We start from the raw sequence: 53,384 nt of genomic DNA, 5'->3' as shown, positions 1-53,384 counted from the left end.
GTTCAATATTTTTTTCACTACAACTGTACAGTCATGGCCTTTAAGGCGCAAGTGTTTATGTTTACAACTTTTCTACAGACTTTTTGTTTGCACTAAATGCACTATTACGAAAATGTTTTGCATTATACTGTTATGCTTTTTTATATTGTTTTAAGTTAAGCAGGACCGAGGTCTTTTCAATAGTGGTTTATTTATTTTAGAAGGATATTTGTTTTTGTCTAGTAATTTTATTTTGCAAAAAGAATAAATTATTTTATAAATTGCTGAATAATTGTTTTTCCATGGATATTTGTATCAGTCAAAACATGCATCGAATTAAATTTGGGTTTGAGTCCAATGTTTCCAAAGTCATTTCGCACAAAGAAAAAGGGTGAAAAAAATCACCAGGTTGGTAGAGGTGCAGACAGTGGGGTTGGACGGCCCTACCAGGAGGTGTCCCTTATTTATTTATCAAGGAGTTGGCAACCCTAGAGCCAGCCCACACCGAAGCACCCGGCCGCAGACACCGAGAACCACAAGTACACCAGCGGGCAGAGACTCCAACCACCGGCAGGCGGTGTGGCAGGGAGGAAGCTGATCCAGGAGAGGGAGCAGTCCAAGACCCAACCTGTCGCAAAACAAACAAAAAAAAAAAACAGGCACACACAGTCACAATCACCCACCCTCATCCATACACAAAATCACTCACACCCAACGTAAGGATAAACAACAATCAAAAAGCTGTATCTTTGACATTTTGGACAATAGTAATAAATTTTGTCTGTAAAATGAGTCTGCTGTTCATTTGAGTCAGCAAAATTAAAACATGGTTCACTGAAACTCAGTGAAGAATCCTCTGCAAACATCCTGCTTCCTCCTTCAACACTGTTATGATCTCTGTCGAACCAGTTTGTCCAGAAGCTCCTAACAACAAGCAAGCAAGACTCAGAGTCCAGGGGGATTCTCAAAGCCTCTTTTTTTCTTAATATGTAATGAATGGAAAAGAGAAATTAATGATAAAATAGGTTTATTCAGATTTAGTCAATTTATTAAAAAGTAAGATATATTTTCTCTGTAATCTGTTTAAATAAAATAAAAATACAATCACATTTAAATGTTTTAATTAAAAAAAAGCTGAATATTTACAGAAACCTTTGTTGACAAGAAAAAACAAATTGTGTGATAAGTAAGGCATTTTATGACAGCACATTTACGTGTGGTAATGAGAGATTAAAAAAGCACTAAAAATAATAATTTATTAAGCATGGATCTGTAAAATAAAATAAAGCTAAAAGCCTGAGGTAAAATATTACATTCATATTCATTCAGTGCATTTAAACACTAAAGGACAGCTGATGCAGCATAGTATGCAACATTAATATGACAAGTTAAAACCAACAATTCAAGTTAAACAAGTTCATTCACCTCAAATTATACATCCTTCTCTTGTTTTACTTGCCACAGTCAGTTCAAGCACATGTGCAATGTTAAAACTTCATTTTGGGTCCTTTATCTTGATAAAAGTCCTTTACATTAAATGCAATAAGAATAGTTCTAAATCAAACTTTATGATCTACTCCTGTTCTATGAAATAACATGAAATATTAAACTACTTCATCTAAGTGATAGCAAACTAAATCCAGAATAGAGTACAAAATGTTCCCTTCTTTTAGTGGTCAGATCACAGGAATGTTTTTGTTGGGTTTCCTTCTGCATCTGTATTCTCACTGGCAATTGAGAAAGTTTCATCCAGCTCAGCTCGTTTCAGCTGAGACTTTGTTGACAGTGCCTCACTTTGTTCTGACTTTCTGGACTCAGGTCTTTTCATCTGAGACTTTGTCGATGGAGCCCAGGATTTCTCTGAATTCTCTGCCGGCCTTGTGTAGAGCTGAGGCTTCTCAATTTGGGGTGCAGGAGACATGGTTCTGATGGGGTGAGCCATTGCTGTTGGTGCCCTGGCGTAATAGGAGCCTGCCCGGGTAGACCCATTAGAGGATCGGACTGCTACGTAACGAACGGAAGGGCTCTTATCCGTGTTGCTGACTTTGAGTGGGCAAGCTGAGTTGATGAAGAGACCACCTCCCAGAATGAGCAGAATGGCCCCACCCCAGCCAATGTAGAGGCAGGCTCCGAGCTCCCTCTTCTGAGCATCTGACGATGAGCTGTAGAATGTCTTCATCACCGACCCGGCTGCCCATGCTGTGGGGATTAAACTGAGCAGCCCCGTGAGCATCAGCACCACTCCTGCTGCTAGAGCCACTTTTCCCTTTGCACCACCTCCTTCCTTATCCATGAACCGGGTGCATTTTCCACCCACGAAGGCCAGAATGAGGCCAACACTGCCTGTAGCGACGGCGAGGACCATTAGCAACCTGGCGGCCTGTATGTCTGCAGTGAGAATTAGTTGGGACTCGTAGGGTTTACACTGAATATGTCCTGTGCTTTGAACCACACAGCTCATCCAGATACCCTCCCACATAATCTGGGCTGTCACAATGGAGGTGCCCACAAAGGCGGACACCCTCCACATGGGCAGCACACAGCTGATTAAGACTCCTGCCCAGCCCAGAAGGGACAAGGCGCTGGCCAGCAGCTGCATCCCCATTGAGGCCATAATGAGAAGATCTTTTAAGCTGCTGGAAAAATCCTCACAGACCTTTCAGAAGCGCCTTTCTTGATCCCTGCGTTGCTTGTTTTGCCTTCAGTCTTTTTCTCTGTCTGTTCAGTCTTCTCTGCTCTCTTATCGGCCCTTAACATGTACTGCCTCTTTCACCTACATCCATTTCTGAGCACAGACTTGTTTACAGTGTTAAACTTCTTTGCGGAGAGAAGTTAGTCTGCTGACAGTTTCGGTTCCTCTGCTATCCTCTGGTATCTTTTTTTTGGTTCCAGGTGTGTCTCTGTTCGGTTGTGCTTTGTTTGTTGACAGGATATTTCCATCTGCCACTGCCCCTCCCCTTTCTGTGTCCCTCACTGGAAACCTCCACCTCCCCCTCTCGACCTGTCCCTTCTGTCTAGTTTCCTCTACCTGAGAGAGCTCTGTGTCACCTGAGCGGCTGTTGCTGTGTTACTGGTCAGGTGTACATGTGCCACACCTATTCTACTGGGGAAAGAAAAGGGGAGGAAGATGACCGAAAGTGCTTACATCATCCATTCCCACTCATTATCTTCCAGTGTTTAGGTTAGTATAGCAATTATTCATTAAATTATAAATAAAGGAAACAAGTTGTACAATTAAATTAAGAGCAATCGATCTTGAGAGCCAATTAAGAACATTGGCCTTGATATGGTAAAAAATAAAGCTAAAACCATTACAACATAATGTTTTACATATAAACATCATGTTTGTGTTGAATTAACTCAAAAGAAGAAGCCGTAATTACCTATCAAGAATGTAGAGTAGCTGTTCTGATGTTTCTGAAAAGAAAAGAGGAGGAATGTTAGCTAGAATTTCCTGGGACAAAACCAGTTTCACCCAAGCAGCATTCACTGGGGAGAAAAACCGGTTTGAAACACGGAAACATCTTTCCACCCTCACACACTGTATCTACACACACAGACACAACAGAGAATGTTTTAATTTGACGTAAAATAATTGTTACTCCTTTTGTGTTTGGGCTGTTAGCAGTGATAGTTTGTATATTCATTTATTTTAATTCTTAAAATGTAATTTATTGCTAGTTTGTAGTTTTACTTAGTTTTTTCCTTCTCCACTCTCCTATTTTGGTGTTGCCATAGTGAAAAGCTTTGAGTGTGTTTTCTCACATATTGTCCAGACTGTTTGAAGTTCAATGACCTATTTTAGACTGTAGTGCTCAAACGTATGGTTTTTGTGGTGGAAAAATGTGTGGTGAAAATGTCACACAGGTTGTATACTTTACACAAGATCTTCATGAGTTTTTTTCATCTTGCATGATGTTTTAAGAAGGATGATGTCAGTTTCTGAGTTTGGATCGGACCAAAGTGCAGACAAGAGCTTGGCAGCCGCATAATTAAAGGAATCTCCATCTTTAATTAGCAATCTCGAGGAAGTCGCAAAACACAAAGAACTGATCAGGGAAATGAAACATGGCAGAACAGTGAGTAAATAAACAGAGGAACCAGCAGGGAACAAAGAACACAGACCAACTAATATGTAATCACAGGAACTAAGAACAGGTGTGACAAGCTGGCAGGGAGGCAGAGGGGAAAGATGGAACTGATTAACAACACAGGGAAACAGAACTAAACAAAAGTTAACACAAAACACAAACCAAGTCCAAGGATGTCATATCATGACAGATGACATCCCCTCTTTTTACGCATGGTCCAACCCATGTATCAGTTTTGCAAAATGATTAAAAAAAAGACACTTATCGTTTAAACAACAACATTGTTTAGCCAAGTGTATCATTGCTAGTAGCAGCCAGAGCACATTTTTGTTGAGGCATTTCTGTTATTAGGTATAGTATTCTTTTTTTTAATTGTTTATTTTTATTTATTTATTTTTTTTTTTTTGGGGGGGGGGTTGTATTTTAGGTAAAGGATTCTTACTTTTTTAATTGTGTATCCTTGTTCAAATAAATGACATTCCTTTATTGATTTATTTTAAGTTTCATGGAGAATTGATGCCTCACGACCCTGAGGCATTGATATAAACATGATGCCAGCTTTCTGCAGAGAGATTGAAAAATGCACTAAATATCTTAAATATATTCGAATTTGACTGACTGACTGACTGACTGACTGATATTTGAATTTATCAGTGAATTATTTCTAGCTTGGACAATAATCAGATTTAAGGGTGGCAATCACTAGTTTACAACTCTTCATTAGCCCATATCATATTTGCTTTTAGCCCAAAGTTCATAAGGGGCTGCAGACAACAAGGTTTTGCCAAAGAAAATGTTTGGAACAGGACCCATCCCTTTGAAAAGTTTGAGCTGTTGGGGAAACTGTAAGCAAGGCTGTGTTTACATTCCAATACAACACAGAAGTGGTTAGTTTTTTCTGTCTTCCCTGAGGAAAAATTAATATTTTCCATAAAATCTAGTGTCTCTTCATCATCCATCCAATAATGGGTGCTTGCTGTTCTTCTCCTGAACTGCTTCTGCCAGCAGCAACAATGGCAGAGCTGGGTGAAATTGGATGGATTTTACCAATTTTCTTCCTTTTCTTATGTTGTAAATTTGCCCTTACTGTTCAGTCTCTGTTTTTTGTTATTATATTTTACCCTGCATGCTTCTATATGCCTGTCAGTTTGATGTTGGTACACCTGAATTTACCCACTGAGGTACTATAAAGGATATTTCTATTATATTCTATTAACATATGATAGTTAGCTAGCTAGTTAGCTAGAAGGGTTGAAGACAGGCCTTGGTAAAATATTTTAAGACCTTGAGAATGTGTTATCTGGTGAAACCAAACTTCCCGTTCTTGGCCACAATTCCAAAAGATACACAGCAAATCTAAAATCACAAATTTAACACCCTCAGAGTTAAAATGAACACTTTCCCAGGGTTTATATGGGAACCACTGGCAAAGTGTTAAATTAACACTTTTTATTTAGTTAGAATTATTAACACTAGGCAGTGTTTCTTAACAAACTCTTACAGTGTTAAATATTAACACTACAGGATGACTTAAAATTATTAACACTGTGACAGTGTTGTCTAATAAACTCTTAAAGTGTTAAATATTAACCCTAACCCCCTAACCCTAAACGCTCACCCTAACCCTAAACTCACCCTAACCCCTAACCCTAACCCTAACACCCGCTACACGACCGAGGACGTTTCGAAAAAACATTTAAAATTAATTGGCTACTTAACCTAAATTGTTCAAAACTATATTTTAGAGAGGAATTGAGTTTAACGTTATCCCACGATGTCTTAACATGACACAAAATAAACGCTAACATTCGGGCAGGTCTGCTTAAAGTTAGCAAAAAACGGCGATGAAAACTTGTTATAAATGCCAATAAATTTTAATCTGTCCCCAAATTTAGAAACGAATCAGCGTAAACACATTTTAATAAAAGTAGCAATGGCACGATGACTAATTTGTGAAATTTTACTCACCAGTCTCTCCTTCTCATGCGCCATGTGAGTGTGAGAAAATGGCTGCTGACAAATTCCTTCACGAGGGGTACCTGTCCAAGTACCCGGATGTTCAAAGTGTCAGTCATTAGTGTTAAATACCATCAACTCCGTGATTTGACACCAACACTCTTATGTTTCATTAGTGGAGAGTTGATACTACCAAAATCAACACCAATACATCAACACTTCACTCTGAAAAAGCCTAACACCAGCATTTTAACACTGATGAATTTGCTGTGTAAGTCTGGAACAAAAGAAAACCCTGTATACCTTTCAAAACATCATACCCACTGTGAAATGTTGTGGTAGTTGGATCATGATCTGGGGTTGCGTTTCTAAAGATGGAGCTGGGTTTATTTCTTCAAATACCAGACAGGTTTTTTTTATTTCAAAACTATCAGGTTTCTGCTGGGGGATTTTAAGAATCACTTCGCCTGAAGAAAATTTAAGGTAATCAATAGGAATAAGACGATTTTTCACATAATAATCCTTCGTTTTATGCAAGTCCTGTACTCTTTGTTGCCAAAAGTACACAGTTCCAGTTAAAATCCCAGTAGACATGGGCCAGTTTAGGTGAGTAGCTATTTACTAGTAGCTGTTTCTTGACATACAAGAATCAACACACATTTGCCTAACTTAAATGGCATGTTTTCTTGTCTTTCCCATTTTGTGGAGTGAATAGAGGAAATTGACTTCTTGGTGTGGCAATATTTATAACCCTGGCCAAACAGTCAAGGACTACTAATTTATCTTTTTACTATGTTTGTAATCACTCTAACTTTTAAAACATTAAAGTATCACTTAAAAATAATTTTTCATTTACATTCATTTTAACCAAATTGTTAGGTGTGCCAATAATTCTGACACTATTGCTTGAAGTAGGAAGTTTTGGCCACTTAACAAATGTAATAGTGTGAGATTATGCTGCTGCATTTCCCCTTTTTTTACAAGTCTTTACCAGGGTTGACAAAAAGTGCTGAAGATACCAGATTTGCTAAGTCACAGTGGTTTAATCATTGTTGCATAGCTGCTTTGCTGTTGGTGGTTTCTTTGGTTCCTTCAGTTCTTGTGTTAGTTCCAGTTTGTTAGGGTATCTATCATTCATGCTTGTGTAGCTCCTTTTGTCTTCCCTAAATAACACACTTTGCTTGACCTTCGCTGGCCGGTGTCCAGCATTTGGGCCCACCCACCATCCTCTTCCCACAGAACACATCATTTCTGTGTGTCCTGACTCATAATAATACATAGCACCTTTACTAATGTTTTTTATCACCATGTGTGATAAACACCAATGAATAGAGTTTATTGAAGTAAAATCCATTTATCTATTTAGCTAAGATAGTCAAAACTCATCCATGGTTGATGCCAGGAAGTAAAATTGGTCTTAAACATCTAACGTGCTTTAGGATTGTAGAAGAGAACAGTGCATTCACATAGCTGTATACATGTCTCCTGCTTCTTTTGCGTACTTTTTTCTTTGCAAATAGCCTTTTCATACAGTTAAGCCCAAAATTATTCATATCTCTTCCAGATTTGAAATTATTTTATTTCATACCAAGAGATTTTATTATTTTTAAGATAAAAAATATAAAAGGAGTATCAATTTGGGAAAACAAAGATGAGTTAGTTTTATTTACATTTTACTAAGAATGCCACAAATGGTTTATTCCATTACTAATAATCAATGGAAAAATCTTTCTCGGCATTACTGCAGGCGAAGCGTTCTTATAATTGGTGTCCACCTTTTTTCATGTTTCCTCTGATATTTTAACCATTTTAATTGTTGATGATGAACTCCAACTCTACTAGGTTGAAAGGCCTTCTTGTCATTACTCCAATCTTCAGCTTCACCAATAGATTCTCTATCAGATTCAAGTCTGGAGTCAGGATGGGCCAATCCAAATGGTCAATATTACTTCTTCCCAGAAGAAAAATCAGTTTGAATCAACAGAAGAGAGGTTTGGTATTCTGGCTTGGCCCATTCTTAGAATTTCTGCATTTGTTATCACCTAATTGCATGGGTGAGCCCTTGAGGAGGAGCATGTTCATTCAATCCCCAGATCTACTTTCCTTACTGGCACACCATTTGTTTTTCTTTTTCATCTTCTTTTAAAATTTAGATTTGGTATCTTCCTTTTTTAGTTTAGTTTATTTTTTTCCTTGCTCACTACCATGTTATCTTGATTTGAAAAGCCAATTAAAATTAAGTAAATAATCCAAATAAACACATCAAATAAAAACATACCAATTCATAAATTTTTATGGTCATATTTTTATTTCAAATATGTTTTGTTTTCCTTTTTAATTTGACAGTTTTCCACAGACCATCTTGATAAACTACAAGAAAAGAGTTATCCATGGGAACAGCGTAGTCTTTCACTCTTGTTTATACTTGGCCGTGTTTCTTTAGCAGGCAGCAAACATTGTCTCAGAACTTGTTTGAGAAGATTCCATCAACAAACCAGATCTACTGAACTTTTTTTCCTCGGCCCCTCTTGTTGGTGTAATAGAAAGAAAAACGACAGCCGTAACAGTTGACTTTAACTTCATCATTAGTTAATCATACAGAGTAACTAAAAAAGAAACAAAACAAAAAAAAAAGAATCCTCAATGTGCAATACATTTAGAAAGATATAATAGCTAAAAATCCAGATCAGCGATTACATAAGTAGAGATTACCCTGTAGACATGTTCTGAGTTATAATCAATGAGGATACAATACCAAAAAAAGGAAGCTATAATGTTTTTTTATATGAAAAATATCTATATTTATGTATTTGTATGTGTTTACAAATAGAGAATCAAATTGCTGCTCATTTCAAAATATAAATGATTATCACAGTATGAATCTTTAAAGACTACAACAGATATTTAATTCATTGTCCCTGCCAAAGTCTCTCTCTGTTTCTCCACATCTTCAACAAATATAAGATTTTTCATGAAATCTTATTTTGTCTCCTCTCTACCCGACACAGTTCTTTAAATCTAAACGTAGGCCTTGCTGCTGTCCACAGAGCGAGCCTTGGAGTACCCAACGTCGTAGTCGTTACGGGGGGGACGGGAGCAGCAGAGGAGCCCACCGCCGATGAAGAGCAGTGCAGCAGTGCCCCAGCCAATGTAGAGGGAGGCCCCAAGCTCCCTCTTCTGAGCCTCGATCAGGGTTGGGTTGTAGAAATCCTGAATGATTGTGTTGGCAGTCCAGCAGACGGGAATGAGGACCAAGAGACCCGCAATGATAAAGATGATTCCTGCGGTGATGGCCACTCTGCTCTTTTGAACTTCCCCCTCTATGAAGTTGGTGCACTTGCCTCCCACCACGCCCAGTATGATACCAATGACTGCAACAATGATGGCCATGATAACAAGTGCTCTGGCGGCCTGCAGGTCTTGAGGCAAGGCCAGAAGGGAATCATAAATCTTGCACTGCATCTGGCCTGTGCTCTGAGTCACGCAGTTCATCCACAAACCCTCCCAAATGACTTGAGAGGTGACGATGTTGGCACCGATGAAGGCCGTGACTTTCCAAGTGGGGAGGCCACAGATGATGATGACTCCAAGAAAGCCGATTATGGCCAGAGCCATACCCAGGATCTGTCTTCCACCAGCCACCATGTTGAAGCTCTGTTGCTGTCTTTAGAGATGGAGTAGCGTCTTCCTGAGAGCTGGAGAAATTTGTTTGTTGCAACCTGGGTGGGTAGTGGTTTTGGGTGCCAGTTTTATTGAGAGACAAGAGGTCAGAGGAGGAGTTAGTGTCGTCTCTGAGCCGAAACTGGTTTGTGAGGATTCTCACCTAACCGGATCTTTATAAAATCAATGAACAGCAGAGTTTCATAGGTGCACTTAAAGAAAAACATAGAAGTACAAAATAGCTACAAACTGTTTGGCGTCAGTGTGTCCTGTTAGTCCTGCTGATTTAATTTACCTCTGAAATCTTCAACAAATTCTGGACAAATACAGTAACCACACTGTTAAAACAGGTGACCAATGCAGAAAAAAATGCAACTTCTCTACTACAATCTTAGTATCTGTATGTTCAGTATCTGCTCCTTAATTATTCTGCTAAACTGTTTCTGACTGTGTTTTCACTAAATAAATCAAATATTTAAATATCACTAGTGAAATGAGAGGCTGTTATATACAGGTACATAATACAAAACATGTGTTACCTAATGGAACATTTCAAAATTAATTGCATGTCTAAGTGATACTCAGCGTATTACATGCAGGTGTTTGGGAGTGCACGTCACAGCTTCCGGCAGAAACAGTCTTACAAACCAGAAAAAACATTCTGTTGGGAATTTTGTTTTTACCATAAAGCAACTGGCTACAATTCTAAACCAAAATATTTCCTTTTATCAGCCAAAGTAATAATTAATTTCTGTAATAAACACTCCACATACAGTGCTATGAACAAGTAGTCGCCGCTTACAGTTATATTCTGTTTTTGCCATTTTGTCTCGCTTAAACGTTTCAGGTCATCAAACAAGGAATTTTGTAGTGGAAGTGAGGCCAGCAGTGCTTTAGATGTTGTTCTGGGATCTTTTATGACCTCCTGAATGAGTTGTCTGTGGTTTCTTGTAGTAATTTTGATAGGCGAGACATTCCCAGGAAGATTCGCCACTGTTCTAGGAGAATTTGTTGTTGATAATAGCTCAGTATGGCCAACCTTTCCAGACTAATACACCTCAGTAACGTTTCTATGATGTATTCTCTAATCTCTTTAGATTTGGACAGAATGTTGTGATTTAAGATTTTTAAGCCTACTTCATATTGCCAGGCTGGTTCAGGTTAAGTGATTTCTTTATTTTACATGTCTGGCTGGTATCAGGCCTGGTTGTGGCAAGTAAAATGAAAAAATGTGGCTTAAAAAATTAATAAAGGGGCAATAAATTTTCATATAGGGACAGGTTGGTTTGGATAGGTTTTTTTACTTAATAGATTAAATCACTATTAAAACAGCTTTTTACAATATGTTTTAAATATTTAACTGACACAAGAAGACAAAACAGAAGAAGGCTTTAACAGGTTTCTTTGTCCTACTTCCCTATGTCTAAAGGGATTGCTCAATCCAGCTCTCCATCTAACGGGTCCGGACTTCCCTAAACCTGAAAGATCTTACTAAGCAGGTTGACTGAAAGTTCTGTTTAAGCTGGTGTCGGGAAATGACTTGCCTAGCCTCTGACAGCCTTCATCCAAAAGTTTCGCCCTTGATCAACTGGAGGTCCGGGCGACCGAGTAGCCTATCGCAGTCATCCACACCTTCGACAGTCACTTTTGTTCACGGCTGCTCATTCCCTAATTTACAACTGGCTCTTGGTACATGGGCTAGGTTAATTTTAGTGGCTCAGCATGAGCCCCAAGGGCGCTGTTTTAACAAACTTGGCTAAGGCAACCTATAAAAACCTCCTAAAATATCTTAGAACCAGGCAACAAGACTTTTTACCACCAATGAAAAACCAAAAATAAGGTGACTCAATTAATTGAACGTCCACGATTTAACTAGAATTTTATATGCTTTCTTTAATTAGCAATGCTTATGCAGGGGTCAGTAACAGCTTCAATTCAGCAACACGTAATAATTTCAATAATATAAATAAATCAATCAATTCAGCCTGTCTTACCCTGATACTGAAACTATTAAGTTTGGAGAGGTTTTGAAGACGGAGGCTCATCCATGCACCTGATGGAGAAGAATTATTCTGGTAACAACGAGTGGTTTCTTGAAGGGAATACGACTTAATCTTCAGTTTTCTTCCTTTAAGAGGCAGGTACTGATGCTCCAGGCTTCAATGGTTAAACAGGATCTTTGTTGTCATATGTCTCAGAAGACAGTAGTTTCCAGAGGCTGAAGAGTTGAACAAAACCAGGAAACATAAATAAGGTTGGTTCAGGACTTCCAGAAGCCTGAAACTTAGAGCAATCAGCTGTTCACCTATCAAGTTCACTACTGTTGTCTGGATAAAAAGGCTTTAGATGACATCAGATTCTTAATCTCGAGACACAGTCCTTCTAAGGCAAACGGGTTGATCCTCTTATTAATTCAGTCGATCAGCTGGGCTGTGTCTCTGGTCCTCTGATTCATCTGTAGCATCTCTCCGATCTTGTTCGCTGGTCTTCTGCGAGGAAAACAACCAACTAGTTCCTCTATTCTTGCCCATTTTATAGAGAATTTCCACCAAACCCTTTGTGCTCATTGGCCAGTGGTTGCTGCCATGGCTGTCCCATTGGTCACCCATGACATAAGGTGATTTTTTGGAATTTCCCGAGTCGTGTCCATATCAGACTTGCCATCATCACCTCAGTCCTGAGCTGTCTGCTGGCCTCTTATTTGCCCTGTGCCCCCAGATCAGTCCAGTCTTGTGCTATAAGCTACAGCTCTCACTTCCCCAATTCCCTAACATCTGCTCTATCCCTGTCTCACTCAACATTACACTTCCTCTTAAACAGAGGCTTTAATTCTTATATTGGTGCTGCTCAAACTTTTAGTTACAGCGTTTACTTCATTTACAGTTTAAAACCATTACTTAAACTTCATCCTTTTTATTCATGCACCACACAACATTATCTCTTTCATATATAGCTGATTGAGAATGTCAAATGTCAAAGTTTTTTTTTGTTTTACGCTAATTCTCAGTTCCTAACCACATTTCAATCATACATCTTTTAACTTGTTAATCAAAGATTACTAATTTTACTCAATACATGTGAAAGAATATAAAATCATCATACATCATTTCTTTGGATATACTTGTTTATATTTTTGCAAAAGATAAGACAGATAACATGTGGCAGATATGTGCCTCCACACAGGCCTCTCCAGTCTCTCAGCTCCAGAATATGAGAACAAGCTTGTTTCACTCTCCACTGCTTCAACTGTGTGTTTTAATAATTATTACATGGATTACACATAAGGATATAAGGATATTTATTGTAATTTTTATGAATTTAACTGTGAGCAGTTAATGAATGTTGCATGGATTACATGGAAAGATCTCACCTTATTTCTACACAGGGTAAATACAAACCTGATAAGAACACAAGCTACTGACGAGTAATTATTTTATAGTTATTTACCTGATAGATACAAACATAAAATAGAACTCTGATAGAATAAAATCAGCATATGTGTAGTATGAATATTTTCTGATACAAACATGAAGAAAGTTATAAATTATATTTCAGTTAAAACATTAAAATATTTACAAATTTCACCCAAAAATCTCGCATTCTCCTGTATTTTTGAAAATCAAGAAATATCCATGTATTTTGTTATCACAATGGAAATAAATACAATTCACAACATAACCCGATACTACAATACCAAGATTCGTAAGGTACATATTCCATTGAAACTATAGTTTCAAAACATGTGAAGTTGTTGCTTCATTATGTCATTCCTAAGGATCAAATGAATCCTCCCGTTTAGTGACATTTCACTTCCTGCTCACCAGCTTCACCCTTTTCTCAGAAAATGGTCTACAGGAAAAAAATCTGCAAAACTGAAAGCCGGCAGCTAAATGTCACACCCAAGTCTTCAAAACAACAGATCAAAAACTGCTGGATGTTGTCATGAGGGCACGTCCACTTCTGATGTATAGTAAATATAGTTAGAATCTGCCTTAGTAAAGGACGCTGTTTGTTGAAGTTCCTTAGACAAAGTCAATGCTGAAAAGACGATTTTTGTGAAATAGCGATATAAGACATCTTTATTACTTCCCTCTCCCCAGACACCTCCTCCAGCTCCCCTGGGGAAAGCCAGAGGCATTCCCAGGCCAGCCGACGGACATATGCTCCTTTTCCAGTGTCTCTATTTGACCTTGTCCTGCTCTACTCGGCCCGCGTTGCGACCATCCCTGCTCCTGTGCAGGTACGATCAGGGCTGAGTATGGACGACATGTGACATGAACAGACTGCTGTTCACTGATTTGCCATGGGACCAGGAGAAATTAGAATGTATTTAAAAGTCTGCAGTTTTGTGCTTTAAAGTCCTTGTCCTGAAACAAAAACCTTTTCATAAAACCCAAAACTGTAACTTCTTCAGTCAAACTTTGAAGGATTACCAGTTTAGACAGCAGTGTCTCTCCTCCTCTTCTCCTGATGCCCCTTTACATCAAAACCCCTGAGCCTTATTTTAGAGGTTTTGGCTGTGCTCCAGATAATTATCCCAGTGAATCATTTAATACATGAAAAAAAATTAAAATAAAAATAAAAAAATATATATATATATGACATTCTTGCGAATGCGATAATATAAAAATTATTTTGTTTATTTATTTATTATCCTTTCCCACAGTTTACTTTAATGTGACTATGTCACAGCAGGACCTAAACTATTTACAAAATTGCTGAATATTTTGGAAAGGACATCACAAAGACAAAACTATAACATTTGTGTATAGAGCAGAAATGGTGTGTGTGAACCAAATCTTACAGTTTCAAGACAATTCAGCCAAATGCAAAGGAAATGTATGTAAACATATACATTTTGTTAAAGCAAAACATATAAAATGAACACCTGACTTCTTAATTAACCTGAGTGTGTATCTATGAGCACAACTCGTTTGCATTTCAACAATTTACATTCAGTTCTTATATTTTATATAGGTTTTGCTGCCCACTCCTGACTTTAAACACTCTGAACAGGATGTTGAGGCTAAATAATTTCTGTGTTTTGTTCTGGGCCTTAAAGTACAATGACTGGTCACGCGAAAACAACCATAAAAAACATGTCCACCGACACCCAATGTTTGTGTCTTTTAAATAAAATGTCTATTGATGGAAAGAGGAATTGTTAGATTTTTGCTTGATCTATAATCCTTGATTCTTTTCCCAATCAGCACCATAAGTACTTATAGGTCAAGGATGGTCTCTGGGTCAGTACTATTTGAAGTATTTGTGAGGTGTTTAAAATGAAGTCAGAGGAAACAGATGTAAGAAGAAGCTATATAAATAAAACAGTTATTTTCAACACAATTGAAGCTTATTTAGGCTAAAAGTGGGCAAGCCTCGAAGTGGGAAACAGGAAGGTTGAAAGTTGCTCTGATCCTTTTGAGCTTTTAACCTCCGTCTGCTGTCTAACTTGCTCGTCTTGGAAATGTTGGCAGCCTTTTGGAAATCTCAGAGTTAAGGTACACACCTACATTTTCTTGGGAAAACACAAAGAAACTGCTTTGTTTGTAATATCAAAGACAGTTTAAAATGTCAACTCCACAATCTTTTTTGTCTTGGTTTTAAAATAATGACCACTCTCTCACACACAATGAAATCAGAATAGGGTGAAATCATTGTTTGCAAGTTAAAACTTTACAAAAATCTGAGATCTGCCAGGATCATTGCAACTCTACTTATGTCTAATATGAAACAGTAACTTTCATTTTCTTTAAATTAGTTTAAAAAAAAATATTAAAAACTGGATTTTTAAAAACAAGAAAAATATACAGCACTTGTGTTTTAAATAGAAACATACCAACATTTATTTATAATATACAAAAATAATGGTCCGTTTGTTTAAACTACAGATTTGTAAAACATGTAATTCCAAAAAAGTAAAACTAAAAAGGACAATTGTCACCTTAAGAGTTCACAAGCAATTGAAGAAGTAACATTAGGACTCAATACTAAATATATAAGAACAAATGCAAAAAATATTTTCAGAATTTTGTAATTCTGAAACTCTTCTAAATAAACTTCAGATACATATATTTTCCTTCATACATGAATTGTCATACAACAATAAAACAAAGAAATAATTTATGGTGTACAATGATACTTTGTATGCAATCAATTGTCATTTTAGTGCAATTGTAAGTTGAAAAAAATGACAACAATGGAGCTCTAATTAAAGACTTTACCAGGTAAAGTGAATCTTCGTAAACAGAGTCTATTTTATATGTACATCTTCAGCCTGTTGGGATGGATGGTACAGCACAGTACATTCTTCTTCTTCTCCCCTCCTCTTCAGCACCTGTAGCTACCTGTCAGTAGCCCTCCTCCGATAACAAGGAGAGCCCCAGACACCCAGCCGATGTAGATAGAAGCTCCCAATTCCCCCCTCCTCGCATCTGTGGCCAGGGGGCTGTAAAATCCCGTGATGATGGTGTAAGCCGACCAGCTGACAGGAATGAGGCACAGGACCCCTGCGATGATAAACACCACGCCCCCAGATACACCGATGTTGGTTTTAGTCAGCCTGTCATAGTGAAAGAAGTTGGTGCACCGAACACCAACCACGCTGAGCCCGATGGCCACCACACTGGCACCAAGGGAGACACAAACGAGAGCCCGAGAGCCCTGCAGGTCCTGAGGCAAGGCGAGGATGGAGTCGTAGGTTTTACACTGAAGGTGACCTGTACTCTGCAGCACGCAGTTCATCCACAAACCTTCCCAGAACACCTGAGCGGTGACAATGTTTGCAGCAACGAAAGCAGTCACTTTCCACATGGGAAGAGCACAGATGAGAATGGTTCCCATGAAGCCGATAACTGCCAAGCAAAAACCAACAAGCTGAGTCCCCATGGTGCCAACACAAGTGTTTTCCAGAAAGTAAAAAAAAAATTGCAAGAAAGTCAACCTTGTGTTGACCTAAAAATCATTTTTCCAGCAGGTTTTGACGCGACTATGAACGCTGTCGAATCTGTGTTTCTGTCTGTTTATTCAGCACAGGTATGAGAACAAGTGGGAGTGGACTTACTATCAGGTTTCCTGTTTGTCCTGATTCCTGCTCGGCCTCAATAGTTCAGGGAAGAAAGTTCTTAACAAAAATGATTACATGTGACAAAAGTGCTTAGAGATGGGGTGGGCGCCTTTTGAATAGTGCTTGGGAGCTTGTTCCACAAGACAGAGGCCTGAAAACTAAAAGCCTGGCTTGCAGTCTATGCTTTAATTCATCCAAAAGATCTTCTGACCAGGTTGAGGCCAGTCAACCCCTTCCTCACCAAACTTGCTCATCCATGTCTTTATGGACCTTGCTTTCTGCACAGTTATATTGGAAAAGGAATGGGTTAATTGTGGGGTATCACAGGGTTCAGTACTTGGGCCAATTCTCTTTACTTTATATATGCTTCCAATAGGTAAAATTATCAGGCAACATAGAATACATTTTCACTGTTACGCTGATGATACTCAGCTTTACTTATCCATGAATCCTGATGACCCCAACCAGTTAGATAGACTACAAGCACGTCTTGAAGACATTAAAACTTGGATGACTTTAAATTCTCTGCTTCTAAATTCAGACAAGACAGAAGTTGTGTGGACCGGAGTCTTTGAAAAAGAAACTGCTTAGTCAATCACTTAACCTGGATGGCATTAAATTGACCTCCGATAATAAAGTAAAAGACCTTGGTGTTATTTTTGACCAGGACATGTCATTTAAATCCCATATTAAACAGGTTTCTAGGATTTCCTTCTTTCATCTCCGTAACATTGCCAAAATTAGAAATAACTTATCCAGGAGTGACGCTGAAAAACTAGTCCATGCATTTGTTACTTCAAGGCTGGACTATTGTAATTATCTACTGTCAGGATGTCTACAAAATGCAGTTAAAAGCCTTCAGCTGATTCAAAATGCTGCAGCAAGAGTTCTGATGAAAATTAAAAAGAGAGATCATATTTCTCCTATTTTAGCGTCCCTTCATTGGCTCCCTGTTAAATTTATAATAGTATTTAAAATTCTCCTCCTCACATATAAAGCCCTTAATGATTTAGCTCCATCATACATCAGAGATCTGATTGTTCCATATGTTCCTAACAGAGCACTTCGTTCTCAGACTGCAGGTTTACTGGTGGTTCCTAGTCTCTAGAAGTAGAATGGGAGGCAGATCCTTTAGTTATCAGGCTCCTCTCCTGTGGAACCAGCTCCCAGTTTTAGTCCGTGAGGCAGACACTCTGTCTACTTTTAAGGCTAGGCTTAAAACTTTCCTTTTTGATTAAGCTTATAGTTAGAGTGGCTTAGGTTATCCTGAGCTATCTTCCTTATTTTTCACCTCCGTCTTCTTCCCTCCCTGTTGGTTGGAGTAAGGGGGAGTCAGGTTTAACCTAAACCGGCTCAGTTATGGTTGAGGTGCAAACACACCCTCCATTTCTGCTACCTGTATAACCCCCTCTCTTTTCCAATGGTTATAATCAATCTGACAGAGAGAGGTATCCTAATCCTTGTGGTTTTTAGTATAACAATGACCATCAGTGGGCTCTAGATAGACACACTGTCTACTTTTAAGGCTAGGTGTCAGGTTTAAACAACCTAAAATACTTATAACATCACATCAAATAGTCAAGTTAAAGAAAAGGAAAATATATAAGATAAATCTATATTCAATTATTCCAACACTAGGCTTAACACTTTCCTTTTTAATAAAGCTTATAGTTAGAGTGTCTTAGGTTATCCTGAGCTATCGCTGTAGTTATGCCGCTATAGGCTTTGGCTGCTGGAGGACATAATGACCACTTTCACCCTCTTCGATACATTCTCACACTACTCTCCAATTTTGCATTATTTGCTGTTATTTCAGCTTTTAACTTTGTTCTCTCTCTATTCTCTTCCTAGAAGCTACACCTGGCCTGACTCTGTGTCTACCTGTGACACCTTTCTGGAGAGGGGAATCGTCCGAGCTTCTGCTGGCAACAACTTAATGCTCACCCTCTACCAATGATCCACATAGCCCTGTCTTTCAGTGTTTAACACTTTCTCTCTCCTAGACATGGAAATTGACTGAGCTTTTACTGTAAATAATTAAATGTGCTCTCTTTCAGACTCTAACCTTGAAAACTGGCTCAGAGTTTATCTGTTCTTTCTTTCTAGGTGAAACGACTAAAGGAGCTACATCCATTTACTTTTCCTTCCCATAGAAAGTACTCCTGGATCAGTGCTTCTTTTGTTCTCTTTGTGTCTCTGCTCTGTTCTCTCAAACCCCCAGTCGGTCATGGCAGATGGCCGCTCACACTGAGCCTGGTTCAGCTGGAGCTTTCTTCCTGTTAAAAGGGAGTTTTTCCTCTCCACTGTCGCTACATGCATGCTCAGTATGAGGGATTGCTGCAAAGTCAACGCCAGTGACTGTCCACTGTCTCTACATGCTCATCCGGGAGGAGTGAATGCTGCAGGTCTCTGACTCGATGCAATCTGCTGGGTTTCCTTAGACAGAAAAACTTTTTATCCAATTTGAATAAATAACTGAATCTGACTGCACTGTTCAATGATTAGGATTAATTGGAATGTATGTACCTGACTTCTGTGAAGTGCCTCGAGACAACATGTGTTGTGAATTGGCGCTATATAAATAAACTGAACTGAATTGAATGGGCCATCCCCAAACTGTTCCCACATTGTTTAGAGCAGGAAACTGGAACTTAGGGGACAAGCTCAACTCCTGAAAAGCGGCTCCACACCATAATTCCCTCTGCACCAAACTTTACACTCTACATACAGGTCCTTCTCAAAGTATTAGCATATTGTGATAAAGTTCATTATTTTCCATAATGTCATGATAAAAATTTAACATTCAAATATTTTAGATTCATTGCACACTAACTGAAATATTTCAGGTCTTTTATTGTCTTAATATGGATGATTTTGGCATACAGCTCATGAAAACCCAAAATTCCTATCTCACAAAATTAGCATATCATTAAAAGGGTCTCTAAACGAGCTATGAACCTAATCATCTGAATCAACGAGTTAACTCTAAACACCTGCAAAAGATTCCTGAGGCCTTTAAGACTCCCAGCCTGGTTCATCACTCAAAACCCCAATCATGGGTAAGACTGCCGACCTGACTGCTGTCCAGGAGGCCACTATTGACACCCTCAAGCAAGAGGGTAAGACACAGAAAGAAATTTCTGAACGAATAGGCTGTTCCCAGAGTGCTGTATCAAGGCACCTCAGTGGGAAGTCTGTGGGAAGGAAAAAGTGTGGCAGAAAACGCTGCACAACGAGAAGAGGTGACCGGACCCTGAGGAAGATTGTGGAGAAGGGCCGATTCCAGACCTTGGGGGACCTGCGGAAGCAGTGGACTGAGTCTGGAGTAGAAACATCCAAAGCCACCATGCACAGGCGTGTGCAGGAAATGGGCTACAGGTGCCGCATTCCCCAGGTCAAGCCACTTTTGAACCAGAAACAGCAGCAGAAGCGCCTGACCTGGGCTACAGAGAAGCAGCACTGGACTGTTGCTCAGTGGTACTTTTTTCAGATGAAAGCAAATTCTGCATGTCATTCGAAAATCAAGGTGCCAGAGTCTGGAGGAAGACTGGGGAGAAGGAAATGCCAAAATGCCAGAAGTCCAGTGTCAAGTACCCACAGTCAGTGATGGTCTGGGGTGCCGTGTCAGCTGCTGGTGTTGGTCCACTGTGTTTTATCAAGGGCAGGGTCAATGCAGCTAGCTATCAGGAGATTTTGGAGCACTTCATGCTTCCATCTGCTGAAAAGCTTTATGGAGATGAAGATTTCATTTTTCAGCACGACCTGGCACCTGCTCACAGTGCCAAAACCACTGGTAAATGGTTTACTGACCATGGTATCACTGTGCTCAATTGGCCTGCCAACTCTCCTGACCTGAACCCCATAGAGAATCTGTGGGATATTGTGAAGAGAACATTGAGAGACTCAAGACCCAACACTCTGGATGAGCTAAAGGCCGCTATCGAAGCATCCTGGGCCTCCATAAGACCTCAGCAGTGCCACAGGCTGATTGCCTCCATGCCACGCCGCATTGAAGCAGTCATTTCTGCAAATGGATTCCCGACCAAGTATTGAGTGCATAACTGTACATGATTATTTGAAGGTTGACGTTTTTTGTATTAAAAACACTTTTCTTTTATTGGTCGGATGAAATATGCTAATTTTGTGAGATAGGAATTTTGGGTTTTCATGAGCTGTATGCCAAAATCATCCGTATTAAGACAATAAAAGACCTGAAATATTTCAGTTAGTGTGCAATGAATCTAAAATATATGAATGTTAAATTTTCATCATGACATTATGGAAAATAATGAACTTTATCACAATATGCTAATATTTTGAGAAGGACCTGTACTGTAATCAGGCGTCCAGTTCTCCTGGTAACTGCAAACCCAGACCACTGAATTGACAGACAGAGGTGCATGATTCTTCACTCCAGAGAACAAGTCTTTGCTGCGGTGGTGTGCTGTAAACCAGTAGAAACAATGTTTTGCATTCCACTTGCTGATTCCATGAAGATTTCTCCAGACCCTTTCTCAAGCTAATCTGAAGGCCCATTGAAGTCTGTGCCAGTAACAAGCAGCTTTGAGATAGTTTTTAGTGAGGAAATTTCATAACTGGATCACACAGCTGGCATCCTAGTTACATGATCTTATAAATCCATTCTAATGAAAGTGATTGGAACACTTGAATTCAATGACTTGGATGGCTGAGCAAATACCTTTGGTAATAAAGTGTAGAATTAGGTGAATAATATTTAAGGAGGTTTTTGTGTCCATATTACAGTCCTTTGCAATAGTCCAGTCTGGAACTTATCAATTCATGCAGTTTTTTTTAGCATCACTTTGTGAGAAGGATTCTGAACGGATTTCATAGATGAAAGATTGCTACTCTTTCAAAACCAAGCCAGGGTAAAAAATAAAACTAAAGTTTCTTACTGTTAAGCTGGGAGTTTTTCCTCTTTGATCGTGTTTGCCAGTTATGTTGTGTTTTCTCCTGAGTGAACTGAATAGAAGTCAGTCATCCAAAATATAGGGTTGTTTGGGATTACTTAAACACAATTTTTAAAACAGCTCTTTGTTCAAAACGCTTCTCACAGTTAGCCAAACAGTCCAGACTGTTTATAAATACATTTTCTAAAAAAATGATTGGTTTTTGTTAGAGTAATTCCTGCCTTTTTTACATCATTCTTCATTGAATTTTTTTTTGCTGCCATTTGAATTTTTACTGCTTCATGGCAGAACTCATAACTGACGGAACCTAGAACGTCTTAAGCTTAGTGTCTGAAATAATGTGTCCCAAATAGTTATTTAAGCTTCTCATATTTAATTTGAAGTTCATCTGCATATTCCCTTACTTACCTCAAGCCCTCAGATCAGTATATACTCAAAAACAGAGGGAGTAGTTTTTCTCAAGATGGCGATAAAGCCAAGTTCTTTCTCACCAGGACATTTCATGTTTCACAAGAAATTTAAGAGCTGAAAGCTGAGAGGGAAGTCCTCATTGGTCCTTGCCACTGCAGCATACCTCAGAGTTGTAATAATGGCCACTTCTAGTTTCCAACCAATCACAGAATAGCTGTCTGACACCACACAAGAAAGTTCTGCCCTAATTAAATTAAGGGTCAAGAACAAGCCGCAACAGAATATTGGAGCCCTGGGAGAGAGAACAAATGTCTGTTCTTGCAGAGTACATGAGTTTCGTCTACTTCTCCTGTGGACTCCTAACCTCTCCCTCAGACTGTTTACAAGTTTTGGATGCGTTTAGTTGATACAGTTATTTTAAAAAGGCAAAATTGAAATAGTCTATTTCTGTAGATACATGTGTTTAGTGTTAAACATGTTTTTGTGGATTAGAGGGTTGTGTTAGTCCATGCTGCTGTTTCACTAGTTGAATGACATTGCCAATTGAAAACCGTCTAGATTTTAAACTTAGTAAAGGGTAGTTTCCTCTCCCAGTAATTTCCACATCACAAAGCAGAACTCCGTTAGAGTAAACAGCTACCCCAGAGAACACCACTGGTAGGAAGGAAAGACTGAAGCTTTAGTTTAATGTTTCTCTGGTTAATTGGAATGTTTGTTTCATCTCCCAGTTTTCATATTTTCTAGCATTAACAAGTTTCACTACCAAACTATTGTTACCGAGTTCGCAAGTACACATTCAATTAAAAGCCATCGTAGCTACACATTTAGCTTGGAAAGAAAAGACAATGCTTCTTAAAACCATGCCTGACATGAAAATTTAAAATTTGCACAGTTTTGGTCTGATTTCATGTAGTCCTGTGGACTCTGCTGTTGTGAGTGAAACCATCTGTTCAAGTCATAACTGTAGCAGGAGCTACTCAGGAAAGGTATCGGCCCAGTTTCAGGCACTACAAGGAATGGTGCCTCAATATCAACTGTAGTGCAGTACAACATACTGAAAGCAACCGCAACATTTGGAAACCAGCCAGCATTCAGTGTTGGGTCTATTAAATTATGTTTAAACATCTAGAGATGAAGTTTACTCACTACAGACCAACACTTAGCCAATTGAAGCATGTCTACAAGTTTTACCTCTCAAATTGTTCACCCAACAAGTGCTAAAGAAAGACATCTATAAAGCACCTGAGGGATACAAGGTTTTATTAAAAATAAAGTTTAAGATTATTAAAATCCTGGATTGGAGTTCAGTCCAGCTTCCACATACAGTACAAGTGCAGACATTTAGGGCGCAATGTGAGCATTTTTAAACATATGCTCCTGCACTGGCTGCTGAGCGTGGGGCAGAGTATTTAACAGTGTAGCGACGGTCCTCCTGCTGCCGGCACTGACAGCACAGGAGAGCTCCGCCAATGATCAGAAGGCCTGCTGTTCCCCAGCCGATGAACAGTGCCGCACCAAGCTCTCTCCTCTGAGCGTCCATAATGACAGGATTGTAGAAGTCTTTGATTATCCCATTGGCAGACCAAGACACAGGAATAAGGCACAGCATACCTCCGACAATGAAGAACACACCTGCAGCCATGGCTACCCTGCTCTTGGAGAGTTCATCTTCAATGCAGTTGGTGCACTTTCCTCCAGCAATGGCAAGCAGGATTCCCAGGAAAGCAACAAGGATTGAGAACACAACCAGGGCACGGGCAGCTTGCAGGGCTTGAGGAAGAGCCAGCATGGAGTCATAAAACTTGCACTCCATCTGTCCAGTGCTCTGCATCACACAGTTCATCCACAGGCCCTCCCAGAAGATCTGGGCTGTCACAATGGTGTTTCCAACAAAGGCAGACACTCTCCACATTGGCAGGGCACAAACAATGATGTCACCAACAAATCCAATACTTGCCAGGAAGATGCCAAAAATTTGGAGGCCTGCAGACGCCATTTTTGCTTCAGCTGCACCAGGGATGGATAATACAGCCAAACCTCATCTCCAGCTTTTGTATCTGCAAGGAAGACTTAAGGGGTGTATCTGATTGGCTGTTAAGAAGTGCTCAGACTGAAAACACCTGGGATCATGCAGTGAAGCAATCAAGGTGATTGGTTCCACCTGATCACATCAGTCAGAGTGCTTCAGCAGATTTGTTGGATGGGATTCTCTTATTTTTACTCTACTGGCTCAAATCTGCTTTCCTCTACAGGTAAAAAGAGTAAAACATGAGATCAGGATATATTGTTGCATTTAAAAGTTGTTTATCTATGTTTCTAGATGCACATGAACAACTAACTGAATCTTTCTTGTTTGTATGCATTTAAAATACCTTTTTTTAATTCTATATAAGGCAACATCTATATCTATAGATACCCCTATCTATATTTATCCATAATTATATAATACAGCCTAAATTTGAATTCAAGTCACAGTTTTACATAACCTAAAATAAAAACAAGCAAACAAATGGAATGGATATATGCCAAATCAACAGTTTCATCAAAAAGTTGATTTATTGTAGTAATTTGGTTTCAAATGTGAAATTTATATATCAGTTCATTGTACACAGAGTGATATAGTTCAAGTGTTTTATTTCTGTAAATTTTGATGATCATGGTTTACAGCTGATAACAAAAACAATGGTTTCTCTGAAAATCTGAATATTACTTAAGGCCAATTTATACAGGATTTAATTTTTTTAATACAGTAAATGTACTCAGTTCTTGGATGAGGCTCCTTCTGCATTAATCACATAACCTGCATCAATGCAGCCTGGCAGCATTGTGGGTCTGCTCAGGTGTAATGGAAGCCCAGGTTGCTTTGATAGCGACCTTCAGATTGTCATAATTGTTGGGCCGGGTGTTACTCATCTTCATCTTAACTATACCCTGTAGATTCTCTATGAGGTTCAGGTCAGGTGAATTTGCTGGCCAGTCAAACACAGTGATATTGTGGTCATTAAAACAGGTATTGGTGCTTTTAACAGTGTGGGCAGATGCCAAGTCCTGCTGGAAAATGAAATCACATGTCATAAAGCTTGTCAGCAGAAAGAAGCATGAAGTGCTTTAAAATTTTCTAGTAGATGATTTTGTTGATTGTGGACTTGGTAAAACACAATGGACCAACAACAGCGGATTACACAACTCCCAAAATAATCACTGAATGTGGAAACATCACGCTAGACCTCAAGCAACTAGAAATACGGGCCTCACCCCCCTTACTCCAGACTTTGGGACCTTGATGTCCAAATGAAATTCAAAATATACTTTCATTCAAAATAAGCACTTTGGACCACTGAAACAGTACAGTCTGTTTTTACCCTAAATTAGGTAAGACACTGCTGACGTTTCCTGTGGTCCAGGAGTGGCTTACCCTCCAGTGATACAATAGTTGTGGTCCCTGTTACGCATCTCCTTAACCCTGTTGAGGAATATTGGGATAGTAAATAAAAGCAAATAATGATGTAAACAAAAACTTTATTTAGAAAAAATTATTTTTTTCTAAATATTGGCTTGTTGATGGATGGATGGATGGATGGATGGATAAGGGCAAAGTGTAATAGCCTTTTGTCAGGAAGCTGAGTGGTTATGCTCAGCAACAGGTGGGGTGTAGTTTCTATGCTTCAAACATTCAGAGGAAAGTCCTTTCAAACTCCTGGCATCTTGTTAGTAGCATTTATAAACATTATGACAGAAAATGTTGTGGTTTTGAATCTGTAACTATTTAAAACATTGGTATATTTGATACCACACATGCATGTCTCAATAGATATGAAAGTGACCTTAAAAAAAAACACTTAAAAATGGTGTTTTGCAAAACTGCTTTTTTAATTAAAGTAAAATACAAAAAGAGAAAACACTTTGTGAAACACAAAGGTACACTTTATCATTGTAATTGTACAAGTGCATCTTCTACCAGGATTAATATGTTTAAAAGAAAAATCATTCATTAACAATAAAAATAGAGAGTTGATATTCAAGAAAACCTCAAGTGTTAACAGAATTTCAGTCAATCTGAATCAGGAGCATTAAAAAAGGTTTAAAACATGTCGTCCTCTTAGCAAGGCTTGGCAGATGCTCTCTCACTGAGCGAAATGAAAATATCCATTCTTTAAACACATAAAACTGTTCCTCAGCAACAGAGATTCAAGCATACGCAGCCCTCTGTTGTCTCTGCTGGTGACATCCATTTTGCTCACGACAGAAATGCTAAATCCCTGTCTCAACACAAGAGCAGTCCATTACAGCATGGCAAACATCTCAGACAGTTACAGTAAATTCTCAGGAGGTTTCTCAGCTGGATTCTTTAATGTCTTACCACAAGCAGAACAAATCCTGTAGTGACCTTTGTGCTATGTAGCTCATTTGTAAAATACTTTTAAAAAGGTTTTCTGGAAATAGTAAAGTTGAAACAATATCTTAGAAGTCAGAACATGTTAGTCCATATTAGAAGTGCACTAATCAGGCTTTTCCAGACCAATATTTATGGTTTTCTTTAAAATCAGAAAACAAAGGTTATTAATTCATTTTAGACTCAAAAAGTGTATCATAGTACAAGCTGTTTGTTGATGTGTTTAAAAATCAATAAAGGTGGGAGTTCTTGGTTTTGGTGCATTTGTTGAATGGGAAAAGTATCAGATTTTTGAGTATTTGATCTGATCATCAATCAAAGCGTTTACAAGATTGGCTGATTCCGACTTCAAGTCGAGTGGTTGATGCTTCTCTTTCGTGTATTATATTACTCAAGTTGATGATTACTTTACTGAATTATTATAAGAGAGTCTTTATTTAAAAATAAAATGGATCAAATAAAAGCCTAAATAGTTTATTGAATCTCAAAACCTTGCTAAAGTCTTTTTGAACCATCCAAAGGACTACATAACTACAAGTAAGCAATAAAATAGAATGTTTTTTACTTATGAAATTTTTTTCAAAGTAATTAAAACCCTCTGCAGCCAAGAGACTTACACATAGTTCACAGTTGATGACACCGTTCTTGAAGGGCTGAATTTGGCAGGTATGTAGGGTCTTGTCTCCTCTGGGGGGCAGTTGCTGCAGAGCAGACCCCCTCCAAGAAACAGCAGACCTGCAGAGCCCCAGCCAATGTAGAGCCCAGCGCCAAGCTCCCGTCTCTGTGCCTCGATCACCATAGGGTCGTAGAAGTCTCTGACGACAGTGTGAGCTGACCAGGACACCGAGATTAGGATCAAGAAGGCAGTTATTATGAAAATCACACCAGAGACGATGCAGGCCTTGGCTTTGGATGCCTCATCCTCCATGCAGTTGGTGCACTTCCCTCCGACAACAGCTATGAGCATGCCAAACACCCCGACGATCACAGAGATGATCACCATGGCCCTGGCAGCCTGCAGGTCCTGAGGCAGAGCTAGCATGGAGTCATACACCTTGCACTGCATCTGCCCCGTGCTCTGGACCACACAGCTCATCCACAGGCCCTCCCAGATCACCTGCGCAGTGACGATGTTCGCCCCAACAAAAGCTGTAACCCTCCACATGGGCAGAGCACAGGTGATGACGGTGCCCAGCCAGCCGATGAAGGACAGCAGGATACCAAGGATCTGAAGCCCCTGAGAAGCCATGATGAAGTCCCGATAGTCAACTGGAAGAAACACAGTCTGAATTGTTATAACGTTTTTGCTTCTTTGTGGGTTTTCACATGCTCTGTGGTCACACCTGTTTGTGAACACACTTCCTCCACTCTGGACCTTTGAAGATTTGGGTTGTGTGACAATAAATAGTTCTAGTTGTGGTTCAGACCTCAGGGTGGAGTTTCTGTCCTGCTAGACAAAAGGGGAGCGAAAACCGAGACCTGATATCTTCAAACTCTTCCTCATTGTTCCCTCACAAACAACCTTTTGTTACTTGATGCAAGGCCTCAAGATTGGGAACAATGGCTGTAGTTTGCAGCTGTGTTTGACCACACACACACACACACACACACACACACACACACACACACACACACACACACACACACACACATACACACACGCACACACACATACATACCTAAATATGTCAGCCTCGGGCCTCAAACAAACACAAACACTAAGGTAACCTCAGTAGGTTTAGCTAAAACGGATTTTTATGTGGATTCCTTAAAAAGAGGATGAGTTAGAATAATTTAGATAAAACAATTAAACATAGACGTGTTTTTCTTTACCTCAGACGCAATAATTCAGAGACATTACAGACATGGAAATAAAAAATTTCATAATTTGGATTTTTTGTAGTAATGTCCTGGGAAGTTGTTCCTGACACTAGTTTCCTCATCTGTGATTGACCAATGTTTTATTGCCACATGTGAGTTTGAAGACCGTGATGAAATCCTGTGAAAGGTAGATGGCTGACAGTTATTTAGATTGTATTAGCTGATTTTAGCCATTTAAACAAACATTTTTACTATACCATGTTGTATTACAATGGATATTAAACATCTACATTTTCACAAGAGCAAAGCAGTTTTCCCAGTTTGACTCCAAGAGGCCTTTATATTAATATCCGTTAGCTGGAGGTTGCTCAGAATGATCTGAGATTGATCAGGCATCTCAATCTGTTGATTCTCAAATGACTCAGCAAACATACAATAAATTGAAATAGGGAATGAGAAAAAATCTTAATAAATAATAGTACAATAAATAAGATTTGATTTGAGATTCCAGCATTTTGATAAATATTTGTCTCAATAAGTAAATAAAACACTTAGCCTCCAAGAGAAATAAACTGATGTGCTATGGTTAAGTTGATAGAAGAAAATGGAAGGAGGTTATGATGAAACAACAATGTACAAAATGTGGGTTCGATTGTCCCTGAGTTGTCAGCAACACTCAGCATGTGTAAGTAAGTATTCATGTGTGGCATAATGGAGTTTGACAAAAATTCAATCTGGAAGACTCACCCCCTCCTCTGCTCCGTTCAACGACTCCACCATGCATCCCCGCTCCAGCCAATCAGCATCAAGTCTGCATTTCCTCTTCAGTCAATCACCGTCCAAGGCTCCGCTTTAAAGATCTTCACTCATGGACTTTCTCGCTCTTCAAGCTGAGCTGTGACCCTCCTCCCCATCTCAACCATCTGGCTTGCTAGCTCCTCCCGATTTCCCTACCTCCTAAGGCCTCCACCCCACCACCAGTCAGATCCTAGGGGGAAGACAATCTCTAATTCTATTCATAAGTAGTTAATTCAAACTCACGTCATTCTCAGCAATCGTGTCTTCCTCTGGGGTCCAGGCGCCAAAGAAATAAATATTTGTAAATAAACTTCTCTAATCGCCACCTATGTGTCTATTTATTGTGAGTCTTACAGGATTGAATTGTTACATCATAAGATTTTCATTTTCTTTCACAGAGCTTAGAATATAAAATTATATTAACTATAACCTTTTCATCAGAAGGGAGACAGGAGGGGATCACACTCCTCAGCCTGCCAGGAGAGCACCAGCTCTACACCCTCTGAAGCTTGCTCAAGGGTTCTTTGGAGTTTGCACAGCTGCTCCACATGTGTTTTGTGGACCTGGAGAAGACATTCCACCATGCCTCCCGTGGTGCCCTGTGGGGGGCACTCCAGGAGTACGGAGCCAGGGGCATTTTATCAGGGGCCACCCGGTCTCTTTACAAGCAGAGAAGGAGTTTGGTTCGCATAGCCGGTGTTAAGTTGAACCTGTTCTCGGTGCATGTTGGACTCCGGTAGGCCTGCCCTTTGTCATCGGTCCTGTTCATAACTTTCATGGACAGGATATCTAGGTGCAGACAAGGGCTGGAGGGGGTCTGGTTTGGGGACCAGTGGATCTCGTCTCTCCTTTTTGCAGATAGTCTGGTTCTGATGGCTTCCTCTGGCCAAGATCTCTGGGCGGTTTGCAGCCAAGTGTGAAGCAACAGGAATGTGGATGAGGCTCCTCCAAGTCCGAGGCCATGGTACTTGACCAGAAAAGGGAGGTTTGCCCTCTCCTGGTCAGCAGTGAGTTCCTGCCTCAAGTGAAGGAGTTTAAGTATTTCCAGGTCTTCTTTACAAGAAAGGGGAGGTATTCAATGCATGTTCCACCAGGAGGAGACCCAAGGAATGGCCCAGTACCCGCTTGGTTGGGGAACTATGTCTCTCGGCTGGCCTAAGAACACCTCAGGCTTCCCCCAGAAGAGCTGGAGGAGGTGTCTGGGGAGAGAGGAGTCTAGGTGTCTCATCAGCCTCCATGACCAGGTCATGGATAAGCCGAAGACGTCGAAGACGAAGACTAACTTCAATAAACTGGTTGAATGGGATTGTAGTTATTGTTTGAATCTGAATCATTTAGGCCGTAACTATAAACAAAACAAACGGACTTATGTCTCATAGTTGTTTGAAAATTACCCTGATGGTCTCAGCATCAGGAAAATTACCACACCTGATATTATCCACCTGCATTATTTTTGCACAGTGACATGAATGGTGTTTGGCTGAGAAAACAGCAGTAAATTTAACAAAGGCCTCTTTTGAAAGTGTAAAGGTTTAACTAGCTGTTAACATGGCTTTGTTTGAAAACCTTTCTGGTAATAGTTACATGGAAACTCCCTTTGAGATGCAGAATCCATCCCTTTCACTCTAGGTTTGTATGTTGTAGTAAGGAAAAAAAATTTGTTTGGTGAGAACAGACTTCCAACAGATTAATTGACCATAAATAAATTAAAACAAGGAGCAAATGTTTCTGTAGTCCCTGTACTGGATACTTCTGTTTGGTGGCAGTTAAAGCTCTAAATAAAGCTGCAGTCCATCCCTTAGGAATCTAACCCAAGCTCTTAAATGTCCTTGGTTTCACAATCCTCTCAAGACTGCAGTCTTCCCTATAGCTTGTGCTTCTTTGTCAACCACAATTTTTTCCTTCCACTAAACTTTCCATCTATATGCTAGGGACATCATTTGGTAAGCAGTCAACTTCTACAGCAATGACTGTCATAAAATAACATTTCTGTATTTAAAGTAATTTTCTATTGGTCTAATGACATATTCAAATGTTCTGAGAGATGGAATTTGGGCTTTTATGAGCTGTAAGCTATAATCACCAAAATTATTAGAAATAAAACACTTTAAATCTATTGCTCTGTGGTAATGACTATATATAAGTCTTATGTCCATCTTTTATGACTGGCAGCAAAAATATATTTTTTGGGAGAAAAGACAAAGCCTTATCTTACGAAAATAAACTGTATTCCAATAGTCTCATGGATGTATTAAAAATACACTTAAATATTACCCTACACAATACATTAAATGAGATAAAACATCATTGTAAATACATTAAGATTTTATCCAGAGAAAAGTTTTATAATGATAGCATTTGATCAACAGTGGCAGAACAAAGCTATATAAGCCCTTTTAAGTTTTTTTACTCCTGAGGTCTGTGTAACATATCCTCTGTTTCAGTACTTTTCTTTAAGAAATGGCTTTCACTGGTATTGTTTTTTTACATATAACTTAAAGGTAAATGTTTTGGGGTTTGTTATTGATTTTCTTGTCTGTTCTATTATACGCAGGGTGTAGCTTCTTTATCTTCTCCGAGCTGTCCTTTTGGGAAACTAAAGGGCCTCTTTATGTGAAGGAAACGCCTCTTGGCTCACAGCATGATGGATGTTTAGATGTGAATACTGGAGCCAGAGCCCACCCCGACAGGCATGTATAAAACTTCTTAGCCGCAGGCAAACTTTCAGTTGGGGGCCTGGCGAAGAGCAGAGACGCAGAAACCTGGCAGAATCGGAGATGGCATCCTTAGGTCTGCAGATTCTCGGGGTGGCTCTGGCCGTGCTCGGGTGGATGGGAAACATCCTGATCTGCGTGTTGCCCCTGTGGAAGGTCTCTGCTTTCATTGGGAACAACATTGTTGTGGCACAGACCATCTGGGAAGGCCTGTGGATGAGCTGCGTGGTACAGAGCACAGGCCAGATGCAGTGCAAGGTCTACAACTCCCTCCTTGCTCTGCCTCCAGACCTCCAGGCAGCTCGAGCCATGATCGTCATTGCCATCCTCTTCTCTCTGTTTGGTCTTCTGTTGTCTGTAGTCGGTGGCAAATGCACCACCTGCATCGAGGACGAAACTGCCAAAGCCAGAGTGTGTATCTCTGCGGGGATTTTCTTCCTCCTGAGTGGGGCTCTGTGCCTTGTGACCGTCTCTCTGCCAGCCAACACCATCATCAAGGATTTTTACAATCCCATGATTCCTGATGCCCAAAGGAGAGAGCTGGGTGCCTGTCTGTATGTCGGCTGGGGAGCAGCAGGACTGTTGCTGATCGGTGGGGCTCTCCTGAGCTGTCAGTGCCCATCAGGACGTGAACGCTACAACGGAGTAAAATACTCTGCACCTAAGTCCACAACAGCAGGAAAGGAGTTTGTCTGAGCTGCTGAAAAATAAAAGGCAGTACTAAGAAAGGAGGAAAGAACAGAACAAACAGGTCTCTTTTCAAGAGGTGATTTGCATTTTAACTAATTTTCTTTGACTAACACAGACTGGCTTTTTGTTTGTGAAAGATAGATTGATTAGCTCATGAAATGTTAAGACTTTGCGACTGCTCGCTTACTTGTTGATTGTGATGTCAGATATTTTCTAACTCAACAGAGGATTGGTTTTGCAACATTGGGACTTGTCTTTATCTGAGATGTATTTTTTAGGGTTATTTTTTATTAAAATAAACAAATTTTATGTCGAAAATGTGGCATGCATTATTATTATTTATTATTTAAGTGAAATGGTTTTTGCAGTACAATCTCCTGCACGGTTTCACGAAAAAAAAAATTCTAAAAAATTTTGCTGCATAAAATGTTAATTAAAATGAGACCATGACTTTTTTTTTTTCCTTTTTAAATCCAGAGATACTTACTTAAAATGTTAGAGGATGGTTGTCCAAAGTGAGGCCCATTGGAGCATTTGCAGCCCCAACTACAGTTCAAGAATGGTACAGATTTGTTCTGCAGTACTACTGGTTGATAAAGACACTTTTTAAACTATTTACAAGGAGATTTTCACTGACAAAATGGAAATTGTTGGATATGATGCTCAGTGTTTGTCTTTCATTAGCCACTCCTTTTGCTTTTATTTACTTTCTCAATTATTAAGACTACAAAGATTTAGCAGCTTCTTTAAAAGCAGACTTGAATTGACCATTTCTATTAAATGGAACGATACAAAATAAATATGATTTTGAGACAGCAATTTTTCAAATACTTTACTGCGTTATGATACCAGGACTTAGCCAATTCCTGTGATGTACAGCACAGGACAAACATTTGGATGCAAGTTTAAATTTCTACCAAGAAGATCCCATTCCATTGGCATACTTTGTAACAAAAGAAACATGACTGTTAGATAAAGAATAAGTTACGTTCCTTTTCACTATAATTATCAGGTATTTGGGTTTTACTTGCTTGGACTCTGCTGTCTTTAAAATAAATCTACTGTATTTTGGCTATAACAACGGCTTTGATTTGGATTTTACTTTTGCTCTTAAGATGTGACCCATCTCCTTAAAGCTAAGTCTTTCTCTTCTTTTGTTAACATCTATCAAATTATGGTCTGGTAATATCAACCCAAAGGTGAGTTGAAGAATATTGGGATAGTAAATAAAAGCAAAGTCTGATGTAAACAAATACTTCATTTAAAATAAATACATTTCTTCTAAATGTTGGCTTGTTGATGGATGGATGGATAGATGGATGGATGGATGGATGGATGGATGGATGGATGGATGATGGATGGATGGATGGATGGATAAGGGCAAAATGTAGTAGCCTTTTATCAGGAAGCTGAGTGGTTATGCTCAGCAACAGGTGGGGTGTAGTTTCTATGCTTCAAACATTCAGAGGAAAGTCCTTTCAAACTCCTGGCATCTTGTTAGTAGCATTTATAAACATTATGACAGAAAATGTTGTGGGTTTTGAATCTGTAACTATTTAAGACATTGGTATATTTGATACCACACATGCATGTCTCAATAGATATGAAAGTGACCTTTAAAAAAAAAAACTTTAAAATGGTGTTTTGTAAAACTGCTTTTTTAATTAAAGTAAAATACAAAAAATAGAAAACACTTTGTGAAACACAAAGGTACACTTTATCATTGTAATTGTACAAGTGCATCTTCTACCAGGATTAATATGTTTAAAAGAAAGATTATTCATTAACAATAAAAATAGAGAGTTGATATTCAAGAAAACCTCAAGTGTTAACAGAATTTCAGTCAATCTGAATCAGGAGCATTAAAAAAGGTTTAAAACATGTCGTCCTCTTAGCAAGGCTTGGCAGATGCTCTCTCACTGAGCGAAATGAAAATATCCATTCTTTAAACACATAAAACTGTTCCTCAGCAACAGGGATTCAAGCATACGCAGCCCTCTGTTGTCTCTGCTGGTGACATCCATTTTGCTCACGACAGAAATGCTAAATCCCTGTCTCAACACAAGAGCAGTCCATTACAGCATGGCAAACATCTCAGACAGTTACAGTAAATTCTCAGGAGGTTTCTCAGCTGGATTCTTTAATGTCTTACCACAAGCAGAACAAATCCTGTAGTGACCTTTGTGCTATGTAGCTCATTTGTAAAATACTTTTAAAAAGGTTTTCTGGAAATAGTAAAGTTGAAACAATATCTTAGAAGTCAGAACATGTTAGTCCATATTAGAAGTGCACTAATCAGGCTTTTCCAGACCAATATTTATGGTTTTCTTTAAAATCAGAAAACAAAGGTTATTAATTCATTTTAGACTCAGAAAGTGTATCATAGTACAAGCTGTTTGTTGATGTGTTTAAAAATCAATAAAGGTGGGAGTTCTTGGTTTTGGTGCATTTGTTGAATGGGAAAAGTATCAAATTTTTGAGTATTTGATCTGATCATCAATCAAAGCGTTTACAAGATTGGCTGATTCCGACTTCAAGTCGAGTGGTTGATGCTTCTCTTTCGTGTATTATATTACTCAAGTTGATGATTACTTTACTGAATTATTATAAGAGAGTCTTTATTTAAAAATAAAATGGATCAAATAAAAGCCTAAATAGCTTATTGAATCTCAAAACCTTGCTAAAGTCTTTTTGAACCATCCAAAGGACTACATAACTACAAGTAAGCAATAAAATAGAATGTTTTTTAGTTATGACATTTTTTTCAAAGTAATTAAAACCCTCTGCAGCCAAGAGACTTACACATAGTTCACAGTTGATGACACCGTTCTTGAAGGGCTGAATTTGGCAGGTATGTAGGGTCTTGTCTCCTCTGGGGGGCAGTTGCTGCAGAGCAGACCCCCTCCAAGAAACAGCAGACCTGCAGAGCCCCAGCCAATGTAGAGCCCAGCGCCAAGCTCCCGTCTCTGTGACCAGACCACCACAGGGTTGTAGAAGTCTCTGACGACAGTGTGAGCTGACCAGGACACCGGGATTAGGATCAAGAAGGCAGTTATTATGAAAATCACACCAGAGACGATGCAGGCCTTGGCTTTGGATGCCTCATTCTCCATGCAGTTGGTGCACTTCCCTCCGACGATGGCTATGAGCATGCCAAACACCCCGACGATCACAGAGATGATCACCATGGCCCTGGCAGCCTGCAGGTCCTGAGGCAGAGCCAGCATGGAGTCATACACCTTGCACTGCATCTGCCCCGTGCTCTGGACCACACAGCTCATCCACAGGCCCTCCCAGGTCACCTGCGCAGTGACAATGTTCGCCCCAACAAAAGCTGTAACCCTCCACATGGGCAGAGCACAGGTGATGACGGTGCCCAGCCAGCCGATGAAGGTTTGTGAACACACTTCCTCCACTCTGGACCTTTGAAGATTTGGGTTGTGTGACAATAAATAGTTCTAGTTGTGGTTCAGACCTCAAGGTGGAGTTTCTGTCCTGCTAGACAAAAGGAGGGCGAAGATCTGATGTCTTCAAACTCTTCCTCATTGTTCCCTCGCATCCAACCTTTTATTACTTGATGCAAGGCCTCAAGATTGGGAACAATGGCTGTAGTTTGCAGCTGTGTTTGACCACACACACACACACACATATACATAGCTATGTAGGTCAGCTGGGGCCTTAAGAAAATACAAACACTAAGGTAACTGCAGTAGGTTTAGCTTAAAACTGATTTTAAAGTGGATTCCTCAAAAAAGAATGAGTTAGAATAATTTAGATAAGAAAACTAAACATATACTTGTTTTTCTTTACCTCAGGTCCAATAATTCAGAGACATTACAGACATGAAAATAAAAAATTTTATATTTGGGATTTTTTGTGGGACGTTGTTCCTTACACTCGTTTCTTCTTCTGTAAATATCCAATGTTTTATTGCCACATGTGAGTTTGAAGACCGTGATGAAATCCTGTGAAAGGTAGATGACTGTCAGTTATTTAGATTGTATTAGCTGATTTTAGCCATTTAAACAAACATTTTTACTATACCATGTTGTATTACAATGGATATTAAACATCTACATTTTCACAAGAGCAAAGCATTTTTCCCAGTTTGACTCCAAGAGGCCTTTATATTAATATCCGTTAGCTGGAGGTTGCTCAGAATGATCTGAGATTGATCAGGCATCTCAATCTGTTGATTCTCATAAGACTCAGCAAACATACAATAAATTGAAATAGGGTGTAAGAAAAAATCTTAATAAATAGTTGTACAATAAATAAAATTTGATTTGAGATTCCAGCATTTTGATAAATATCAGAAAAACTTTATTGCCAAGGACTTTTTTGGACATACAAGGAATTTGTTTTGGCGTAGTTGGTGCAATACAATACAAATTAACAGTATAAACATATCTACAATATAATATAAATATATGTGCACAGTTTTAAGTGAGTGAGAGTAAATGTAGAGCAGTATAGGATGCCAGAGCGGTACAACAGTGCAGGTGATTATTGTGCAAGTATGGCAGTGCAAGTAAAGCAGGAGTCCAAGCATAGAGTTGCATCTCAATGAGTAAATAAAACACTTAGCCTCCAAGAGAAGTTGATAGAAAAAAATAGAAGGAGGTTATGATGAAACAGCAATTTGTACAAAATGTGGGTTCGATTGTCCTTGAGTTGTCAGCAACACTCAGCATGTGTAAGTAAGTATTCATGTGTGGCATATTGTTACATCATAAGATTTTCATTTTCTTTCACAGAGCTTAGAATATAAAATTATATTAACTATAACATTTTCATCAGAAGGGAGACAGGAGGGGATCACACTCCTCAGCCTGCCAGGAGAGCACCAGCTCTACACCCTCTAAAGCTTGCACAAGGGTTCATTCGAGTTTGCACAGCTGCTCCACATGTGTTTTGTGGACCTGGAGAAGACATTCCACCATGTCTCCCGTGGTGCCCTGTGGGGGGCACTCCAGGAGTACGGAGCCAGGGGCCTTTTTTCAGGGGCCACCCGGTCTCTTTACTAGCGGAGGAGGAGTTTGGTTCGCATAGCCGGTGTTAAGTTGGACTTATTCTCGGTGCATGTTGGACTCCGGTAGGCCTGCCCTTTGTCATCGGTCCTGTTCATAACTTTCATGGACAGGATATCTAGGTGCAGACAAGGGCTGGAAGGGGTCTGGTTTGGGGACCAGTGGATCTCTTCTCTCCTTTTTGCAGATAGTGTGGTTCTGATGGCTTCCTCTGGCCAAGATCTCTGGGCAGTTTGCAGCCAAGTGTGAAGGAACAGGAATGGGGATCAGCTCCTCCAAGTCCGAGGCCATGGTACTTGACCAGAAAAGGGAGGTTTGCCCTCTCCTGGTCAGAGGTGAGTTCCTGCCTCAAGTGAAGGAGTTTCAGTATTTCCAGGTCTTCTTTACAAGAAAGGGGAGGTATTCAATGCATGTTCCACCAGGAGGAGACCCAAGGAATGGCCCAGTACCCGCTTGGTGGGGGAACTATGTCTCTCGGCTGGCCTAAGAACACCTCAGGCTTCCCCCAGAAGAGCTGGAGGAGGTGTCTGTGGAGAAAGGAGTCTAGGTGTCTCATCAGCCTCCATGACCAGGTCATGGATAAGCCGAAGACGTCGAAGACGAAGACTAACTTCAATAAACTGGTTGAATGGGATTGTAGTTATTGTTTGGATCTGAATCATTTAGGCCTTAACTATAAACAAAACAAACGGACTTATGTCTCATAGTTGTTTGAAAATTACCCTGATGGTCTCAGCATCAGGAAAATTACCACACCTGATATTATCCACCTGCATTATTTTTGCACAGTGACATGAATGTTGTTTGGCTGAGAAAACAGCAGTAAATTGAACAAAGGCCTCTTTTGAAAGTGTAAAAGGTTAACGAGCTGTTAACATGGCTTTGATTGAAAACCTTTCTGGTAATAGTTTCACAGAAACTCCCTTTGAGATGCAGAATCCATCCCTTTCACTCTAGGTTTGTATGTTGTAGTAAGGAAAAAAAAATTGTTTGGTGAGAACAGACTTCCAACAGATTAATTGACCATAAATAAATTAAAACAAGGAGCAAATGTTTCTGTTAACTGAAAGAATTGCCCTTGAAATTCTAAAATCCAGTTTGAGCAAAAGCGGTTAGGAGTTGTAATGGAAATTCTTGCAGTAAGCATTCCAAAGTGTATGACCTTTGGGTTACCTCACTCCTCTGAGCATCTGTGTTAGGGGAGGAAGCTGTCAAAGCCATTATCAGAAGTTTAATGGTTAAAACCCATTTGTTAGGATGATGTGTTGGGAAGGACAGATGGGTTCCTAGATAACTTTGTCACCTCTGAACCCGAGAAGGGTCTGGGGTCATAAAACACGGACTCTTTGAAGTTGAGATAACACTGTCATGTTCTGGTATAAATACTGTGTGTAAATGTTGATCGGGGCTCTGTTTGACTGACTAACCTCAGTGTCAGGGTCTTCAAACGCTGAATGCCTTTGAATAAAACTTATAAAGACAAAGTCCGGATTTTCTCTTGTTATGAGTCAACTTCTACCCACTTTGATAAGAAAATTCCACAACAATTTTAGCGTCACGAACAGGATCTAACGTGCCAGAAGAGACCGCAGGAGAGGACACGGACGCCTGGCCAGCCTGAGAGTTGTCCTCAGTCCACTTCCATATTACGGGAGGGGAGTCCGGGTGCCCGCCTGCGGCTTCTGGCCGATTGGATCCGAACTATTTGTCTTCAAATATATCTGGGTGAGAAGTTGCTCTGTATGATATAATGTATATTATTATTTTTATTACACATTAATCATCATCTCCTAACTAATTAATTAGGTTCCAGAGTTGCGAGAAGGAGGACATCAGCTGAGGGCCCGGTCACCCTGTAAAGGTATACAGGGAGGTTCTCATTGGTAACAATGGGATAAAGCAGAACACAGGGTTTTGCGGGTGGTTTTTAGCAATTTTCTACACCTCATAAAGGAGAAAAGCCAGACGGCAGATGTGCCGCTGAATGGGTAAAAAGGAAAAAAAATGGTTCCGGAACCTCTTGTTATGAGTCAACCTTTACCCAATTTGATTAGAAAATTTCATCTTGATTTTCCAGCTGCACCTAAACCTGATGAACAGGAAAGTCAAACAATAGACTCCTGTAGAATGCTGTATGTGTGTTTCTTTTGTAATCAACATTTGGTTTGGTTAAAACTCTGTTTTCAATTTTCAAATGTGTTTAAAAAAAGCTGTTTACAGCAAATGCCACTGAAATAGTTAAAATAGATAATTTTATATTTTCAGTAAAAGAGCTTTTTTTATTTTTGGTTAAGTGAAAATTTTATAAAAACATCACAGAATAGATAAGATATGTAAACAAGAACATATTTATTTGCAGAATACCTGTCACATAAAACATTAATCACTTGTTTCATAAAAACAAATTCACATGCACATGTCCAACATAGAGTATTTACGAAGTTAAAAAATTGTGGAAAACAGATGTAGTCTTGTGTATATTCAGCTAAAGAAAAACCTACTAATGTTCATTCAATATTTAGAAACCATAAATACCATAAAAAGTAATAAGCAGAAGAAATAAAATTTGTTCTTGGGTTGTGGTTCTCATCAGGATGAACTTTTTAGCATTGGCACTCCAAACCCAACCGGACCAGTTCATCTGTCCCAGTAAAACATGTCAGAGCCGGTTTAAACGTAGTTTTTTCCAGACGTGGGAACCGAGGCATTGGATCTGGCAGCGGTGTACTTTGCAGAGTAGCCATTGTCCTCTTTATCAGGGCAGTTGCTGCAGAGCATTCCCCCACCAATCAGCATCAAAGCAGCTGCACCCCAGCCGATGTAGAGCGAGGCCCCCAGCTCTCTCTTCTGGGCCTCAATCAGGAGAGGGCTGTAAAAGTCCTGAATGATGGTGTGGGCTGTCCAGCAGACAGGGACAAGGCAAAGGACCGCAGCTATGATAAACATGACACCGGAACCAATGCCCACCTTCATCTTTGATGCCTCCTCACTGACACAGTTGGTGCACTTCCCCCCTGCTACGGAGAGCAGGATAGCCATGATGCCCACCACAATGGAGACGACAATGAGGGCCCGGGCTGCCTGGAGGTCGGAGCTGAGGGCCAGCATGGAGTCATAGACCTTGCACTGCATCTGGCCGGTGCTCTGGACCACGCAGCTCATCCAGATCCCTTCCCAGGAGATCTGCGAAGTAACAATGTTACTGCCGATAAAAGCAGTGACCTTCCACATAGGAAGGGCACACACGATGATGGCACCAATCCAGCCTATAATCCCCAGAGCAGAGCCTAGGATCTGGAACCCAGCAGAAACCATTCTGGATAGATGATTTGAACTTCTGTCTTCAATGTCTTCAAAGGTCTCTCTGTGTCTCTTCAGGCCAGCACTGTAGGCTACTTGACTGCTTGTCCTCTCTTGTCGTCAGATGGGTTTTCTAAATATGTCAGGTTTCAGATGATCGCGGATACATAAGCCCTAAGGGGGAGGAGCTGTGGAGAAAAACAGCACAGCTTCAACTGTCCCTGACAAGCAGGTCCTCCCCCACCAAAAACAACAAAACGTCACCTTGTTTATACGCTCTAAATCTAAGCTATTTTCCTAAATTTACCGAAAAAAACTAAAAAGGCACTTTCCAATGATTATGAATCTCCAACACAGATTAAACATCCCATTAAAAACCAACAGTAACAGTAGATTGTATTGTTTATTATTCATTTATCCCCTTCCCCCACCAGTTTCACCTGAAGTAGCAGATGGGTGGAGTAAAGTATTCAGGGACAGGTGACTCAGTGTGTTTTACCTGACAAAATGTCTGCTGGAAACTCTACAATTGCCAAATATAGTCACATATCATTGTCTCATGACACATTCAAATACTATGAAAATACACCATGATGTCATTCTCAATTAGTCAAATGCAAAATATTTAGTAGTGTAATGGATGTTTTTATCAAATGTTGTAGCTACCATTCAAGGCAGCAGATCAGTTTTTTTCTGGAATTGTAGAGTTCCTGTTTAAAAGTTAAAAAAAATATGTTTTCACTCCATTTGAGTTCAGTTAAATTAACAATTTTATTTGTGACACTTGTATAAGTTACTGCCTTTAAATATAGTTTGTCAATCTTGAGATCATTGCTATGCTGGATTATAGCGACTGTCCTGTGTTAACTCCTCATCAGCATTACTTCCATCCTGCACAGTTACTGGCCCCTCTGGTCAAAATGTGTGAAAAGGCTTAAAATAAATGTGTCTTTTATTATAGTAGTATTCTCTCTCTTTAATTTTATCTGGTGGGGAAAACATTCAAAGCCAAGGATTAAGATCAACAGAGCTAAAATTAGTGGCACACTTATGGTTCACATTAACAAAATGTATTTGAAGATTTTTTTTAAAGTTAAGAAGAGTTTAGGAACTTTTATTTATTATTATATCTCCTCCTGTTTCTTTCTCTCTCTCTCTTATATATATATATTTATATATATATGAGATATATGAGAGAGAGAGAGAGAGAGAGAGAGAGAGAGAGAGATTAAATTAACGCACCATTTGAATGCACCATTACTGACGTGACGTTTAAATCAAATAGACATTTTGACCAATCTGAACCACAGACACAATGCATGATCCAACACGGGAAAGCTGGTGCCTATCTCCAGCGGTTACTGGCGAGAAGCAGGGTATACCCTGGACAGGTCGCCAGTTCATCACAGGGCAACACAGAGACCCACAGGACAAACAACCATGAACATACTCATTCACACCTAAGGACAATTTAGAAAGACCAATTAAAAAAACAGTCGCTATTTTCTTCATTTATGGAAAATTTATCTAATTCCACAGTAAGCGCAAAACATTAACACTTTTGGCCCACACACTTATAATTAAGAGATAAAACTTTTACTCACAGAACAAACAAAGGTTGAAATAAAAACTGTTTATAGGGCAAATTGTCATGTTTTTGAAGGACCAACTTGCAGAGGGCAGACTGAGAAAAACAGACAAAACTTTAATAACAACGTGAGAACTTATTAAATAGCAGGACCAGGTGACAACATGACCAATGGAAAACATATGGAAGAATCCACCAGTCAACAATGAGAAATTATCATCAGGAAATATTGAGAAGCTGTGGCAGAATGAAGGCAGGGAAGCTGAGGGAGGGAGACTAATAAACACAGATGTGATGGCAAGCCACACCCTACTATAATCTGGTTTTCCTTTAATTTACTTTGTAGTCATTACTTTAAATATTCCTTAATTATATAGTTTCTTTGTTTATTCCTCTATCACCTTACAATGTTTATATGAAGTGCACACGTATTAACACTGCAAGGTCAATTCAGTTCTATGTTGTATTAATACTCTTTTCTTTGTTTGAGTTTACCTGGCTGTTTGGTGTTTGGCTTCCCCTTCCTGATGGGCAAAAGGCATGGCTAAGGGCTGAGATTCCTGAAGTACTGCTGATGGCCTCAATGGACTAACACTTCATGCCAAGTGGGGGGAACCTTAGGGGGTGTTTTGGATTTATTTCCTGTTATTATGTGGCAGCCATTTTGTCTTCCCCTATTGTGTGTGTGTGGTTTAGCTAAACCTGTATTTAAGGGCCCTTATGTGTTAGTTCAGGAGGTCGGTTTTGGTTTGTATCTGTCTGAGTCTTGTCAGTGATGATTTTGAGTCTAGTATCTTGAGTTGACCTCTTTTATTGGCATGCCTGTATAATTGCCCATTTTGTTAACCATTTATTTCATGTTTTTTCGGTAAATAAAACCCACTTTTTTTTAATTCAACACCTGTGTCCTCTACTCTGTACTGCTTGGTTCCTGACAACATAGAAAGCTGAAATAAGACACAAACTTCAAAACCAAGAGGAAAAGACTAACACTGAACTGAGATAAATAAATCCAAAATGCACAAAGAACAGAAAACACAAATAAACTAAGAAACACCTTGCTAACAAATATGGCAAGGCCTAAAGAAAATAAATATACAAACAAGGGAAGGATGAAAATAAAAACAAATAAAACACAAATAAAAACCAAAACACAAATGCCAGTGGTTCATAACAAAAACATAACTGTCCTATTTGGGTATGAATTTGTGTTTGTTGTCAGAATGCCACTAGTTGACTTTTAAATGTAGATAATCTTTAATTTGGGCCGATTTTAAATAATTGTTTTAACTTAACCAAGCTTTAACTTTGACAGTTATTGTTAGGAGCTTTACTCTATGTTAGAGCAGCTGTACTCTCTCATAATGCAGAGTAAAAGGTATCAAGTACAAGAAACAACAAAAAGTAATTCAACAGATGAGCAAAACCATAAAAATATTAATGGGCACTTTGCATGTTACTTTACTTCACTGCAATGCCACTATATATTCAGTGGATACATGTTACAAATACAATGTCATGCATGCACTTCCATAATAATAAACTGTGAGCCTACAGAAATGCATAATGTAATTTAGTCACATAAAAAGTACATTTTTAACATTTCCCAGAAATGAACAAAGGAAAAAAAAAGAGTAGTACCAAGTTTGAACTAAAAGTTTTGAACTAAAGGGGATGTCGAAGTTCAGGGAGACTGACTTGTCCTCTGTTAATCAAACTAAAGGCCGATTGTGTGACAGATTAATGAATGTTTTGTTCACAGACGATCACTGGAAAACAGCTTGAAATGTCTTTAAAGGCGAGCAGCATCAAAGAGCAGTCTTTGTGATGATGGATGGCATATCAGAGCTTTTTAACACTGAACAAAAAGGCAAACTGTTGTTTGGATCCTCCTTGTGCTTTTCTCCACTGTCACCAGTAGGAGTCCCCATCTTCTACTTTAAGCACATTTTCGTTATCTCTATGTCTGTTTGCATTTGGTCGAGTACAATACGAACACATATAATCTGTAATGGATCCATATAAAAGTATCAGCTTTGGCTCCCAGGAAGAGAGAGAGCTTAGATTTCAAAAAAAGTGTAGTTTCAGGCAGTTATTGTGAACTTCTCTTCAGAAGACAAAGAGGCCACAGCTACAATGAAAGTAGAATTTCATTGAATAGAATAGAATAATTTTCTAATGTTTGTGAAAGTGTATCATCACAAATTGTTCCAGGAGTTTTAACATCGTTATTCTTAATAAGTCTCACTGCTATTTCAAAAGCACCTACAACACTGTGGCTTTAAGAGGAATCATCAACCAGTGACCTAATAAATGCTGCCAGTGGTTTTATTTGTTTTTTGAAAAAAAAACATTTTCAAATAAAAACCATGGAATTAAATAGAAGTGGATAAACAGAATTAATTCAAAGCCAGAATGTGTATCGTTATGGGGGGGAAAAGTCCCAACATTTTACAGTCATTTACATTGTTTGAATAATGGGTAGAACATGTTTATGAGCTCTGGTAAGGCCAGGAGTAACTGTTACAGATCACTATCACAAACTCATCTTTACAATCTGCCAAGAGCTTGTTATCTTTTATATGACCTGAGAGAGCTTTTATAGGTCTCATGCTCTGGCTTCGTGTTTTCAAACTATAATCAGCATTTTGACTGGCAGCAGAATAGTCAGAAAGCTTATAAATAGTAATACTGTGACTACTAAGAGTAATACAGATAGATCTATTTTGGTTTGAAAACGTGTTCTAATAAAACACTAAACCTTGGTCATAGTTCCAATGGGTTTGGACTAATTCACTTATTTAAACCAGAAAGATAGAAACTTATTTTACCATCTCCTATGGCTGGATACTGTAAACAATTCAGCTAGCAGTTTGTTATGAGTCCTGCCCTGCTTTGGTGTTTGCATAGCTAACCCTCTTGAATGTTTGTAGCAACCAATGACATGATAAGGATTAATAATGTAATAAAGTGGCCATGTTAAGTGTCATAAAACCAATACTGTGATAACTTGCCAATAACATAATAATGTTTTTGAGCCAATAAAGTAACAATAGTTTGCTAATACAGTAACTTTATATGTTATTGTTTGGTTATTATTTTAGTGGTGTAAAGTAAAACAAATCCTTTTAAAGCATAATAAGTGCTGACGACATAATAATGTCTATAGTAGTTTTTGTGCAGTCATCAAAACAGTGATAGCAGGTGGCATACTTGTTCTATTTATTCATTCAAGGTTATGTACTATGAATCAATCTCTCTTGTTTATAATGGTTTTGAAACCCAAGTTTAAAATTATTTGTTGAACAAATTATTTATTTATTTTTACCTTATGATTAATTGGCTTAAATCTCTGAATTCCTGGGTGCTGCGTGGCTCAGTTGGTGGAGCAGGTGCACCATGTGCAGAGGCTATATCTTCGATGCGGTTGTCCTGGGTTCGATTGCCGTCTAGGGGCATTTGCTGCCTGTCTTCCCCTTTTCTCTCCACACTCTTTACTGTCAAACTTCTGTTCAATAAAGGCTACTATTGCCAAAACTCTAGGCATGCAAGGCAAATAATATATTAACCGGCCTATAAAACAATAGCCTATTACAATACATCTCCAATGTTATTATGTTCTTAGTTAAAAGATTTCTTCTGTCTCTGCACACTTCAGTACAAGGCATCAAACATGTGTTAAAGGTGAAAACCGATGTCCATTATCTGACAGGACACACTGCGGTGCTTCCTCTTAAGACACAGACACAAGATTCAAGATTTGCTACTGAGAGAAGTCTGCACTATGCAGCAACAACACAGATCTGTGCAACTGTCTGTAGTTTAAACACAAAGTTATCTATGAGCAACTAATACAGGAGGAGAGTCGAATTTATTCCGTTTATTCTGCAAATTCATGAGAATGTTTCTTTTTTTGTTAGATTTTGTGGTGCTAGTGGCCTTGTCATAGTTATCACACAGAAAATGTGTACATTGATAACAAATATTATGTTGCATTTCAGCATTTTTAGGATTATTTATCTCCATAATACATCAAAGGTACTTACAAACTGAGACAAAATGCTATTGTTAGGTATCTGGGTCAGAACCGGTTGGTTTACAGGTATGAAATAGAAGGAAGTTGAGATAAAATGGTACAAAATGTGGATGCAAATTGGTGCGGGGCAAATTTACCCCAAGCTGTCATCTCTTTACTCCCACTCCCAGTACATGTAAGTATGCATGCATAGCATATTTTTGATTTTTATTGTTGCAAGCAGTATCAAATTTAATTATTCTGTTAACATCTCCCACAAGGTTTAGGAGTGTGTTCATAGTTAGATCAGAAAACCAGAACTGCAGCCTCTGCTCTAGTTCTGTTGGAATAATTGTATATAGATTTTATCTTATATTTTTCTTTTCATCTTATATTTTTTTCCTTTTCTTTAACTTGACTATTTGATCTTTATAACCTTTCATGATGTATGTGTGAGTAAGGATGTGATGACTTTGTCTGCAGGCAAGGATCAAAGGTGGAGCTGAGAAGGAAGCAGTCACAGATGAGGGTGTCATAAAGAGGGTGGCTGATTGTGCTGAACAGAAGACACATTGATCTTAAGATGGGGGAGACTGTGGAAGTGTGTTGTTACAAGATAATGGTGTTTATGACCTGTATACGTTGCAGCTGTGTTTCCCATCCTTTAGAAAGAAACGATTTTTGTAACTAGGGAGCCCCCAAAAATAATAAAAAGAGAGGAACAGACAGATGGTTTTCAGAGCGGTAAGAGATTTGTAACTGAAAGCACATCTCTGTCCGTTCTCCTCACAGCGAGTAAAGTAACTAATTCTTTGTCTTTCTCTTTTTTTTGTATTTTAGGTTGTTTGAACCTGACAAGTTCATCCACAAGATGTTCAAGAAGGTTGAGGTCAGAACTCTGTGCAGGCCAGTCAAGTTTCTCCACACCTGCAGCCATGGAAGTGATTGTATCACTGGAATTCATTGATTTGGTGGTGTGACCAAATCCTTTTGGCAATATAGTGTACCAAATAGTTTACCAAAATCATCCTGTTCAGGGTCGGGAAAGGCTGATGTTTGGATTGGTGGTCAGTATATCACAGACCCGACACAAGGAGAAACCTGTTTATGTCTGGAGAAACAGAAGGAAACCTACAACAGCTCGGGAAGAACATGCAACTCCACACAGAAAAGTTCCAGTATCCTCTAAGATGATGACCTAAACTGCTGTGCAGTCACTGAATAAGTGAAAGAAAGGAAAGTGGATAAATGTTTGAGCATTCAATAAAAAATCTTAGCTGACTTAGAGAAGGTCGTCTGTATACTAACACTTGGTTTAAAAAGTTACTGATAGTTTGTGAATATTTCTCTAAAGTGTTTTTTTTTTACAAGTTATTAAATCACTACTTTTACAAACTGCTGACAGCGTGTTTAAAAAACAATTAATAAAAATCACATGTTGTCCTTGTTCCTTCAGTACTCAGTAGCGATTCCAGTCACCTTTCAGGGTGTTTTTAGGTCACTGTGATCACTGCAATGCCAGCAGTTGTATGTTCAATCATGCTTTCTGAATGTTTCTTAGCAGTTTCCCAGAAAAATAAGCTGTTCGTTCACACAGTTTGCACTTTTTATTATAGATTTTTGTGTCTGTATGCATTATCATTGTGGGAAACTAGGAGGAGCTCACTCTATAAAAAACCTTTGACACAAAAAAGTAAACAAGGAAATGGATCATCCTTGTGCTAACTGAAACTCACTTATATGCTCTTAAGAGCAATAAAGCCACCCAGTGAAACTCGCCACAGTAAATTTAGTTTCGGTATAAAATGTGGGTAGACTGAGTATTTGTGGACAAATAAACAATAATGTCTACAGATCATCCCATTCAGGAGTTTATTTGACAATAAACACATCAGTATTTCCACACAGTCACCAGCTTTTTGAATTATTTAGGTGTTCACTTAATTCATTTATAGAGACATTTAACTAAAGAGATCATATGTCAAAGCTGGCACGTCTGCATCAGTGCCTCATGTTTTTTCCCTTTGCAAAACAAAAGTGTTTGGCTGGGTTTAATATGTAATACAAAACTGCCAAGTGCACTTAGGAAACGTATCTGGAGAGCTCACAGCTATAAAGGTTACAAGGAAGCAAATCATTCTCACTGTGGTAAAAATGCAAGAATAAATTATGTCACTGGTTTATGTGTGCAAATATAAAAACGAGAAGAGATGTCTTACTATGCGTTGTTGTTGTTGCAATTTTACACCCTATCAGTGTGTGTCACTGATTCAAAATCCCGCTGCCGAATGTCTTCATCAACAAAAACGCTCAAAAGAGCCTGGACCTCATCGCCCACAAAAATTACGCTTAAATATGAATCTCATATAAAGTAGAAAACAAAAACATTCAGAAAAGTCAGAACACTGCAAGAAAGGGTCTACCAATCATCGTTGCTCAGCACATAACCCAATTCCTTTACAATCCCGTGGTAATCTGAAAGTCCCATCCCCAGATCAGGACCTTTTCTCTGGGAAAGCGTGGACCAGGAAAATCGAAGCGAAAGCATTGATAGCAAAATCTTACTATATGTTAGCATCATGCAGTGATGGTTTATGTCTCCCGTTTGCTCACAAAGTCAATCAGTGTTTTACTTGTGAGGGTTTAACTGCACTACAGTAATGGAGATGCCGTTACAATATTCTTAGACACTTCATGCCAAATGTGGTGGTTCTCTCACAGTATGTCAGAAAATCACCAGGGTCACCTGATGTATTCCTACCCCTCAGCCTCAGGGTGTAGATCCCTTTGACACCAAGATTTTAGTTGTTTTCAAGCAGATGGTTGAACAAAAAGTGAAAGTTTACCCTAATAGGAATAAAATGCGTAGTAAAAAACAAATACATTTTAACTTATTGCTGCTAATAATGAAAAAGGTTTTCTTTCTGTCTGTCAAGCAAACAGAATTCATTTTATTGCCTTAAATTAAAGAATACAGCTATGATCAATAAATTAGAACATGTCTTCCAATGAGGCTTGTTTGTCGGAAAAAAGTACCTTTTAAGAGGGTCGGGGGAGCATAGTAGCAACCCAACGGAGCTTGCTGAGCTGCTTGCAGTGTTCCTTTTAAGGCAAAAAAAGAACATACATAAACTACAGTTAATACAGAAAAGGAGACATCGATATGTACAATGTTTTTAATTACATATGTTCAGCAACGAGTGTAATGTAAACAAGTAGTTATACAAAGCGTGTTTAGTGTGTTTTTGCAAAGACAAATAATGTTTATACGGTACGTCTTTACCGCCGTACTTGATGCTTCTATTATCTGCGGTTTCGACCCACTAACAGGTGACGTTAGGGTTCGCGCAGAAGAACCAAGTGTTCTGCGGTGCCCGAGTTGAACCAGAGTATGCGCTTTGGAGCCTCTTTGGTGGAAAAGTTCGAAATCTTGTTTGGGCTCCGAACCGCATTGATGGAAAAGCGGTATAAGAAAACCTTGGATGTTATCTGAAACAAAGTAAACTGATTTAATCAAAGCATCATATCATAATTTATATGGAAATAAATTAATATAAACCTCTTCAAACACAGAGTAATCCTATACATCATTGAATATGCAGTCCTCTGACTTTGGGATAACACCTAATAATAAAGAAATCATGCACCCATGTTCTTAGGTGTAGCTGAGACCTTAATTGCTTTCTCAACATGACTGACTTCAGTCCAGATGATCACTGGAGTTCCTGTTGGCCCTATTACAGCCTGACACTTCTTTATCTTGTATACGTGTGGGTAGTATCACACATTGACATTATGCCAACACAGCTGCAACAAAAAGGCTAACCCAAAAAAATGATAAGATAAAGTCTGATAAAGAGCAAGGAGACAATTGTCCATGTAGGACAGATGCCAACATTTTTTCGATTATTTAAATTATACTGTAAATAACTTTTTCTCTGCATGCTTAAATGTAAAACACTTCTGTTACAGGGTGAAAACTGACTGACTAATGCTATTGCACACTTTTTTTTGTTAATGTTCTTGACCTATTTACATTTCATTGATAGGTGACTGAGCATGCTACAACCCCAGGATAACCTCTGTGAAGCACTTTGTGTTAAACGTGCTTCTATGAAAAGTGTGCTATAAATAAAGTGTGAATGATTGCTTTTAATGAAGACATTTTAAATATAAAAATAGGGCTGCACGGTGGTGCAGTTGGTAGCACTGTTGCCTTGCAGCAAGAAGGTCCTGGGTTTGTCTCCCGGCCGGGGGTCTTTCTGCATGGAGTTTGCATGTTCTCCCTGTGCATGCGTGGGTTCTCACCGGGTACTCCGGCTTCCTCCCACAGTCCAAAGACATGCCTGTTAGGTTAATTGGTCTCTCTAAATTGCCCTTATGTGTGTGTGTGTGTGTGTGTGTGTGTGTGTGTGTGTGTGTGTGTGTGTGTGTGTGTGTGTGTGTGTGTGTGTGTGTGTGTGGTTGTTTGTGTGTTGCTCTGCAATGGAGTGGTGACCTGACCAGGGTGTACCCCGCCTCATGCCCATAGACTGCTTCCCCGTGACCCACTTTGGAATAAGCGGTAGAAAATGACTGACTGACTGAAATTACTATATTTAAAAGGAAATAAAAATATTTTTTGTAAATATGTATATATCTACAGTGCTTTTACTAAAGAGAAGCACATGGTTGAATTGGTGCAAATATGTATAGTATCGATCTGGGGACTGTTAAGTGTTTATCTGACAGACAGCCCAGGGAAAGAAACTGTCTCTGTGACGGCTGGTTTTAACAAACATCGCTCTGTAGTGCCGATCTGAAGGTAAAAGTCTAAACAGTTTGTGTCCAGGATGTGTGGAGACTACAGAGATGTTAGCTGCCCTTTTTCCTAACCCTAGACCTGTGCAAGTCCTGTATGGAGGGAAGCCTTGATGATCCTCTCTGCAAGTTTAAACGTTCGTTGTAGTTAGAATCTGTCCTGTTTTCATCCTGTAGCACAGAGTTGTCAAACCCAATCACAGAAGGTGACAAAACTTAAACCATGGGCACATTTATAAATGAGTGCACTATATATAGTTGTATATAAAGCCCAAAATCCTAACCTTGGCAGATTTAGGTGGCGTTAATCCTGTTTTTAAAAGATGGGTTTTAATGCAGCTTGCCTATATTTGTGAATCACTTTGTGATTCTATATCTGTGAAAAATGCTATATAAAGTTAAGTCCAGAATTATTTATACCCTTGGATGGCTTAGGTTTAAAGTCATCTTTTAATTTTGTCAGCATGTTTCCTTAATTGGAAGTAATATTAGCATTATGGACTGAACCCAACCAGATGCCAACTTGAATCTGATAGAGAATCTGTGGAGGCAGCTAATGATTAGGGTGATTGTGCCTTCCAAGCTCATCATCTAAGAAAAATCATCAAAATACCAAATATAAGAAGGGTTTAATTGCTGTAATGCTAATAAAGATTGTTTTTCTACTTTTCATAAAGAGGGTTACAAATAATTATATAACATAAATAAAAACAGATAATTGCTTTGTTTCAACCTTTTATGCTCTTTTTACATAAGTCTATTGCGGTTTGACACATGTTTGTCTTATTTTTTATTAGTAACAAGTTTCCTAGTTGAATGAAAATTGTTTTTAAATTTAATTTGCCAGGGATATGAATAATTGTAGGCTTTACTGTACTTTTACAAATTGGCACATGACACTGAAGACAGTTAATAAGACAAATAAAATAGATTTTATACTGTTACAGCTTCTTTCAATAGACACAGTCATGTTGGTGGTATGAGACTATGCTGTAAGCTAATTAAAATGTTTTTAAAATAAGACATAGTGGTGAGCCATGCAGAAAAAGGTGAATTAGTCCAAGTGCTGTAACTAATATTAGGTCTTTGGCTGATAAGTAAACCTTAATAGAAAAAAGCTGCAACTCCTACTGTTTAACCTGTGCTTCGAGGAATGTAGAAATTCAAACAAGTGGGATGCTGTTTATTAACTTGCAGCCAAGCTGCTGTAAGACCAAGTCACTACGCTGAGACGCTATCAAGTCATGAAACAACAGTAATGCTGCAGTTTCAATATATTTACGCACAAATTTAAATCAAATTTCAGTAGCATGACCTAACTGCTTTTATTTAAAATAGAAAAGCAAAGTTTATTCCTACCGCTGTTAATATAATATTCAGTATATTATTTTAGCCCCATTGGTATTTTTGTGGGGCTGAACAGTGGCAGAGTTGGTAGCACTGTTGCCTTGCTGCAAGAAGGTCTTGGATTCGACTCCCAGCCAGGGGTCTTTCTGCATGGAGTTTGCATGTTCTCCCCGCCCTTGCATGCGTTCTCTCTGGGTACTCCAGCTTCCTCCCACTGTCCAAAAATATGACTGTAACGTTAATTGGTCTGTCTCATTTGCCCTTAGGTGTGAATGAGTGTGTTTGTCCTGTGTGTCTCTGTGTTCCCCTGCGATGGACTGGTGACCTGTCCAGGGTGTACAGCACCTTTCGCCTGACCGTTGGAGATAGGCACCAGCTTCCCGAAGACTCGGAAGAAGCAGGTATAGAAAATGGATGGATGGTTATTTTGTGCGTAAACCTAAAAATATACACTGCTCAAAAAAATAAAGGGAACACCTTAACAACACAATATAACTCCAAGTAAATCAAACTTCTGTGAAATCAAACTGTCCACTTAGGAAGCAACACTGATTGACAAACAATTTCACATGTTGTTCAAATGGAAAAGACAACAGGGGGAAATCTTTGGTGATTAGCAAGACGCTCTCAATAAAGGAAAGGTTCTGCAGGTGGGGACCACAGACCACTTTTCAGTACCTATGCTTTCGGTTGATGTTTTGGTCACTTTTGAATGTTGCTGGTGCTTTCACACTCGTGGTAGCATGAGACGGACTCTACAACCAACACAAGTGGCTCAAGTAGTGAAGCTCATC

The 53,384-nt window shown here is 39.1% G+C and overlaps 6 protein-coding genes across 6 annotated transcripts; 1 reads left to right on the top strand and 5 right to left on the bottom strand.

The window, feature by feature from the left end:
• Positions 1 to 989: 989 nt before the first annotated feature.
• Positions 990 to 3,146, bottom strand: LOC124876623 (claudin-4-like). The gene has a single exon (XM_047379549.1). It carries the CDS (start codon positions 2,591 to 2,593, stop codon positions 1,661 to 1,663), a length of 933 nt encoding a protein of 310 aa, XP_047235505.1. The 5' UTR covers positions 2,594 to 3,146; the 3' UTR covers positions 990 to 1,660.
• Positions 3,147 to 8,311: 5,165 nt separating this feature from the next.
• LOC124875820 (claudin-4-like) lies at positions 8,312 to 12,062 on the bottom strand. The gene is made up of 2 exons (XM_047378201.1): positions 11,681 to 12,062; positions 8,312 to 9,745 (listed from the first exon to the last, which is right to left on the bottom strand). Exon 2 carries the CDS (start codon positions 9,669 to 9,671, stop codon positions 9,045 to 9,047), a length of 627 nt encoding a protein of 208 aa, XP_047234157.1. The 5' UTR covers positions 9,672 to 9,745; positions 11,681 to 12,062; the 3' UTR covers positions 8,312 to 9,044.
• A 3,440-nt stretch (positions 12,063 to 15,502) lies between these two features.
• On the bottom strand, positions 15,503 to 24,152 carry LOC124875916 (claudin-like protein ZF-A89). Its single transcript, XM_047378339.1, has 2 exons — positions 23,612 to 24,152; positions 15,503 to 16,590 (listed from the first exon to the last, which is right to left on the bottom strand). Exons 1-2 carry the CDS (start codon positions 24,088 to 24,090, stop codon positions 16,017 to 16,019), a joined length of 1,053 nt encoding a protein of 350 aa, XP_047234295.1. The 5' UTR covers positions 24,091 to 24,152; the 3' UTR covers positions 15,503 to 16,016.
• Positions 24,153 to 24,231: 79 nt separating this feature from the next.
• cldn29 (claudin 29) lies at positions 24,232 to 32,832 on the top strand. The gene is made up of 2 exons (XM_047378337.1): positions 24,232 to 24,346; positions 31,661 to 32,832. Exon 2 carries the CDS (start codon positions 31,755 to 31,757, stop codon positions 32,514 to 32,516), a length of 762 nt encoding a protein of 253 aa, XP_047234293.1. The 5' UTR covers positions 24,232 to 24,346; positions 31,661 to 31,754; the 3' UTR covers positions 32,517 to 32,832.
• On the bottom strand, positions 25,941 to 31,006 carry LOC124875915 (claudin-4-like). The gene is made up of 2 exons (XM_047378338.1): positions 29,056 to 31,006; positions 25,941 to 27,756 (listed from the first exon to the last, which is right to left on the bottom strand). The coding sequence occupies exons 1-2, from the start codon at positions 29,090 to 29,092 to the stop codon at positions 27,101 to 27,103; spliced, it is 693 nt and encodes a 230-aa protein (XP_047234294.1). The 5' UTR covers positions 29,093 to 31,006; the 3' UTR covers positions 25,941 to 27,100.
• LOC124875917 (claudin-4-like) lies at positions 32,648 to 41,010 on the bottom strand. The gene is made up of 2 exons (XM_047378340.1): positions 40,351 to 41,010; positions 32,648 to 35,925 (listed from the first exon to the last, which is right to left on the bottom strand). Exons 1-2 carry the CDS (start codon positions 40,853 to 40,855, stop codon positions 35,309 to 35,311), a joined length of 1,122 nt encoding a protein of 373 aa, XP_047234296.1. The 5' UTR covers positions 40,856 to 41,010; the 3' UTR covers positions 32,648 to 35,308.
• Between the last annotated feature and the right edge of the window lie 12,374 nt (positions 41,011 to 53,384).

The sequence above is a fragment of the Girardinichthys multiradiatus genome, chromosome 11, assembly GCF_021462225.1.
Source record: "Girardinichthys multiradiatus isolate DD_20200921_A chromosome 11, DD_fGirMul_XY1, whole genome shotgun sequence".
Classification (NCBI taxonomy): Eukaryota; Metazoa; Chordata; class Actinopteri; order Cyprinodontiformes; family Goodeidae; genus Girardinichthys; species Girardinichthys multiradiatus.
Note: the sequence above shows the minus strand (reverse complement) of the source record. Positions and strands in the feature narration are given on the sequence as shown.

Coding starts and splice junctions, on each gene's coding strand:
- cldn29 (XM_047378337.1), top strand. CDS start 31,755: ATGTTTAGATGTGAATACTGGAGCCAGAGCCCACCCCGACAGGCATGT.
- LOC124875915 (XM_047378338.1), bottom strand. CDS start 29,092: ATGCATGGTGGAGTCGTTGAACGGAGCAGAGGAGGGG. Junction 27,757..29,055: donor TGAACGGAGCAGAGGAGGGG/GTGAGTCTTCCA, acceptor TGTTTCTTCCAG/TTGACTATCGGGACTTCATC.
- LOC124875916 (XM_047378339.1), bottom strand. CDS start 24,090: ATGGCGTCTGCAGGCCTCCAAATTTTTGGCATCTTCCTGGCAAGTATT. Junction 16,591..23,611: donor GACGCTCAGAGGAGAGAGCT/TGGTGCGGCACT, acceptor CTTTCTGGAAAA/CACTTGTGTTGGCACCATGG.
- LOC124875917 (XM_047378340.1), bottom strand. CDS start 40,855: ATGGTTTCTGCTGGGTTCCAGATCCTAGGCTCTGCTCTGGGGATTATA. Junction 35,926..40,350: donor CTCGCTCTACATCGGCTGGG/GTGCAGCTGCTT, acceptor AAAGGTCCAGAG/TGGAGGAAGTGTGTTCACAA.
- LOC124876623 (XM_047379549.1), bottom strand. CDS start 2,593: ATGGCCTCAATGGGGATGCAGCTGCTGGCCAGCGCCTTGTCCCTTCTG.
- LOC124875820 (XM_047378201.1), bottom strand. CDS start 9,671: ATGGTGGCTGGTGGAAGACAGATCCTGGGTATGGCTCTGGCCATAATC.